The sequence below is a fragment of the Oreochromis aureus genome, linkage group 16, assembly GCF_013358895.1.
Source record: "Oreochromis aureus strain Israel breed Guangdong linkage group 16, ZZ_aureus, whole genome shotgun sequence".
NCBI lineage: Eukaryota > Metazoa > Chordata > Actinopteri > Cichliformes > Cichlidae > Oreochromis > Oreochromis aureus.
In genome coordinates, this window is record NC_052957.1 from 28,095,314 (window position 1) to 28,167,402 (window position 72,089).

General features: G+C 40.1%; 2 protein-coding genes across 6 annotated transcripts; one reads left to right on the forward strand and one right to left on the reverse strand.

The window, feature by feature from the left end:
* Positions 1-4,778: 4,778 nt before the first annotated feature.
* Positions 4,779-19,299, reverse strand: wdr3 (WD repeat domain 3). Of its 2 annotated transcripts, none has more exons than XM_031755570.2 (27): positions 19,152-19,299; positions 17,595-17,796; positions 17,278-17,487; positions 16,927-17,045; positions 16,750-16,828; positions 15,475-15,570; positions 15,103-15,204; positions 14,730-14,831; positions 14,065-14,165; positions 13,602-13,706; positions 12,397-12,627; positions 12,178-12,271; positions 11,842-11,943; positions 11,635-11,717; positions 10,588-10,726; positions 10,427-10,483; positions 10,218-10,318; positions 9,690-9,801; positions 8,396-8,530; positions 7,548-7,598; positions 7,402-7,467; positions 6,949-7,041; positions 6,346-6,396; positions 6,194-6,237; positions 5,947-6,075; positions 5,232-5,325; positions 4,779-5,127 (listed from the first exon to the last, which is right to left on the reverse strand). In XM_031755570.2, exons 2-27 carry the CDS (start codon positions 17,766-17,768, stop codon positions 4,972-4,974), a joined length of 2,826 nt encoding a protein of 941 aa, XP_031611430.1. In that variant the 5' UTR covers positions 17,769-17,796; positions 19,152-19,299; the 3' UTR covers positions 4,779-4,971. The 2 variants fall into 2 exon arrangements, with proteins under 2 accessions (XP_031611430.1, XP_039456349.1); XM_039600415.1 differs by lacking the exon at positions 19,152-19,299 and adding an exon at positions 18,816-19,095.
* A 782-nt stretch (positions 19,300-20,081) lies between these two features.
* gdap2 (ganglioside induced differentiation associated protein 2) lies at positions 20,082-48,634 on the forward strand. Of its 4 annotated transcripts, none has more exons than XM_031755578.2 (14): positions 20,082-20,315; positions 22,048-22,272; positions 26,068-26,207; positions 27,119-27,272; positions 28,627-28,715; positions 29,465-29,541; positions 29,683-29,842; positions 31,402-31,552; positions 32,001-32,077; positions 32,970-33,046; positions 33,397-33,536; positions 37,686-37,740; positions 38,686-38,829; positions 44,839-48,634. In XM_031755578.2, the coding sequence occupies exons 2-14, from the start codon at positions 22,094-22,096 to the stop codon at positions 44,878-44,880; spliced, it is 1,485 nt and encodes a 494-aa protein (XP_031611438.2). In that variant the 5' UTR covers positions 20,082-20,315; positions 22,048-22,093; the 3' UTR covers positions 44,881-48,634. The 4 variants fall into 4 exon arrangements, with proteins under 4 accessions (XP_031611438.2, XP_039456173.1, XP_031611440.2 ...); XM_039600239.1 differs by lacking the exon at positions 44,839-48,634 and adding an exon at positions 39,813-40,547; XM_031755580.2 differs by lacking the exon at positions 20,082-20,315 and adding an exon at positions 20,522-20,598.
* The last annotated feature ends 23,455 nt before the right edge of the window (positions 48,635-72,089 follow it).

Here is a 72,089-nt window from a genome sequence, read left to right on the forward strand (position 1 = left end):
CCGATGGCTGCCTCGTGCCTTTAATGAAAACTCTGGCCTTTTCTAAAAGACATAGATCCGTTTGTTGAGTTTCGGCTCTGTGCCTGTGTGTGCGCTCCAGTATTACGAGCTTGTTACGTGTGTTCTACAGAAGGTTGTGCGTTTGTGTGTGGTTTGGTAAGGGCATTCGGAGGGCTGACCTCGATGCAGGGCGGGAGGAAAAAACCGGTTTCCTTTCCCCTGATCTCTGCAGACTCTGGTTATTAAAACATGTTTCCCCCTTCCGCTGAGATGAAGGAAGGTGAGCTGCCGACCCCATCAACATGTGCAGCACCATTAAAACCTGGAGGCAGAAAGGAGCGCACACTTAAACAGAAATGGATAAAGCCATTTTTATTGATAACTTGATGGATTTATTATTGATCCCACTTTGTGGATTTGAAATTTAAATCCTACAGTCGCATTTTTTTTATTTTTAACTTTCTTGTTATTAATAATAATTATTAACAATATATCAATTACTTAATGCATTTTTTGCTACATATTACAGTTGTGCTGCACATATTAAAAGATCTGCTGCAAGAGAAGAGACACCCAGACATGCAAGCATCAAGGAAAGAAGTGTAGAGAGTCTGAGGACAGCTGAGGCATGAGGGGGGGAGCCGAGAGGATGCAAAGAAAGGAAACATTCATGGCTGTATGTGCACAGCTATGCAGTTAGTGGCCGGTCGGCCCCGTTGGCCGCCTCTGCATGCACCATCACCTCATCACTCACCAGCCTGCCTGGACGCTCAGCGGCCGCCGCCCAGTCCTCCCCTCCTGCTGCTGCTGCTGCTGAAGCAGCCACATTACAGCTGCGTCCCAGCAGAATGAGCCGTCACCTCATATCTCAGTGCAGGTATGGGCTCATTCATGAGTGCTGGACACAGATTTAACACGAGGCCAGTCGCTGGGATGACTGGTGGCCTGGCAGGCTGATGGATGGCCTGCCTGTAAGGTTGAAGTTGTGCTGCTGTCTGACTGGACGCCACGATGACTGTGCTGAGGTCATTGCAGACGGATGAACCAAAACAGGCTGCGGGTGAATCGTTTTAGACATCAGATATTATAATAATGAGCTATCTGGCTTTTTTAATTAGAAACAAAACAAAATGAAATCACATTTGGAGCTGCAACATTTGTGTAAACGTTACGTGGTCTGCAGGTCAGTAACTGCTCTATACCTCAGTGGTTCCACAAAATGCCTGGAGTGTTTCATGTATTCACTCACACACACACCTAACACAGCAGAGGGCAATGCTATGTGAATAACCTTTAAAGAAGCAGACCAAAGTGGCTTCAGACTGCAAATATTTTTAATAAAACAATAAACTGCTACTCAAAAACTTTTTGCAACCTCTGTTATTTTTTTTTAAATGTTACCTACTCTTGTCAGGTCTCATATCTCCAGAAGTACATTAGTTAGAGACTCTAAAAATCTGCTTTAAACATGCTCAATAATAATCATCTAAAGGATAAACAGCCCAGTGAAACAACTGAAACAATGCAGTTTTATTTAAATAGCACCATATCACAACAACAGTCCCCTCAAGGTGCTCAAACTCCTACAATTAGACGATCCTCTATGAGCAAGCACTTGGAGACAGTGGGAAGGAAAAACTTCCTTTTAACAGGAAGAAACCTCGAGTAGAACCAGGCTTGGAGGTGGATATCTGCTATATCTATATCTGCTATATCTGTGGAAATCGTTTATGCGAAAAAATAACAAAAATTACTTTAAAAAATATTTGCAAACAGATTACAAATGTAAAAAAAAATTAACTGAAAGCTCAGGAATTTCCTATTGAGCCGGCCACTGCAGTTTTTGAAATGTAGCTTTTGGTTTGGATTACTTTCAGCAGTGGATCATTATGTACTTGGTACTTTATGAGTACTTAGAATGAAAATTACACTTCTCATTTAATATCTATAGAAGCCTTTGTAATACATGCAAAATATATTTTAGCAACATCTTGCTGAAAAAGGTCTTTCCTGAAAAACATGTCATCTGAGTGTCCTTCATACGTCATGCCATCCACACCACATTCACCAGCGTATCATTGTCAGGATTTCTAATAAGAATGTTAGATTGTGACTCTGTGTTCTGGGTGTTGTGTTACTAATTTACCTGATTAGCTGTCAGTGACGTTGGTTTTATTTTCAGTGCATTTGTGGCATAAGATTTGCAATAATCATACAATTTTTTTAAATGTAGGTGCACTGTATTTTTATCTATAGTTTAACAAATTAATTTAATTAAATTTAGGGAGAAAATCCTTTGTAAATTATTTGTTCTGCTTTTTTGTTCATTTAAATTTTACACTTTACTGTAGCACAGCATGTAATTACACCAGACAAAAATGTAATTTCCTTTCCTGGGTATGTTTCACTTTAAAAGCATTAAATGATCAAATTAAATACATTAATAAAGAATGGACACAAAGAAAACATTCAAGTGGCAACATTTCAAGCTTGTTATGCTCTTCTTCAGTCACACTGTTCAAGAGTTGCTGTGTGAACTGTTCAATAGAGGAGCAGCGCTGCTGTAACAGGAGGCCTGTCACTGCCGACAGCACCTATCTCAACTATGGGTCATACACATTTATAGCTCATATCACATTCACTGGCTATAGACAGCAGCAGATCAAGTCAGCATTTGTGAGTAGATCGTATCCTGCTGTACATAATGTCATGCAGAGTATACAATGACAGACTATAGCAATGTAGACCGCATAAAGTAACACAATCTCCTGTCCATCAATTTCTAATGTAAATACAGACTGTTAAAGAACACATAGTGTTAGAGAGCTAATACTCACTGCCTGGAAAAAAGGAAAAATAATAAGTTACAGAGGAAGAAACGCTGTTTAGACATCACTTTAGATTACAGAAGAACTAAGTAGAGAAGTGGATCGCCTGCGAAAACTAAAGCTCAGCATCTAATCCAAGACTAATCCAGAGTTTCTTGTGCTTCTTTCACTAACAGATGGGTGTCGCAAATGTGTACGAGCACCAATGAAGCTGCTTAGCCTGAATATCTCAGATCTGGGGCCACTGCTTTAGTTTTATTCAGCTATCTACCATTTTGGCCTGAGCTGCAACAGGAGTTGTGTGATCTCCTAACATGGACTAATGCATTAGATTAGACACCAAAAGGGGCAAGCTAAAGCGGCTTTAAGCAAAGCCAAGACTGCCATCTAGTGACTGAAACATATCATTCAGTTCCCTGGGCTTTCATCCATTAAAAAAGGAGTCACTGCTGCCTTTTTTAGGGATATTCAAGGTTGTAAGGCAAATAGAATCCAAAAGTGACATCATAGTGGCAAAAAAGATTGATGTATCTTCTTGTTCCACGCCAATGACAATAAACTTACAGATTATTGTGAGGGCAGGAGCCAAATAAATCTTTGGATTAATTTTTTGGATCGTCCTGCAAACACTGTATTTTGACTTTGAGATCACAAGGCTGAACATGAGCTTTGGAATAATCGGCTTGCAGGCACACGGGGATGCAAAGCCCTGTAATAAAGGCTCTAATAAACAATAAAGCCAGGATTGCTTGCAGGAACAGTGAGGATGAGTGAAGAAAGAGGGAGAACGTCAGCAGAACATTCTGTTACTGAGGAAGAAAAAAAGGAAAAGAGCCTGAAAAATGGCGCTTTGGGGTTTCATATTCTGCACAGACCATTAAAACTCTATTTTATACTGTTACCTCACTGTAGGTTCAGTGAAATGTCACACACTTTGGCACAGTTTGAGGCGAAAGATGCTTGTAGATTTAAGGCCTTTGAATTTTTCCCATTTTAATCAGTTTGCGATGATTAATCTAAACCACAGTTGGGTGCTAATGCGCTGCCGGTGTCGTTTGAGTGTGTGTGAGAGTGCAGCCTGGGATTTTCCTGAAGAATTTTTAATTTTGGTAGGTGAGATATTTACAGCTTTGAGACCAAATCCAGACCCATAAAAACACACACTTTTTTTTTTTACATGCTTCTAAATACAGAGTTAATTTGTTTTTTTTGTCCGCTGTGACATTAGTACATGAACAGTGAGTGTGAGGTGTTTTAAAGGGTTCATTTCATTATTCCAAAAAGCGCCCTACGGTCAGGAAATAAACACACTTGTGGAAAATGAAGTGTCTGATGTGGGTGTGAAACTTTTCTAAAGGCCAGAAGATTAGAAAGCACTCTCCAAACCTACGCTTCACATTTGTGCAGCTCACAGAGCTGGAAACCAAGATTTTTCTCCCATGCTATGAATTATACTTACCCTATCTACCAGGCCTTGGGGTAATAAATCCAGGGTAGGTTACTGGGGCTATAAAGTCAAGCCACATCTCCCTAATTTCAGTAGTGGCTGGCTGCACTGAGGCCAACTGGAATCAGGGGACTTGCTCTGTGGGGCAGGGTGGTAACACCCAGGTGGTCTAGAGCTCAGGTAGTCTGACATCTTTCAAAACGACTGCCACGTCCAGACAATTTTTGGCCTTGGTTTGGCTCCGGGCCTGAATTGCTCCCTTTGGGCTTGTAGGTCAGAAACCAGCTTAAATCATACATGTCCTTTTGTGTTTGTGGCGAGCATGAAAGGAGTACTAGTGCTACTTTAAACCTCTATCTATTTAAAGTTTAACTATATTTGAATGAATTTTATAGAAACCTGAGGAAACACAGGGAAATGCTGAGAATCCACGCTACGTTTCTCTTTGCCACCAAGGATTTATTTGTTTTGAAAGCCCCCCCGCCCATAAAACTTCCAAGTACTGTGAGAAAACCTCAGACATAGTTTATTTGGGAAATGAAGCTTGCCACTGAATAACACTTTGTTACATTAGTTCAGGATTTAATAACATATAAAAAGCAACAGTGTGAGGCATCTGGTCCACTCCTGGAATAAAGCAGAATGGGGTGGAGAGTGGACGTTTATACGAAAACAATCCAAAATGTTCATTATAATTCAAGCAATGGTCAAGACGGCCCTCTCCCTCTTCCTCCTCTTTTTCTTCTTCTCCTCCAGGCGACCTGTAGCATCGGCAAAGAACATGACGTCCTCTTTGCTCTCGATCTCCCGCTGGAGGAACTGCAGGGCCGCACTGTTAAAACCCATCACATCCTGAAAGAAGGAAAGTAAAAGTGGAGAGAGAATAGAAGCAACAACTGGTTAAACACCAAATAGCTTTGCTCGGTCCCGCTCCCTTCCCCTCAGATGTCACTTACTCTGATTTCCCGCACTTTTGAGAGTGTATTGGTCCGTAGTTCATCGATGACAGACAGCAGCATCTGGTTACTGGAGATCTGACCAAAATGGATCCTAGAAATAAACAAAAACTTTTATTAGGTGCATCTTGCTCGTGTTATTCATGGTGTGTTATCCTGCTGGAAGCAGCCATCAGAAGATCATCACTTGCAGTCATAAACTGATGTTCATGGTGAGCAACAATACTCAGGTAGGCTGGGGTTTTAAGTGTGCCATAAAAATATCCTCCATCCACTACCAGCAGCAACCTGAACTGTTGAAAAAAGGACGGATGGATCCACGTTTTCATGTCAGTTTCACCAACCCTGGCATCCATGTGTCACAGAAGAAATCAACCCTCATCTCATCGGGCGATGTTTTTCTAATCTTTAATTGTTCATTTTTGATGAGCCCATGCAATTTGTAGCCTCAGCTTCCTGTTCTTAGCGCCTTTGAATAATCTGTATTTTCTCAACATTTTAGTTTCGTTAAAACATTTGATCATTGAAATGAGCTTCATAACACCTAAAAAGCCCACCATTCTTATGTTAATTAGTTTTTTAAATTTATGTTTTAAATGCTTTTGTTGTCTCAATTTTTCACACAGATCCCAGACTCTTTGAACACTACTGAACTGCCCAAAGATTAAATCTGACTATAAAACAGACAACCCTTCCATATTAAAGCACGTCTTACTTGAGAAGGAAAAATAGGCAGCGGCAGACCAGCTCCACCTCCAGGCCCTGCTGGATGTAACTGTTGAAGAGTTTCAGGAGCTCGGGGACATAAGGAAAAGGAAGCACCAGCAGAGAAACCTCCAGCTCACTGATGATCACAAAAAAGAAAAAAATCTGAGTGTATTTAAATGCACAGGACAATGTAGGCAGATGGTAATCAGCTTCACAGGCAAATATTTGGTGGGTGCACTTTGCTTAAATCTTACCTCGATCTGACCTTCTTTATCACATCTAACACGTAGCGGGAGGGCTTAAAGAGGGACAAAGACAGATTACGTTTATAGCTTGAGCTGAAAACAAGGTTTATTTGTGATCTCAGTATGAAGACATTTATTGTTCATAACTCTGTTTCTCTTACCGAAACATTTCCAAAGGCCACGAGGATAGGGTTGGGTTGTGGTGGAGGAAGCTGCAAAAGAGGATGAACTGTTTAATGATCTACCTGTGATGCTTTTTAAAAAACAAAAAACCTGATTTAAACTTGTCTGATGTGCCCTTTAATCTTCTTCTGCACATCTGGACCCAAGTCTGTGCTTCTGCCAGTCTTTACATCACTCCCTGAAAGTCCTTGTGGATCTGCCACAGGTGCCCGGTCACAACTATGTGACTCATCAATTTATAATACACTCTGGCAAGTGCGCGGAGCTAAATCTAGCAAGTAGGGTAGTTTCTGTGGTGATTTTTAAAATATTGTAAGTGGACAGAGCAGGACTTCCACTGGAGCCTTCCAAAAACCACATCACCACTCAGGGTGGTCCAGAGGTGCACAGGAAGATGACCTTGAAGGGAAGAACTTAAAAACTAAGGTAATGTTGTTTGACCTTTTCCTCACATCGGTGCATTTGCAGCTGCTGGAAAAATTATTTCTGCTCAGAATCAGCTTAGCATTGATGAAACAAAAAATGTCTTTTTACTGCACTACCCCACAGCAAAAGTAGAATAACTTAAATCATGACTCAACCTCTTTGCCTGCACTCTCACAGGCATATTTGTGCTCTTCCATCTTCCTTGTTTCCCCTTTATAGAGTTCCAGAGCCTCCATGATTCGCTCTGCCTGCAAAAAAAAAATTGCACACACAGGAAAAAGATCAACAAAGAAGGCTTCTGATTTTTGGCCCTCATAACTATGAAGAATAATTCTTAGTAAATGGCAACTGAAACATAGAAAATCATCAAGGATTTATTCAATTAATTAATTATTAAAGAAAATATGCTTGATAAAAACTGAATGTGTACCAATCAAGTAAATTTCATTTGATCAAAGTCCATTAAATTGAACGCTTTACAATCCTACTTATGGAATACAATTGCACAGAAAATTTACATGCAATTAGATTACTTAAAGTTTTCATTTTGTCCATAAATACTTTTTGAGTGCAGATAATAACTCAGCTAATTACTGAAGAGAACTCACAGCTTTGACTGTCTCCACGGTCTTCTTGCCAGCAGGTGCTGCCTCTCCTTGCGTCTCTCCAGGTACCTGAGAAGTAGAACGTATAAATGCATCACTCATCCAACATAACAGCAACTAGGTGTAGAAGCTGAAAACTAAGCACTCACCACAGGTGCATCTCCTTTAGCCAAGCTCTCCTCAAACTCTGCTTCTCGCTCCTGTCGACACAAAAAGGAGGTGGTGTTTAGGTGTTTATGTCAACCACTGTAACACTAGGGCTGTGCGATATGACCAAAATCTCATATCCCGATATTAAGACATCTATCATCCGATAACGATATAAATCACAAAAATGTAACATTTTCTGTAAATTCTGTGAATGTCGGGCAGCTCGACTTGCATGAAGTGTTTCCAGCTGGGCGTCGCGTACCTGGAGTCGAGTGTTTTAACTGATGCATGAAACGATACATTTTTAGACATAGGTTGTAACAGCCGCTGTTTTCTTTGTGAGTATTTATTACACAGCGTGCTGCGGGGAAAAGCCTGTTCTAACGTTTGAGTCTAAGGTTTATTTTTAGCACCTGACGGCTCTTTTTGCTTCTCATCCGTAAATACTCTGAATCTTTCACGTGATTCAGTTTATTTTGAAAAGTCTCAACAGGATCTTGAGCTTTATTGTGAAAGGTTTATGTGGAAAATAAACAAGCGGACACGAGGTGGTTTTACCGTCGTTGTTGCTAACGACAACGCATAAAAAACAAGCGCTTGTCCGTCTGTAGTGTGGTTATATTAAATATAAGAGAAAGAGAGAACTTTAGGAAATTAATATAGCCACTACAGTGACCATCAAAATAATGAAAAAATATTGCCGTAAACAGTTTATTTTATGACACCACGAAACAAACGATAGCGTAAAATGAAACGATAGACGTTTTTATATTGTCATCCGATATATATCGTTATATCGAACAGCCCTATGTAACACCATCTATGTGGGCCCTGTCCTCCACCTCACCATCTCCCTTTCTTCCTCCAGGATGATGGGCTCCCTCGTCCTCTCCCAGAGACGCAGGGACTTGTCGTGAGATGACGACACGAGGTGGTCACCGTTTGGGCTGATGGCCAGACACCAAACCTCCCGATGGTGGCCCTGTGATTCAGAGAGAACTCTCACAGTGTTACAATGTAGCGAAGTGGCAACGTTCAAAATGTAAAATGAAGAAGCTGGGCGGTAAGAAATGTGGTGCAGCTACAAAAGAAAAAAAAAATCAAATAGGAAAGACCAAGTATCAACAACTACTAGGTGGAGTGCTATAAAATTTAGATTATGAACTAATTCCTGATTTAAGATAAAACCCCTTTGAACCCTACGGCGTAAACTTCCAAGCCAATCAGTCGTCTGCGTTGCTGCGTTGACCTGACGTGAAATTACACTTCTTGTCAGGTTACACGGAAGGCTATGGCGTAGGGTTATAACCCATTTCCAGTTACATCGTAGGTTACAAATTAGATTTCCAGCTGAAGTCTAAATCGAGTATAAGAAGTGTGAACTTAACAAAGAAGAAAACTGATCACCCAGAACTGATCTGTGTGTTTCTGTGAGGAATAAATCCAATGACACTCTCTGCGTAGCTCATGAATGAGGTGTAGTTTGGATTAGTTACCCTAGTTACACAAGCACTCCCTACCATCCCAGCGCATCCTCTGTTTCCTCATGCACACCTTCTTCCAACTCCTACATCAGTTTACAGAATCATCTTCCCAATCAATCCATCTTCCCCAAATTCTATTTCTATCATTCATACAAACGTTACACTCAGCAGCACGACTGAGATATTGTTTTGCTGTCTCCTATTTCACCACTAGAGGTCACTGAAACGAAGCTTTGAATAAATTAACCTATTTTTAAAACAGCTGATGAAATGGTTAAACACTGCTTCATTTGCGCATCACTAACGTATTGATGTGGCATCCTGGAGGATCTGATAGGGTCCAGGTATCACCTCATGCTACCGGCAGTGACACTGACAACCAGCCAAATGCAAAACCAGTGAAAAAACAGTCAGAAAAGATGAAAAGGGAATCATGTGAGTTGCCTCCACCTGCAAAACCATTCCTGTTTTGGGGACAGTCTCATTGTTACCCCTCTAGTGCATCTGTTGTTAATTTCATTAACACCAAATGAGCTGAAACTAATTAACAATTAACTTAACTGACAGGATTAATATCATAGAAGTTTAACTGACTTCACTCTGAATAAAATATGTTCTTTTCATTTTTTGAGCAGTGGGCATGGGGAAAGCTGTTACCTCAAGTGTCTGGATGTGCTCAAACTTGTCTGCGTCCCACTGTTTGATCTTCTTGTCCTTCCCTGCTGTGAAGAACAGATGAGTCTTGGGAACAAACTGGAGGAACATGACGCTGCAAAGAGAAAACAGAGGAAAGAAAGAATGAGACAAAGCAGACTGAGATCAATTTCAAACAAGGAGACACGGGAAAGAATATTACACAACAACACATTTAAAAGGAAATTAGAAAAAAGTGAAAGAAAAATCACATTTAATCAAAAATTAATTAACAAAAGAAAAGAAATCATCAAGTACAGAAACTGAAATGGTCCATGAGAAACCAGATGAGCGTGCAGATGAAAGAGCAGCTGGTGTGAAGTCACGGGTCAGTGTGAGTTAACAGGACACAGATCAGAGTCTCTAACCACAGAGATGAAGTCAGGGTTGGAAGCTAAACTGCCCAGTAGATGACTTCATCACTGAGTAAAAAACTCTTTTATTTCCAGTTAAACCTCTGACTGTTTGGTTTGGGTCTGTGCTGGGCAGTACCTGTCGTCATGAGCAAACATGGAGCGGTGACAGTCGCCAAAGTCCAAACCCCAGATCTTCACGTTTCTGTCGGCGGAGCCAGTGGCAATAATTGTGCTATCCTGGTTAAGAGACACACAAGGTCAGAGTCAGGAAGACTGTGGGCTGAGGTGATTGTTCTTGAGTCTGAGTCTTGCAGCTAATAATTTTAATATCTCAAAAATACTCACGTGTGAGATGTCCAGACAAAGTACAGGCAGCTTATGTCCATACAGAGACAAGAAGAACTGGAGCAGCAAAAGGGAGAATGTGTAGATATGATGTAAACAGTGTCGTGAAGCCAGTACGCGGTAAATATAAATTTAAGTCTAATCTTGTATGTCGAGGGTACCTTAAGTGTGTCTGTGTAGAAGATCTTGACTGTGCAGTCTAACAAAGAGACAGCCAGCAGTCTGTGGTCAGGAGAAAACTTCACACAGAGAACGTCTTCCTCCAACTGCAGAGTGCGTTTGTGCTTCACTGTCAGCCGTCTGTCACACACACACACACACACACACACACACACACACACACACACACACACACACACACACACACACACACACACACACACACACACACACACACACACACACACACACACACACACACAACTCTGCAGGTAAGTCGTGATGCAATATCAACACAATTTTCAACATTACTGCCTTCACCGTATTTAGCAGTGTTTCATATTGCACCTACTGCGGGTAACAGGAATAGTAAATTAGGTAGTTAGGGCCAGATATTATTGGACACTGACACATTCTTATTGTTTTACATGCACACCATCTAAAAGAGGATCTCCAGGTTACAGCAGGAGTCTTGAGTTGAAGAAAACTATTGCATTAACTGTTAAAACTGTGTGTCAGTTATGTTGACACACAGTTTAATGCAATTAGATAATTTACTCAAGAATACTTTGGGCTCTTCCCTTACTTCCCAAGGGCTCAACGCAGCAGATGGATCTGCGTACTTGAATTGGGACTGATTTAGACGGGATGCCTTTTCTGATACAACGGGAAGGGTTGTATCAGTCTCCGAGACCTCCTGAGTCTGCAAAACTATACATTCACTCATCCATCCCCTCTTCAGCATCCAAATGTCGAACTTTTTCCCCCCTTTTAAAGGCTGAAAATATGAATTTAATGTAGATGAACACAAATCCGAACTGATAAGAGTGGACATGACGAGAAATCATGTTCAGAGACATGAAAAAAAGGTAAAATTTGTGTCCAGTAACATTAAGCAGTAGCTTAACGGCTGTGGCTATGATACAAACTGCTGTGACATTATGTTGATCTACCATAAAGAGAAGGCTTCATGAAAAAACCCCCACAATCATCAATCATCATTGAAAATCTACCGCATCGATCCTGAACATTGAACAAAATAAACTTACTTCTGGCTGGTCTCCTTGTCCTTTACCAGCTCAAACTCCCAGAACTTCACAGTCTTATCTGCACTTCCTGAGATAATCCCTCTCTACAGGAAACACACACAAATAAAAAAATTAAAAAAATCAGTCTTTGGAATTTGATTATTTAGAAATCCGTAAGGCGGGTGTGAAAAACACTCAGACACACAAGCAGAGTACAGTCAGGTTTACCTGATCTGGGGCCAGGCAAATTGACCACACAGCTCCATCGTGGGCATCTACAGTTTCTAGAAGGCTTCCTGAGCCCAGCTCAAAGATCTGCAGCTTTCCACTCTAATAAGGACAAAACACATTCTTGACTACAAGAAAGTCTACAACTTTGTAAGGAGCGCTATTCTCTCTTCCAAAAGGTTGCTATTAGATTACAGGATTCAGAAAAAAAGGTCAAAGCCACGCTCAAATCCACTAAATCACTGATGACATCAATAACTTATAGAGAACAGTGGTTCTTTATATACTATAAGCCTTATACAAAGTGTCTGAATGACTTAGTGTGTGTCCACATACCTTCGTTCCCAGGATTATCTGTCGGTCTCCAGGCACAAAGAGGGAGCAGAGGGCGTATTCGCAGGCCATGGTGCGAATCACCTGCAGAGTGGATCTGTCACAGTGGGCAGGACAGTTAGAATACCAACGACTAAATGCAAGAGCTTTTTCACTGAATGCAACAAAATGAATCTAATTATGAGACCCTTGCAGGACCTGCTGCATCTAAATTGGTGTTACCTGTTCCAAACTTTGACGGTGTCTCCGGAGGCGGAGAGGACAGCCAGGTTGTCTGAGCTGAACGCCAGTGTGCGCGCATCTGTGCGGTGTCCACCGAGTGTGAGGCGAGCCGTTTTATCGGCTACTGGGGTCTTTTGTGAGGTCTTCAGGCTGTAGGTCTCAACGGTGTTATTCTGGAGCAGCAGAACCACCTTCAGCTCACCACCTGCACATGACAGGCAGTCCACCCACCTGAGAGAGGACAGTGGACATGGATGGGGAGTCAGAGAAAGGTGTGTGCATGTGAACAGACCCCTGATTCTGAAAAGTGTGGCTAGCGAAGATCCCTGACTTGTGACACGAGTACCTGGGAGGGATGCATGAGGGCAAATATGTGGTTCCACCTATTGTGGCGCCTCCTTGTGTAAATAAGAGAGGAGCCAGACACAACCTCTCTAATTCTGGAAAGTGCCATCCTACATAATAGGCACGATTTCAGGTACTTCAGATATATTTAGATCAACAACTTGTACACAATTTGAGCTATTTACATATAAGGACAAAATTATCTTGATGTTTGAAAAAGCTATGTTAAATACTACTTGCCCTGTTTAACTTAAAAACTTGCTGTTTTCATAGGGGAGTTAATAATTGTGTCCTGATCTGTACTTACTTGAATAAGTCTAAATGTTATTTTTTTTCCACTTTGCAAAATTTATATTTTATATTTATTTATATTTATAAATCTTGTAAATCTTGTGCAGCACCACTATTCTCAGGTGGTAAGAGCTTGTACTTTTAAATGACATGAATCTTCACTTTTTTTATTTTTCTACATGAATTAGCCTTGTTTCATCCTATGAAATTATTCAAGGAACTAAAGACTGTTAGTTGTCTGGAATTGTACTGCAATATAAGACAGATTAGAGCAGTTTATAATACTTCATCCCAGTATGCTCCACTTTTACTTCAATGTCCAGTAGGTGGTGGCAATGCACACAACAACCATGACCAGAGGAAATTCAAGATCTACTACATTTAATTGTGCTTTAATGTTTAGAAACAGGGTCACTGGATCAACACTGAGACAAGCAGTGGCAGCAAAGTGAATTCAAAATGTCTGAAAAGTTAGATTTGAAACAAGAAAATTCATTTTAACATCTATTCGGATGTTATCTGGACCTAAGTTTCTAAATTTTAGGGAGAACATAATTCGCTGCACTGACCTGATCTTGGAAGATGCTTTGATGTTTGTTAGTCTGATGATCTCGTCCTTCAGCATCCTCTTCACCACGGGCTCCTCTGTCTCCTCACCTGAAGCTTCCTGAGCTCTGCAGAGAGCAGGGGTAATAATCATCAGGTCAAAGGGAGTGCAACAGTAAACAAAAAGCTGAAACTAATCATTTAGGCAGCAGGACTAGCACTTGTCCTTCCAACTGCACTGACATCAATGTGTTAAAAGTAATCAAGATAGGTGGTGTCAGTACTAGAGTTATATTAGCGACATTCATATGAAGCTTTCTCAGAAGAGAGCAGAAATACACGTGTTTAATTGTCATTGATAAATTTGTCCACCTCAGTATCTGAATGTCTATACATCTGGCTAATAAAACTAGCGCTGGTTGTGTGGTGGTAACAGTAACAGTCAATGTGCAAATATTCCAAAGAACAGAATACATGTGCGCTTACTTGGTGGCCTTCTTTTTGGCTTTCTTCAGCTTCTTTGTCATTTTTTTCTGCACTTCTTCCTCTGACAGCACAGTGAAGAGCTCCAGGACTGAGTCATTGCCCTGAAAGACGTAGAAGGCATAATGTGTATCATCAACTGCTTTTAGCTAGAAAATTAGTTTACAAATACAAAGGAAATGGAAGGCATTTAAAACTGGCATGTGCAATGTTTAAATTACAGCTGATTGTCAGGCGAATGCTGACAGGCACTGTGACTGTGAGAGGAAATAACTCAGCAATCAGTCTGTGTTCCTGTTGAAGGAAAGACCAACAAAACAAAACTATTTAAACTATTCTTAAGCGCATTTAACCATCAGGTCATGTGGTCAGAAGACAAATGAATATAGAGACATTTACAGCGGGGTGTTAACTGATTTACATTAGTGATGTCAGACTGATCTCTTTCACATTACATTAGCGACACTAACTGAGAGCCACAAGACTACCTTACTACTGATGAGTGCCTATAAGCTACCAGTGAAAGAAGAAACAGATACTACAGTATGACTACAGCAGGTCTCAGTGGGCTCAAACTGCACCGAGCAAGCATCACAGATATTTCCTGCACTGTGTATTCCAGACATCATGCCGAGTCACAAGGAGCTGTAAGATGCTTCAGTACTAACGTGGCAGGCGATGACTCTGGCGTGGCGGTCTGTTGTCAGTGAGACGACGCGATCTCTAGCTTCTCTCAGGATGGAGCCGGCCTTTTCACAAGTTAGGATGCGCTGCCAAAAAAAAGGAAAGAATAAAGGTTAAAGAGAGAATTTAGTTTAATTTACAAAAATATTCTAGTTGAAGATGCTGTTGAATAATTGGAACTATTAACAACTGTGAAACATTAAAATAAAGAATCAACAGCCCCAAAAATGTGGCAGTGCACTGACTTTATCCTTCTGAGACATCCACTGCTTAATAAAGAATGACGTTCCACTACAAAGATGATACATGCAGAGCATTTGAATCATTTTACCCTCACTGTAATGAATGCTACTTTACCTCTTCAAGGCTTTCATCCACTTCTTCTTTATTGTCTTCTTCATCATCATCATCCAACAGAGTTTTTCCCTTCTTCACCTTAGGCTCACCCTCAGCTTTTGCCTGAGCAGGACGCAAGCAGACAGAGTTTTTACGACCTTACAACAACATTAATATCGTTTTTAGAGCCAAAAACTACAGTTAATAAGGATTTCATTAACTTCCAATAACAAATTTAGAACAGAAACAGAAGACAAAACATGACATATTCATAGAAAGTAAAGCATCACACATTAGGAGAGAAACTGTTTGCTTTCTCTCTGATTGTCTTTTCTCAGTAAAGGGCAGTTGGGGGAGGAAGAGAAAAAAGTGCTCAGCTGTGTCCTTTCTCACCTCCTCCAGGTAGTTGATGTCCCAGGCTCGAAGCTCACTGTCTGCAGAGCCCGTCAACAGCCTACTCTCCTGGCTCAGCAACACCATACCCCAAACCTAACATACACACACACACACACAAAAAAAGAGCATCGAGTCATCTTAATAATCCAGGAAAACATAAAAATTCCAGTGGAAAGTCTCTTATAATCCCCATTTCCTTCCAGTGAAAGCAGCTAGTCACAACAGCTCCACTATGTGGACCATATAGTGTACTGCACAGTACACCTACAGGAACTGCTTGGCCATGGAAAATCCTGCCATGAAGCTCCCAGTGCACAGTTTGTGTCCTGAGGTTAGTGCCAGAGCAGGTTTGGAACTACACTGTGCGCTTCAGCTTCAGTGTGGGCGATATGACCTCAACATTCTATCACAAGATGTCAAGGAAATGTGCAATAATGATATTTCTGACAATAAAGAACAAAAACTACTCAATAAATGCTGTAGAATAGAATTAGAATAGAATAGAATATTAATGCCTTTGATTGTCACTATTCAAAATATGAATCTACTGCCAGTTGTACAATGAGACACAGAGCATCTCCAGTACTCAAATGTGCACAACATGTTTTCTGGGTGGTCGACAGTTCTGCACCACCATGAGATATATAATTTCATCCACTGTTTGTGCTTCTTGTTATTTCGAGTGTAAGTAACGAGTCCTCCAGTGTTGCTCAGGTGAGTCATTTGTTTAATGTTGGGTTGTACATCATCGGCTGTTAGCATCTCCTCCTTCGTAGCCTGGTTGTACTTGATGGTGTGTTTTTGCCTCAAGGGGTGAAACAAGTTTGTTGTTTCCATCGTCACCAGGAAGCGTTTTCTTGTGTATTTTGTAAAGCATCACGCTTTGTTGGAGGTTGCTGAAGTAGCTCCCTTTTACTAAATTTTAATTGTGGCAGAAGGCTATCCCTCGCTGAATATGATTCTGCTGCAACCTTCTTCCTATTAAAAGGGAGTTTTTCCTTTCCACTCTTGCCAAGTTCATAGGAGGTTGTCTGATTGTTTGGTTCTCTATCTAATATTGTAGGGTTTTTACCCTCTCACTGTCAGACATGTCTGGGCTTGTTTTGTTGTTGTGTGCGCTAAAGAAGCGAATACATGATATGGTACTTTTATATCGCTGAAAAATTTCTATTGGTATTATTGTGAACAATATCTGGCCCAACCCTAGCCATACATGTGTGGAATATCTAGAAGGGAAGAAATTCCACAAATGCAGAGAAAGAAGCATCTCACCTCACTGCGATGGCCCACCATAGTCTTAAAGCAGTGCTGTGTGTCCAAGTCCCACCACTTGACAAAACTGTCTTTGGAGCTATACAGTGGACAGAGCACACAATTAGCTTTTCACACCTACATTTCAAATATACAATCCAGTAGACAAGACACAATGTAAACATCACGGTGTCCTACCATGTGACGAGGAGGTTCTTGTCTCTCAGGAACAGGGCCTGCGTGATGACATCTTTATGGCCTCTCAGCCTGTACAGCCCACACTCATTGATGATGTCCCACACGATCACATCTGTGTCCTAAGAGAGGAGTAAACAGTTCATTGAGGTGATTCCCTGCAACTCGCAGTCCATGTTGTCAAAAAAAATAAAGCATTTTTAAAGGCAAAGTAAACCACTCAACAAACAAACCTCCAATTTATCTTCCATTTATATTAACACCTTTATTTTCGTGTAACTGTTGTCACTTCGATGTCAAGTTTAAAATCATGTCAACACTTAACAAAACCAAGGAACAACCTTCCACACTCACCTTTGAGCCAGTAACAAGTCTCGCCCCGAGTGCATCATAGTGTATGACGCTGACTGCAGACTTGTGGCCGTTGAAGGAGACGTTGCTCTCACCGTTCAGCAGGCTGAAGATTCTTACTGCACCATCTTCGTAACCCACGGCAATATGAACTCCATCAGGTGAAGGGCACAGAAAGGTCACCTCATGTTTCTGACCCTGCAGGATCAAGACCTACACACACAGAGATGACAAGAATAAAGATAAGAACAGGTAGAATCTAAAGGGAAGTGTACCTGGATATGAGTTCTCGCATTGTTATAACCAAGCTTGAACCTCACCTTCTCGCCTTTTCGAACATCCCAGATGAAAACATGTTCACATGCAGCCACAGCTACATAGCGTCCCTTCTCCCCTCCTCGAAGGGTCACATACGTGATGTTGGCTTTTTGGCTGCCGATGACCCCAAAAACAGCGCTGGCAACGTAGCGCAGGTACTGCTTGGTCAAACCCATGACCAGCAGCCTAAGGTGATGCTGAAACCTGTTTCACACCAGAGCACAGGAGAAAAATTTACTGTGGACACCTTTTACGGAAGAAAAACAAAGACTCAGTCCTTGATTGGCTCCACCTGATTCTACATAATGTCTGAAGAAATTTAAGACAAGTTCAGAGTTCAGTATGTTCTGCTAGATATTGAAGTCTACATTTTCATGAAGACCATACAGAAAACTGTTTTTATTCTTTTTATAACACTGTGTGAAAAGTTGAACATTACACCCACATGTTATTAGTTATCGTGTCATTCTAAAGTGGCTTTGATGCTTCCTGTGCTAAATGTTCCAATATAGTGTGGGGAAGATCGTGAATAGTTTTTATATGAAAAATCGGTTTCCTTGATACAACAGAAGGAAAAAAAACACACAAACACTGCTGAAAACATTAACCATTTTAAACTTTGGTACTAAACCACATTTGCACAATCAGGGCATCCCTCTCTTTTTTAAGGACCTGGCTTTCTGGTTGTGCAACTGTTGCCAAATGTTGCCACAAAAATGGAAACATCATTGACAATGCATGTTTTCCATCATGACAACAAAGACGAAATACAAATCAAATGCACCCAAGTGTCCACATATTAATAGATATTTACAGGAATAAAAGGACGAATCTTTATCTATATAGCATAGTTTAATTTGTGCTGTAATTTGTCCCTGCTATCTAGAATATACCTACCACCTACCATATCTACCACGTATATTATGATGCGTATTAAATATATCACAAGTAAGATTGTAATCTGCCTGCACCTTTCTGTGTGACAAGTAAGCTTTTCTGCTTTATACCAGCACACGACACTACATACTTAATACATGTCTGATCTTAGTGTGCTATTCCGTATTAATGAGGTGTAAAGTATTTTCGAATTGTTTATAATGTGTCGAACTACGGCCTTTATTTCTGCAGTGTCGATTCAATGTTGTTGGCCTATTCCTTCGTTTTATGTCCTTTCCTCATAATTTGCAAATCCTGCTTTAAAATAATACACCAAAAATACGTACTACTTAGTAAACGTGTAGCAAGGTATAGCACATCAGTCCTCGCAGATACGGGTACGTTCGTTTTAGTACACAAAACTGCAGGCAGAGTTGGCGGTTTACGCTTCTGGCATTTGACTCAACACAACAACGTTAACCTCCGCCCGCCCGGAGACAAATTTGACCCAAATCGAGTGTGCCTAAGCACGACAACCCAGTTACTAGACCCACGTGGTAAAACAATTCTTGGATAATTGTACTTAATAAAAGTAACCATCACATAAATTTATATTTCTAAACGTTATATACAACATTAGCGTTTGTTTCGTCAGTGTAAAGCGTCTATGTTGGTCCTCTTACCTCTGAAGTGTGGCAACTAGCAACTACCTTGAAGTGCCTGACTTCGGCTGCTGTTTCAGACCCAACCAATCTATCACAAATCGTTACTAAAACAATTACCATGCAGTGCTACTTTGCCTATAAAACTATGCACACAGATACATTCAATTGGAAATATATTTTTAAAAAATATTTAGATAGGATTTTAGCAGTGAACTGCGAGTCAAAGAGACTTTTCTGTTTCTTTGTTTTCTCGATTGCGCTCCTTCTATTGCTTTTGACTGCAATACCAAAAAGACATATTTTGTACATTTTTTGAATGTACAGTCCAAAATAAAATAATATGTTAGGTATTTACAGATACTTGTTTTTGTTTGTTTTATTTTTGGCTAGAGACGTCTGGCTTAGAGCCAACGACTTTTGCGGTTTACAACAATAACGTGACTCCACAGCGATCCCTAAGCAACCATACCGGAAGTGTTTTTTTAAGTCAGCTGACTAGCACCGGAAAAATAAAATGATCTCGTGAATAGCACCGGAAAACTGTTTGTCTAACCTATACAAAATAAAAGCGTGTGCTATTTTGAGACTATGGACATGACAGAAAAATATAAAGAACAGAGCAAAAGTACATTAAACATACTCTAAAAAATAGTTAAAAGGCCAGAATAATCATACTCACATGGCATTGTATTTCGTTTGTAATCCAACATGTAACACGTACATGGGAACGCCAGTGTAGAGAGAAGAAGAACAGACTTTCACTAACTACTTGATAATGATAAAATTGATAAAACACATTATTGATGAGTCCTAGCTGGCTCCATTAATGGGAAAATGCAGTTGTCATACTTATATGAAATGTAGTTTTTGAAACGTAGTTAAATGAAAATTTTTCTAGAAGTTTATTTTGAAATACCTAACGGGATGTTGATTTTTTTAATACTCCAGACTTTACGCCGCAACAATCAGCTCTTAGCATGGTTGCTAAATGTGCAAATCCTTGTAATTGGCACTTTGAAACTTACTTTTTGACTGCATTTGCAGTATTTGTGCTTGTTAGTATGAGGACCCTGAGGATGAACATCACGTCTTGATTTTATATGGTGTCGTGTCAAGATTTATTAATTGTTCCTTTTATAATTTTGGCGTGACATCACCTCTGTAAAGGAAATACATTGCTAGGTGGGTAACTGTCTGTTTGGTTTCTGAGACACTCTGACCAAAGTGCACTATTTATCGATTTATAATGAGACTATTGCTTTTCTGGCCTAACATAGAAATGCTTCGGAAGAGTAAGAAGTTCACCTAGTAAGAGATGGATGATTAATTTCTTGTGACGGATGCTTATCACACATGTGTTTGATTATTTTAATGAAATGCAGCTGTTAAAGAGCTAATGGAGCAGTAACATGCCAAATGCCCAAATGTCTTCAAACTGCTTATTTAATTTACAAAACTCTAAAAAGTAAGTAAAAGTAGCCAATTTGCCACAACAGCAGGAAAAGCAGACAATTACAAACAAAAACAGCTCAACCAGCTTACTAAAAATAACTTTCTGCGTTACACTGAACCTATTTGAGTTTTGTCGTGCTCATGACATGGTTTTATCTCGAGCTGGGGTTGATATGGTGTTACATGTCTGAACAAAGGGACTACTGTCATACGTGTATTCAATGAAGCGCTCAGCTTTTATCTGGTGATAATGTTATTACATGCGGGTTTCTTGTCGAGTTTGCTGCTGTAAATCAGAGACAGTTTGATATGTGTGGCTGGAATCAGACTGGTGGCAGCCGTTCATGCAGTTTGAAAGGTCCGTCTTTACTCTAGGTCGTTATTAGGAATGGGAATCGACAGCTGGTTTTCTACTCTCTAATTCGTAGACCTGCTTCATGACAAACATCTTGACTTTTCATTGCAGGGAAAGCTTATTTGTAATAATGATTCCTGAGTTCCTTTAAGTGTTTCAGTAAGCCAGGTTGAAATGTGTGCTGTTAAAAAGGCTGGCCGAGCTGATCAGTGCTGTCTGTCTGACAGTTGTGTATTGCAAACGGTGAGGTTGAACTCAGAGTCACGTGCATATTTTGTACTTCTTCCAAACTGTCTGAAGACTTGGAGATAAGTAAAACACATGTCGCTCACTGACATAGTAAAAATATGGCTCCATTACAGACTCCTACAGATCAGGTTATTAGATCGATTAACAGGATGCATGTTACATATGTATTTGCATAGAAAAAATAACATCTCAGTCCTATAGGTCTGAATTTTTAAACACTTCTTTATTCTAAACAGTTTATTTCAGACCTGGATTTATTTTTCATATGCTAAGTAACTGCTCTGTTAAGCGATCTTATTAGGTCTTCTTGATGCTGTAATGTCCTCTTCATAACCACCAAACAGGTCTCTGGAGGCTAGAGACTGGAACACCCTTGAACTGGGTTTTGCACCAAGATCCAAGCCTTGAAACATGTTTAACAAAATCATAGGTTTTGTTTTTACCTTTTAAGTTTTCAAAGATAATATCTTTTTTGCCAGTTAGTTCTCCCTGCCTGCACCTTTCTGTGTGACATTTGGATGTTCTCCTTATGTTTGTGTGGGTGCTCCAGCTTCCTCCCTGAGTCATGTATGGGGTTAGGCAAATCAGTGATTCTAACGTGGCCATAGGTGTGAATGTGAACATAAATGGGTTGTCAGGTTTTCTGTGTTAGCCTTACAACATACTGGTGACCTGTGGCCCGATCACAGCTAGGATAGACTGATTACCTGTGAAAATAAACCAAGATGCAGATCTTCTCAAAAGCACAGCAAATGAGCACTGTTCATTTCCACAATCATTTAGATTTTTTCTTTCTTTTTTGTCAAAGCCACAGGGACACACTGGAAATAGGCAAATGACTTTATCTTGTACTTGCAGCCCAGCTAGTTGGTGATCCTCTCGAGGCTTGTAGTGCCAGAGGGGGATGGATCCTCTGGGTGCTCGCTCCCAGTTTGTGGATATCCAGACTCTTCCCACATGGCAGCAGCAGCTGGACGAGGATGGCGAGGAGAAACGGCTGGTCCGGAGCGACAGCATGCTCAGCCAGAGTTTCCCCTCACCCTTCCCCTTCAGGCCGGATATCAACCGCAAGATCATCCTCTTGTGAGTCACGTTGTTTCTTCACATTGTTGCTGCTCTGTAGAAATCTGTCTTCTTCAAACTGTTAACTTTATAAGAGGCCACAACGTCAGCCACGGTTTCTCCCTACACATTTAGTGAGTGCTTAACAAAGATAGACACAGAATCATATAGTCATTCAAGTAAAAATGTCACAATGAAATAACTGAAGCTTGAAAGTATATTTACCTTTTAGCTTTAACAGATTTAATTGGGTTTGGTGGTCCATATGGTGTATTTTTTGTAACTATGTCATGCTAAATTTCTTCTTTTTTTAACACACTGATGAAAATCTGCTCTTTGCAGTAAGATAAAGCTGATGTGTGCATCATTGCTTTTGAGAATGTGACCAATCATACCGAAACTATCAGTAAATCAGATCAAAGTCCACAAAAGTTTCACTTTGAGAGGGAATTACCTGCCGGAGTGTGTATTCCCACCCACCCTAACCAAAGAGAACCCCACTCACAGTTGGCTGCTTAATCCACACACACTTTTGGATGAGCAGAAGAAAGAAAGAAATGGCAGTGTTTATTTTTACTCTGCATATTTGTGTATTCTGGTAATCGCTGTCAATCATCTGTCATTTAAGCAGGGTGTGTGATCCTAGATAAATCCTAAAAAAGGGCAGTAATATTAATGTATTGATATTAGCAGTATCATATAGTAGTAGTAGTAAATGCTGCTTGTGTGTCCATGTGCTCATACAAACCTGTTCAGAGTCCATAACCTCGTAAATCTTCTTTGTGGAGAAACACATGACTATGTGGAGCCCGACTTGGCAGCAGTGTTTCTTTAGGAGCCTTGTTGTGGTACCAGCCTTCCCCTGAGCAGTCATCAAGAGCACGCACATTCCTGCCGCAATAGCATGACCAGGATTTGAGAGCAATTGACCCTCGAGCAGTGGTGCTTTTAAACCTTCCAGCAGCTAGAATTACAAAGAGGTCTATTTTTGAGCTAATATCCAAGGTTCCATATGACTATAGCTTGGTTTTTCATTCTTTCACTACTTTCTCAGACTTACTTTTAAACCCATGGTGGTTAAAAAGTAAAGTCCAAGCAAGGTTTCTGAAGGTATTGAAAGTCTTAATGGTGTCTCATTAAATAGACAAAGAGCTGTTGGGTCATTTCTTTTGACAGAAAGTCATTTATAGAATAATTAAATACAAATAATTCTATTTTATTTACTTTATGGTTGTTTTAAATGTCAGAGTCAATGTCATTGGGCCTCAAAGCATCATCACACTGAAGTTCTTCACAGAATCTTGTAGCAATGTTACTCTTCCTGTAAGTAATGTTTGTTGATTTATGTCGTAGTCATGATATAACTCTGTCAATGTGTTGCTATTTTTATTGTGTTAAAATGAACTTGTGCTTTTCATGGATACTCTGATAGCGCACACCTGGTACTATATGTTGTTAAATGATTTTGTTCATAAATGGGGAGAGGATGTTTCATGTGTTTAGGATATATCTGCTCTACGACTTTATACAGAAGCTAGCATTTGATAAAACAGGAACAGGGAATTCGCACGAGATCTGTTTCACTGGTGTTTGCAGGCATCCTGCTTGACTTTATTTGGTGACTCATCTGTAATTGAGCTCGGAGGAATGAGCTGAACAAAAAAACACACAACTCTTGCTTCGTGGTCCTGGTTGCTGAATATGTCTTGTGATCAAACACAGTCAACACATGCATTTCCTGCTTGTTCTTTCCTAACACGACCTGAAGGGCTTCTGAACAAAGAGTTGACTTCAGGTATTAAAATAAGCATTAAAGTTTCGCCAAATATCTTCAAGGTCTAAATGTTTGCAGTATGTTTGGTCCCTCGATCACTGTTACTGTTAGAGGTAAAGGAAAAGTCTTTGGTTACCACTGGGCTTTTACTGGAGACTGGGGCCTGGTGATGACTGTGAATAAAAGTCACATAAAGCAACTTGTTGGAAATGTGTGGAAATGTTTGGACAGTGGCACAGTTTTCATAATTTTGGCTCTCTGTGCCAACACAATAGTTTTTAAAATGTAACAATAAAGTGCAGATTTTTAGTTTCTATTGCCAAGTGACTGTGCAAAAACATCATTCTCACAGTACTCAAATGGATGAGTAACCCAAATAATAATTTTTAAAAAACCTCAGTGAATTAGTTTTTTCTTTGTATTCTTTGTAAAAAGTTTCAAACCCACAGACATTACCAAACAGCAGATTTCCTCTTTCTGATCCTTTGATGTTGGCACCTCTGGAGCCTGTAGTGTGAAACACTTTCAACACACCCAGGTAACTTTGTTTCACTTACACTAACTTCAGACCAAAAACAATGATAGACTAGCCTTCTGTTTAACCATGTAGCTACAACTGTGTTCCCAAAAGGGGTGATGTTGGAAACGTATGATGACTCAAACATGATTGTCCATAAAAAATATTGTTAGAGAGAGATGAGATTAAAAATATAATGCATGCTATATTCCAATATATCTGCTCCAGTTAAAATATTTACGTGTATGTGTAGGACATACATACTGTACGGTGCTTTTACCTGATATTCATAAAAGAAAGCCTCCGGTGAATGTGGGCACATTAAGCACTTTGACTGAAAATGCGTTATGTTATAAAAGTCTATCAAAAGCCTGGAAGGAAAAATGCAGACTCTGTAAGTAAAAAGGCTTAATCGCTGTAATTAAGACATGGTAAATCTGACTTTAAATAGTTATTTAGATGGTTTCTTATTGAATATGAGGTCATTTTATCCCCATTCTTTCAGCCGCACACCTTCTGTTGTTATACTGAGAGCAAGTAAAGAGAAAATTTTTTTTTAAAAACTATTTCAAACAGACAGTGGGCTTTTTTGTAACTTTTATCTAAGTTTAACAAGTAATCGTCCTATGTGACCTCTTGTAGAATCGCTCTATTAGAAATTATAAGACAGTAAAATAGCTTGAAGACAGAATGGGAAATCTATAGACCATCTAATAGCATGCACATTAGAGCTTTTATGAATGATGGTGGTGATGCAGTTTTCCAGTCAGCTGACTGGTCAGCACGCTGTGGTTTTTGTACATGTTGATCTGCTGTCACAGAGCAGGTTATGCCTGCAGCATGAGTTATTGTTGCACTGTAATCCAGTAAGAAGTGAACTGAAGCCCTAAGAAGCCATGGTTAAATCTGACCTCACCTCGCTTGGCTCTAAATGGCCTTTGATGTTCCCGTGAACTTTCTAATGGATTTATTTTGTTTTCGCCCTCTTGTTCCACTTGTTTTGAGAGCGCCTTAGAATACTGCTTATGGATTCACAGCTACAACTTACAACACTTGGTATAAACTCAAGACAGTTTACCCACTTAACTTTCAATAAATAAAGAAGAAATAGCCCAGCTTTTGTTTAGGAGCTGGGAGGCAGTGACATGTAATAATAATAACAATAATAATAATAATAATAATAATAATAATAGGAGACACTGTTATTCCTCAATGGTTAGTCCAGTGTTTTTCTTCAGCCTCATGAATTGAAGCTCAAAGTTTGCATTTAGATTGCATCTTTATTGTTTCTTTGTAAGTCTGTTGTAGCTGCATACAGTGTCAAACTATTCAAAAATTTTGTCCCTGTCCAAAACATTTCCACACCTAGTAAAATACAGAATAACAAACTTATACAAAACATTGTTTTATGGCAAAAAAAGTGTACAACATCTTTGGCAAAATGACATCACAACATATTTTTATCCGCCGTGTCATTCATATTTACTCTGTATAGTTTTAATAGTTTTTTTTTCTTTCCCCACAGTGTTGGTGACATTGCCCTGCTGAATTGCACCGCCGTCGTGAACACCAGCAACGAGTCGCTAAACGACAAGAACCCCACGTCTGACAGCATCCATCAGCTGGCAGGACCCGAGCTCCGAGACGAGCTGCTTAAACTCAAAGGTAGACATGGAAGGTTAAACTGCTGAAATGAGCTCTCTCCCAAAGCTTGATTTCACTTTGATCTTCTCAGCGATATCACTGGGAGTGTTAAATATAACCAGTCACCTGATATCACGCTGGCACTACCACTGGCACTCTAATACAAAGTGAACTTTCATCAAGTCTCTACAGCTGCTCAAAGTACTGATAAACACACAAATAAGTGTGTTCTGGCTTCTTGATCGTGCAAATGAGATTGTTAGATCTGAGATGAGATCTCTGATTCTGACTTTTCACCACCATTGTGCATTTTTTTTAAACTAAAACTTGCCAAAGTCATCTAAAACATTCTTTCCAGAAACAGAGCCATTGTTGTTAAAGACGGCCCAGTTTTCACTGGAACTACTTTCTGCAGAATTGCTTCCAGTAATATGCTTTGAACTTTGAGCTCCAATTTCAAGGAACAAATCCAAATTTGAACCCTGCAAAGATGTCTGGGTTTGTTATTCAGTTATCCGCATCACTGTGGATGTACAACATGTGCCAATGTTTTTGAGATTGGCTTTTCACACCTCCCAAGTACAAAAAAAAGTCTAATTACTGGTGTTCACCCCGACACACTGGAAGTGTCTTTTCATCAAAAAACACCACCTAAAAATATATACATTATTATATATATATTGATGCTTTAAGATGCAGTATTTCAAGAAGCTGGTGCTCAAAATAAAAATCTCTGTGTGGTTAGCATACCAGAAAATTTAATCAGCAAATTTAATTGTCAAAAGAAAACATAGTTTTCCCTTTCATAAACTCAGTTGTCGGCTTGCTGATACACGTGTGTATTTGCTGCATCAATAGCCTTTGCAGTCATAAGAGTTTATTTTTAACATGTAATAATGAATATAATAATCTTTTTGTGTGTTTGTGTCCAGGATGTCGCACCGGGGAGGCAAAGCTGACCAAGGGCTTCAACCTAGCAGCGCGGTTCATCATCCACACCGTGGGGCCAAAGTACAAAGCCAAATACAGGACAGCAGCAGAGAGTTCGCTATACAGCTGCTACAGAAACATCATGCAGCTGGCTGCGTAAGAATCAGCAACTTATAATTCAGCCCACGTCCTAAACTTGGCAGTTTGACTTTCTCAAATTTCATCCGTTTCGTTCTCTGTCAGAAGGTACCAGTAAACAGTCACTGAATGAAAGTGACGTTGAGCTTTCCAGCGCTTTCTCAAAGATTTGTAAGACAAGATGAACTCTTCAGATTACAGAAACACTGATTTCAGAAAAGTTGGATCCGTTTTAAAGGTTGATGGAAAATCCATCTGTAAAATATGAACTCAATGGATAAATTAAAAACAAACCCAACAAGAAACAGTGTTTCAGATTAAAATCCACAATTTCCTAATCAATATTTCACAGACCAGATTGTGCCGTTTCTGTCCTGATCTACTTGGTGATATAGATGTTTGCAGTATATGATGAAGTGGAGAGAGCAGTGATGATGATTTAAGGGAGAAGGCTGAACCCACTGAGACAAAAAAGAAAGGAAAAAGTCAGACTGGCAAAATTTAAATAGTAGTATTGGAGATATTTAGTATTTTGTTTTTAGCCCTCAGCTGTAAAAAGGCTGGTCAGAGATTGTTGTCACGCCTCCCTCAGGTGGGCAGGCAGCATGGACACCTGAGTTTGTGAATGTGATAAATCAAGAACACGTTTTAAATGAATACCATACATGTATCTACTAAAAATCTTGGAGGGATTTGAATCTCAAACTCAAGGTCAGAGGACAAGTTTTCTGAAAATCTTGCAAATGCGATAACTCGTGTAGGTCACCTAGGACTTTCAAATTGATACCATAGGTTTGTCTACTAGAAAACCGAGGGGTAGCACTGGCGGTTGCCAGCATTTTCTTTACATGGAATTACATTTTTACCTCCACCAGGGATGTTATGTTTTTGGTAGTGTACGCGTACGTGTCATTCTGTTTATAAACACAATAGCTCAATAAGTTCTGAATGAACTCTGAAAACTTATTAGGGGTGTAGAGTGGGGTCCATAATAATCCCTTCAAATTTGTCTCCACCAAGATCTTCAAGGTCCACTCAATGACTTATTGGTCAAAAACTGATTAAAAGCCTGAGAATGTAAAAGCTTGATTGTTACAAGTTGATGTGTATTGTCAGCATATAGAAAGTACCATATGAAGGTTTAAAATATCATGTCACATTTGACCTCTGACCTTTCTCCAAGGTCAATAGAGGGATCTGAAGGTGCTATATTGAACTGTTTATTACAACTTTTCTTACTGCCATTGTTTGTATTGACAACATGTAGACATATTGGGAATGATATATGTCACATTTGACATTGTATAATCAGTGTGTACTGTAAATGTGATGTGCAGTATGTGAGACTGTATTTCTTCATTTTTCACCACAGAGAGCAGTCAATGGCATCAGTTGGCTTCTGTGTGGTGACCACAACCAAAAGAGGTTATCCTCTGGAGGATGCAACACACATTGCTTTGAGTAAGACACACACACACACACACACACACACACACACACACACACACACACACACACACACACACAGGTTTTTATTGGTGTGACACTTATTTTAGTCACATATTCCATACAAGGTCAAATAATTGTACAAGCACGTACTATACCAGCAGTGGGTGATTTTCCCATAGGGTCACATATTATGGAGAGCCCCACCAGTGAACTCAGTTCTGCTCAATATTAATTTTATCTCTCTTTGTAAGTTTATCGGTGCAGCCCTCCACAAAAATCCCAATTTCTCATGTGACCCCTTTGGAAAATTGAACTCCCCAAGCTTGTAATAGGCCCAAATTCAAAACAGTGGAATTGAATCTAAGAGGTGAGATTGCCACCCTGAAATCACTCAGATCCACTCAAACAGAAGTCTTACACACCTCTGGAGTTAAAGCTACTACTGGCTGTAAAATAACCACAAAAACTGAACTGAATGTAAGACTGGATATACAGGGGTCATAGTGGAGTGTATTAGTTCAGTGAATTCCTACACCCAAAGAGAACCATATGTGGTAATTATTCTGCTAGTTTGCAAAATGTTTGTTCAGGTTTGTTCACTTAAATACACGACTACAGGTCCACACCACAGAAAAGGACCCATCTCAATTAGTTTCATCCTCTTCTTAGTCATAGAAAAATTGCAGTTGCTCTGTAAACTACAGATTTGCTGTTATTTGTCTGTGTTATCTTGTAATAAACCAAAACAAATGTGTTTGTAGGGACAGTGCGGCGGTTCCTGGAGAATCATGGAAACAGCATAGAAACGGTGGTGTTTGCAGTTTCAGACATAGAGGAGGTTTGTGTGACTTTTTGTCTTTAGTTTAGACCAACAGGAAACACTTAACCTGCATGTTCCTCTTATTTAAAACCAGGTGTATTAAGTTAACCATGTGCATATTAATCACTAATATAAATATTAATGTTTGTGCTCTTTCAGTCTGTGTTCAAGAAGTTACTCCCTCTGTACTACCCACGCTCTGAGGGAGAAGAAAAGACTTGCCTACCTCTCATCCCAGCTGACATCGGCAATTCTGAGGGTGAACCAGTGGTTCCGGAAAGACAGATCCGCATCACAGAGAAACCAGGAAGCATTGAAGGTACACAGACTTCTTTTTTTCTTTTTTTTCTTTCAATACTGTGATGAACAATTTCCTGAAATCGGAAAGGGACACACTACATGCTTCACTTTCATTTCAGTCGAAAAGAAACAAAACATTTCTTCCCTGTAGTTTGATTTTGTAGAATAAAAGCTTTTCTTTTCATTTGAAGGACTTAACTGTCAAGTTGAAATAGTCTGTTTCTCTGTGGGAGGAGGTGAGATTAAATGACTGAGCAGTCAGCCGTTTGGCTTTTTAGGCTGTCAGTCATTCATGTTGTTTCTCACTGACTAACCGAACCATAAAACATCTGAGCTGAATCGTTAAATATAGTGTAAAGATGACACTCTGGATAATGATTAACTTAGAGCTCAGGTTGTTTTTGTGAGTCAATCAGACTGCATCTGCCTTCAGGCTCCTGAGGTGTCAGGACATGATTGTTTTATTTGTAGTAAAGCACTGACGGGACATGAGGATGGAGACGCTGTATAACCTGACGTAGAAGTATCGCAGACAGATTTTAACCAGCATGATGCCTCGTCACGATGATTGTCTCAAAGCCCTTGAACAAAAGTGTTCTCCTAAAAGAAAGAGTTGGATGTGATCAGCACACTACTGTCAAACAAAGGAAGATGTGTCTGGCAGAGAAACTTTCTGAATTCTAAATAAGGAAACTGTTTTGAAGCACATCAAAGCTTTTCTAGGCTCCCAACATTTTTATCTGTCCTCTAGCTAAATGCAGACCAAGTAGTTTTTATTGAAAGTAATCAAGGCCCAACAGTTCTGTAGAAATAGAAAAATAATAAAAACAAAAAGGACAAACAGAAATTTTGACAGCTTCGGTCCAAACTCGTGCTGAGTTTTTAAACCCTCCACATAAACTGAATTTTGTATGACCTCTTTAGTTTACCTCAACTAAGCCTTTGCTTGCACCCTAAATGTTAGGTTTTGGTGAAGAGGCCTGTGAAAGTAACACCAGCCCATGTGTTAGTGAGTGTTTGTGGTTTCCATTTTGAGCCTCTTGCCTCCATTGACCTCAAGTGTGGTGCCTGCTGGCCTGATGCTTCAAAGCATCGACATGTGGCTTTGGGGTGTTGATCCAAAGCAAGCAGGCTGCCTGCGAGTGAAACCCAATAACAACAGGCTGATGTATACACACTGACAGATGCACATGTCCATTTGGATGTTGATAAAATGCACAGACATGCATGCAGCAGTGCATGTGGTCTGGGAGAAACAAGGAATGAAACAGACTTGAACCCGAGCCTGGAATCTGTCAGCTGAGTTTATGACTTCATAGCAGCGCTTTCACACACACGTGTAACGGCATCTTTGCAGATAAATTGGAATCTGTGTAATAAAATAAATACGGACAAGCAAGCAAACCCAGGAGAATGTTACTGCATTTATAATTTGCTTAAACTTGTACACAGATGGTGTTTCGAGGGGAAACGATCATTTAAAAAAGCCTGAGTTAACTGGATTAATTATTTTTTGTAAGTAGTATCGGATACAAGTTCAGCATTTCATTACAACGTCTTATCTGTTGGCTTGTCTAGATGAGTGTGACGAGGACAGCCTGGAGTTGGATCTGGGTCAGGTTGGGACTCACGCCTTCGCCCGGATGGAAGGCGATGTAGACAAACAGCGGAAACTGATTTTACAGGGACAGATGTCTGAGGCAGCCCTGCAGAAACAACACCAGAGAAAGTAAGAGTCCAACCAAACTGTGAAATAAATAAATAAATGTAATAAAATAATGCTTCAAGTGTCTTCCACTTGTATTAAAATTAACGTTTCCTGTATTAAAGTTTTCACTTAAAAAATCAAGTGCGGTATTTTATTCAGTTACTTCACTGTACATAAATATGATTTGAATTACTCAATTTACTAAGTATTTCTATCTAATGTTGTTTCAGTTTGCACTGTAAGTGTTCGTCACTCAAAATTTAACTGAAACATTCCTGAACGGCTACGTTTTGGCTGCTTTCCTGATCACACTTAAAAAACACTAAAAAGAACTTTTTATATATATTTTTTATAGCATTTTACTAGATGTTTTGGCAGTAATTTATAGAGGCAGTAGTTATAGCATGTGTGTAACCGCTAATTGTTGCATATATTTAAGATATTTTCTCTTTCTGTTTTAATCCTGCAGCTACGGTCGCTGGCTGTGTCGAGCGAGAGCAGAGGACCTGTCAGACATTGCTGCGCTGAAAGCCTTGTACCAAACTGGTAGGTGTTTGAGCATGGGACGTGCATATTAGATCTTTGAAGGAGTCTTTCAACGTCTGAATGTAGACGTGAAAGAAAACCAGGAAACAAAAGGAAGTTTTCAGACACGTGTATTGTAAGGGTGCTGGGTGACCTTTAACCTGCTGAGAGTTTGTTTCACCTCAGCATGAAGAGCAAAGGCAATTCATCCTCTCTAAGGCACAATTGACTGTCATCACCAGTAGGAGGCAGTGTTGTTGCACACAGTCCAGGACAAGGTTGAGCACCAATTAGCTCAGCTGATGTCAAGTGAGGAAAAGGTTGACCCTATTTGAACTTTTAGGCCGTGTGTTGAGGTGGGTAGATTTAAGCTTTAAGAATATTTAATTTAAAACAATATATTTAATATATTTTATCTGTATCACAAGAAAATTCTTTCCAGAAAAAATGTTCTTTATGTTGTTAACTGTCTTAGGGAAATATGCAAAAGAAGCATTTTAGATTTTATATTCACGCTACACAAGTAGGTCTGTATGCATTTAAGTAAGAAACAAAGGCTGTCATACAGCCACTAATGCACATTACAGTTGGAGAACATGCACTTAAAAATGTGTGTTTTATCCAAAAGTCAGCCTTCCAAAGAATTTCGCTGCAGATTACAAGCAAAAAGTCCAGATCATAATCACAGACACAGAGGCTGAACTGCTGTAAAACTAACTATTACTCAGTGTTGGCTAGAATACCTCTGTAGGCAGAGGGCCAGAGTTTGATTTGCAAACAAAACACAGACTGTCTCTCAGCAATTCTCACTTACTGCATCTGGAGCTCTGTTTCCATACTGTGATACTGTATTTAAATTAATAAAAAATTGCAGGGTCTGAGTGTCTTTACACTTTACTGTGTGTTTGTCCAGGCGTGGATATATGTGGCAGGACAGTGATGGTCGTGGTTGGACGAAACATCCCTGTGACCCTCATTGACCTTGAAAAGGTAACATGTGCCAATATGTCAAAGTAAAGCACTTTTAGTGATCTTAGTCATGTCGGACTTCACCGTAACAGATGGTGCAGATTTATTTTGTTTTTGTGTACTCGTAATAATGCAATATGTGTGAGCAAGTACAGGTCACATTGATGTGTTTTTAACCTTGTTCACTACATGTTTAATTTTACTCCTCAGTACCTGTAGCAAAATGCAGTGTATCTGTTTTTAAATAGGAAAAGCTGCAACTATAAAAGAAAACGTATCAGATCTGGGTGATCTGGTTTTTAACAGAATTGTAAGTAAATAAATACTTGCAGTAATCCTGTATGTTTGTTTCCTCTGCCTGTGTGCTGTAGGCCCTGTTGTACTTCATCCATGTAATGGACCACATCACAGTGAAGGAGTATGTTATGGTTTACTTTCACACGCTGACCGGAGAGCATAACCATCTGGACACCGACTTCCTGAAAAAACTCTACGACATCGTTGACGTCAAGTCAGTCTGACATTTTACTCACCTGATTACGCTGAGCCTGTGGCTAATCTAAACCTTGAGCTAAAGGCATGACTGCAGTTTTTTTAAGCTTTTGCCTTCCATCTTTTAAATTAAAACATGTCAAGTATATTGGAAAACCAACATTAAATCGCATATGAAGTGGAAGAGAACATTGAATAGATAAGGCATTCGCTTAGTTCCAGTTTTTGTCTTATTCCTCTGGCATTGAGTCACTGAGTAAGAACAGTCTGAGGCTGTTATTGCTTCAGCTTTCCATTTATCCAGAACTGTTGTCATCTGGGTTTACAATATATATTTAAAGTAGAATTAGATTTGGCTAACATTGTTGGCCAACTACTTCTCCAGCCTTAACTAACCAAAACTTAAAAAAGAATCAGACAGAGAGAGGTTGTGTAAAAAAGACAGTCTTTGGGAATTCCCCTCTCATTCACTCCTTCTCTCTCAAAGGCCATGATGATACTATGATTAAGTCATTATAGTAGCCACTTTCATATTTTTTTCCATACAGCATAGTGCTTACTGGATTTTAAATCAATCTAACAATCATGTTGTATCAATAACATGACAAAGGGTCCACTTTTCTAACTAAATCAAGGTGTTTAACATTTTGTATATTAGGCCATACAAACATTTAGAGTTGACTTTCATTTGACCTATTTGGTCTTCGTTTGGCTCTTGGTCTCAGCCTCTGCAGCTGCATTAAAGTTAAGATACATTGTTCGTGCCACAGTATGATACCACCAAGGTTACAGTGTTTAGATTATTGGAAAAGCCAAACAAGCTGTGAAACACATTTTTGTTTCATTGTTGGCGTTGGCGCGACATCTCGCAGTGACTTGAGGCCAAGCGACTTGGCTGTGACTTGGCCTCAATCAAAGAGTTCAACGTTTGCAAAGCAGATCTTTATTCTAAACTGAGCCTTTCAAAGACAGCACTCTGAAAAGTTGTTGTCAGACATGACTTTGTGATAACTGAGGTTGCAGAATGGATTTGGACCTGAATCAGTCATTCTGTTGAGCAATGTGTCAAATGTGTAGCATCACATTTAGAACTCAATACAGATGCTGTCAGATGCTGTTTGATCTCTTTGGGATCTCCTGAAAAGTTCACCATTGATGAATATTTTCATCGGGCTTAATCGTAGCCACATCTTCCAAATGGAAACCAGAAAAATCTACACTTTTATTCAGAGATCAGAGTAGATCTACAGCTTCACTGATCTGAAGTGATTCCTCTATCCAGGCAGACTCCCCTGATTGTCAGTTTGTTGCTTTCATGCTGTATTCAGTCAAACGAGTTAGATCCATTTACTTCCATGTTTAACTATAACGCGGTAAAATGAATAAAGACAGACATGAGTGGTCATACAGTGGATATTGTAGGAGTTAGGTTTTAAGTGTATGTCTTAATAATCCTATTTATACTACTGATTTAAAACTAGCACTTGAAACTAGATTAAATAAATTTATAGTGTCCGTAAACATCAACACAAGGGCTTGAAACCCACACAATATCTAAATGTAACTGTGGAAAAAAAGGGGGTTGAAATTTTGTTAACTGGAAGCTACCAAAGGAAAAACCTAGAGAAACTCGGGCACTCGGTGGGTAGGAGAAGCGTTTATAGTTGTCATCTCTTTTTAGTTTTGGTTACTAGAAACCAAACTTGCTTCCTGTGTCAGTGGGAAACTCCATGCAGTCAAGACGTACCTTTCCACACTTGTTTCTCATGTTTCATTGCTTTCTGACTGTCCATTCTGTTGGTTTCACAACACCTTTCTTAACCTTTATAAAGAAAACTGAAACTGTAGCACATTCCTGATGTTTATCCTTTATGTTGTGTGATACATTTACCCTAAGGGTGTCAGATGCAGGTTACGTGATATAGTTCAGTGAGGCAGGAAAAGGGAATTTAAATGAAGCAATCCTTGCTTTCACAGAGTCTTTATATGCGAATGAAGACACCTTCGTTCAGCTTCCCCTTTCATCGGAACAGGAAACCCCCATTCAGTCATAAGCGACGAGACGAACGTTTGTGTTCTGCTGATTCATCAGTGCGTGCTGCAGCCCTAAAATGTTAGGGATGTTTAAGGCTCCACCACCTCTGCAAACAGACAACAGTCTGGCCTCTACTAAAGGCTCATTTAATGTAAAACAAAAAACGCTGAGGTTATCTGTTTGCTTGTACACTTTCTGACTTGGATATTGTACTTTGGCTGCAGTAGAAAAGGATGACTGCTAAAAAGTTTGTCATTTAGCAGGGACATGGGTCTGGCAGTGCTCTGTGTTTAAAGCACAAGAACTGCGCTGCCTGTCAGTCACAGAGACAATCAAAGCCTTTTTTCAGGGAACTTTGTGTCCTCATTCTTCTGCAGGGCGAGGAACACAGTGTTTCACATCACGTTCAGGGATTACTTTACTTCTAAACAGTTACAGTTTCTGTTCATGTTCTAGCTATTTTGTCAGGATGTGTAGCTAATTTAGGAGTATTTTTCTTTCTCTGGTACATTTCTCAAGCAGTTGCTTTGTTTTGAGTTTTTTTGGTTTGGCATGGTGATATTGAACCCTGGTCTGGCTATTTAGCTATTGATTGACTGCAGATGCATTTTAGCTTCAAATTACCTAACCAACAGACTCTCGCCAGATTTGAACATAAACGCTTCCAAAACTGTGGATATGTTGTCTGCATTTAGCAGGAGACCGATGGACTCGAGAGTGATTATTTTTAAATATCCCCGGGTCCGGCTCTGGACCAGTGCAGAAGGCCACAAGTCACGGTTTTGTACGTCTGAATTATTTGGATAACTAAAAGTTCCTGTGTGTTCCTCTGATGGACAAATGTTTTGGTTTTTCTTAACACAAGCAAATTTAGTATGGATTGAAGTTCAGGTCAGCACTATTTCCAGAGTTTTCCAGAATACAGAACGTTTTGGCAGCATCCAAAGGGGCCAGGGTCAAAGGTTAAAGGGAAAGAGCTTACTTACTATTATTATTTAATATATGTGTTTTATTTCAAGAGTAAAGTGGAAATGTTGAGTGTAAAGTTAAAGTGCGTGGACTGTGTGGACAAATGTGTTCTCTCTGGATAAACCTGACAGCTCAGGGAGAGCACAGGGTTTATCCAGAGAGAGGCTCCCTTATTCCAAACCATTTCACCCTGAAGACTCAACATCTGTGTGTGATGGTTGATTCCTACAATATCAAGAAGAACTGCCAGATGCAGCAGATTAATTTAAAATATCATCTGAATTAGTGAATATCAGAAATACGAGGAATTTGGCTCTAAACACATGTAACTAGTAACTGACCCACAGTTTTAGTTGGTGCTCTCTCACTCTGGGATATACCCCTGATTTGTTTGTTAGCCTCACAGTCTGTTTGTTTGCTTCTGTCTTGAAAACAGAGAAGCGGAAGTTGACTCCAGCAACTTAGGAATGGCAGACATAACAGGCTTATACCGGTTTGGTAACCTCAAGTTTACATGTCCTGTTTTTGCCAGTGATGTGGCTCTGTTGCTTCATTGGAGCATGGTCTGTAGTTAAATAATGGTGATTGAAATAGAGTTCCTCCCAAATGTAGATGCCTCTTGGGCCCCTCTTCCATCAGGGAGAGTTGGTTGCGTGAGACTGACAGACTGGTGAGCCATCTGTGGTTTTGGCTGCTTTGACTGAGCTTCAGATACGAGTAGATGGAGACAAGTGTCTAAAATTAGCTTCCTTCTGTAGACAGTTTGGCACAGTTTTATGGCTAAAGTTGTCTGATCAAAGCGGCGTAAAGCAGCATTGTACTATGACAGCTGCTGTAGCTGACACTGTCGATTAATTGTCTAATTACCTGTCTGTTCAATCAAATAAATAACCAAGCATTGGAAAAACATTTGGCTCTTCTTTATGGTAAATGTGTCCATGCTAATGTACAGGATGGAGCTGATTATAAAGTGGTGTTTTTGTGGGACAGCAAATCTGTGGCTTTGGAAACGGCTACAGAAACATTGTGTCTCCTCTTTCAGAAGATCAATCATTTTCTTTTCATAATACAGGTTCTTTAATTTTATGTTTAATTTCCAGAATAATGAGTCATAGGGTTGCTGAGAAGTATTACTCCACTAATGTTCTGCTTTATTTCTTGCAGGTATAAAAAAAATTTGATGGCGTTCTACTTTGTACATCCAACATTTCGCTCGAAGGTAAGGGATGGTTTTAATTTAATATACAGGCCTGTGTAAAACATTTTTACTAAGTACCAGATATTTATATTTCAGTTGATAATGTATAAAAACAAACCTTGTCTGTGTAGTTTATTGTATTTCAGATGATTTTGATCAAGTTTTTATCCTTTTTTTGTAAGAAAAAGAGTGGGCACAAGACATTACAAAGCCATATTTATACATTTAAGATTAAAATGCTGTGCCATACACCCTTCAGTGGAAACTTATTTCCACTGCTTGTCTCATTCTTTTGTTCACCACCCGGGGCTCGTGACCACAGGTGATAGTAAGAATGCAGACTGACCTGTAGATTGATAGCGTTGCTTTCATGCTCAGCGCTTTCTTCACTACAGCACACCGACACCTCATACACACCAGTCTGCTCCCCTCACCCCTCATTCACAAACAACACCATGAGATACTTAAACTCCTCCACTTGGATCGGCATCTCATCCTGACACAAAGTTGGCACTCCACCGTGTTACCGTCAAAAAAAACATGGCCTCAGATTTGGAGATTTGTGCTAGTTTTCATCCCAGCTGCTTCACACTCAGCTGCAAACCGCTAAAGTGCAAGCTCGAGGTCACTGCCTGATGAAGTCAACAGAACCACACATCTGTAAAAGGCAGACAACCAGGAGCTTGTTGCTTTTGTTATTAATCTAAGTCCTTACGTTCCTATTACACTGATCCAGAAAATATTTTCCTCATTAAGTAACTTCTGGTTTATCTGGTTTCTTGATAACTTTTTCTTTATTCATTAAAGTCTTGCTCAGTTTTCTTTTTTTACACAGTTGTGTTCAGTTATTCTTTGATTATTGCATGACTGGTGTCCTGGTAATGCAAAATCAAGCTTGAATGTTTTTAAAAACTGATGAACGGTTCTTTACACACATCCTTTCTTTCTTCATTTGTCTCAATCAAGGTTTCAACATGGTTCTTCACCACTTTCAGTGTATCTGGCATGAAGGAAAAGGTCCGCTACCTTGACAATCTGCAACAGCTCTTCACCTGCATCAAGCCTGAGCAGATCGATATCCCTCCCTTTGTCTTGGAGTACGATGCACGAGTAAGAACACAATAACAGAGAGATCAGTAACTCAGTCCTATGTTGTTTGCACATGATCCACGGATATCTTTCAAAGTGATTTGAATCATTTTGCAAAGGTAACTGCTAAAATACATAAAGGATTTGATAAAGCTCTCAAAGCTCTCAAAACCCCACACAGGGGTCAAAGGTTTGTTCCAAAAAAAGACAGGAACTGAAAGTAGGGATAATGTTTTAGGGTGATTCAACAGAGGTGTGTTGACCATTAAAATTATTTTCAGGAACTGAAAGTTTAGTACCTGTCCTAGATAATGTTTTACTGGAAAGTGGTTCAGGCTGATTCACTCAGTGGTGTGAGCTCCACGATTTGCAGGGGTTCAAAAGTGACATTCGGTTATTATTTTCCCTCATTATTCTCATTTTTACTACCTGCCTACCTAATATGATATTAGAACAGAGTGTTTTAATACTGGAAAGTGGTTCAGCTTTTGCCACTTTAAAAACTTTTGAACATTTTATAGTTAAAGCCATATGTGGTCATAGTCTGACCATTACTAAAGTACTTTGTAAACCATCTAATTTGGGCCAGTTGTTCTGTTTTTTTAGCTTTCTGACTTTACTGTGACAGGCAAAGTGTGTCAGTTGGGTGCAGCTGTGGTAACCCCTCTGCCTTCCTCTATAAGAGTCAGGGTTCATTTGAAGTAGTGGCTAGAAATTCTAATGTAGACACCAGAAAGTCGGTCCCACTTTCTCTAGATGACTAAAATATAGCTCAGGTGGTGAAGCATGTGGTTTAAAGTTACAAGTGCCCTGCCAAAATAATTATTTGATGTGTCAGCAACATCTGGAAGTTGCAGCAGATTATCCCAGTTAATATATTTTAACTTGGAAAATATGTCACTACATTTGGAGCGCTGATGTTTGGAGCCAGTAACTGACTTCCTTTGATAAATTAGAGTTTGTGTGTCTCCACCTCCCTGTAAGCATCGGTTTTGCATTTTCAGATGGCGAAGGACGGACCGTAACCCTGTTTAGCCTCACGTCAGCTCTCTGGCCGATGGTGTTTTAGCAGAAATATTGGTAGGCTAGGTTCCTGTTGATGTCTCGGATAAACCTGAAATCACACAAACCCTTTTCCATCGGTTGTATTTGAGGGAACAACAGACGAGATAAATCTCTAGACTTTCCCTTTCCTATTCTCCTCTTCCTGATGTAAACCAGAGACGGTGGAAATGATTTCTCTGTTCTTTGACTTTTATTTTCATCTGTTTTCTTCCCAAGTTTAATTTCACCTGTTAAACCGTTGACTATAGCCTCAATTAAAATGCCCTGGATGCTTTGTGATTACTAAATGAATTAAATAATTATCAATAACTTTAATTTAAAAGTACTTGAGGAAGCATAGTCAGAATCAAAAACAATGTCTAGTTTGTTAGTTTGATGCAGTTTGAACTTAAAACATGTTCTTGCATCATCCGTTTCTTCCCTTTTGTGCTTTTTGGAATAGCTGATATGTTTGTAAACCACTGTGGATATCCACTTATTGATGTTGGATTGCAGCAGTAACAAGCTTGTTTTCATATTTTGTTACTCGGGGTAGTTATGAATAAAAAGCCACGAGGTCACAGAGCTGTACTTAAGACGCTGGAAAGCACAGACTGTAATAATTACTGGTAGAACAGAAAATGCACTTGTACATTAGGTTATCTGTACAATAAAGTATCATTGTTTCAGATTCAGTGTTTTGCAGGGAATGTAACTCCAACAGTGTGTCCTGATGCATCAAGACACAGAATCAATTTTTTGGAACAACAATGTATTTTCCACTTTGAGCACAGCAGACAGCCAACAACCTGGGCAACATTGTTTATATTGACACCTACCCAGAAATACTTGTCCTGCTGAGCTTAATTACAGTGCTGATGGAGTCCAGGAAGTAATTGCTCTCTTTGTTTGCTGAAATTGAACCTAACCAGGAGGTACCTTCTTAAAATGAATCTCTTTGGAAACCTCGGCCAGTTTGTCCTTTTGAACAGTTGTTAACTCTCACAGCACACACGTCAAACACAAGACTGTATAACAGTTTGTTGTTGTAAAACCAACGGACTAAATAACAGCTGTCAGGACTCTTAATGCAAACTAAGGCTGTGTTCACACTGCAGGTCTTAATGCTCAATTCCGATTTTTTGATCAAATCTGATTTTTTTTGTCTGCTTGTTCACACTACAAATAAAATGTGACAGCAAACACGCTCTAGTGTGAACCCTCAAAGCGGCCCGCATGCGCAAAAAGAAGAAGTCACACACAACGCTCTGTTTAGACCCAGACCAAACAGTATTGTTTGACTGATGGCCCTTAATATAAAGACTTCGGATTTTACGTTTCCCAATTTTTGCTTTAAGTTATAAAGTTATTTTGTTATTTACACATGGCCTAATAATGATCCTTATTGCTGTTTTAGAGAGGAGCGGTGCTTCAAGGATAGTTGCAGATTTCTGTCAGAATCTGCAGATTATACAAATACAAATAAAATGTTCACGTTGTCTTCCCAACAGTTTCACTGACATCTACACTGGATGGCCAGGAAGCGTTCGCGATGTCCTATCGGGCGCTTCTCCGGCGCTGATAATTGGCGTCTGTCTTGTGTCAGTGACATAAAAGACGGATTTAATGCGACATGACCGTTCAAACAGCAGTCGCTTTCTAAAACATCGGATATGTATCGGATTCAGTACCACATACAAAAGTGACCCAGATCGGATTTGAAAATATCGGATTTGTGCCGTTCACATGATTGGATACGGGTCGCATAGGGTCAGAAAAGTCGGATTTGATGCGCTTTCGCCTGCAGTGTGAACGTAGCCTTAGAGTGTAAAGACTTCCCCAACACATCCACTCTGACACTGCTGTTGATCATCTATGTGCAATATCTCAGTCTCTCCATGTTCTGTGCAATATTTTTGGCTCATGTGCAATATCCTTGGTATGTGCAATATTTTTCGGTCCTGTGCAATATTTTGGTCCCAGTAGAACTACCATCTCCACCCTAAATGACCATAGCCCCTCCACCCTTATTTATTTATTATATTATATAACTTCCCTTGTATACAGACCCACAATGTTTCTGTTTCAGTGTTTCTTACACATACACCATGTATATAGTTTCACTCACATATATGTATACATATACATTGCTTTTTATTTTATTTTATTTATTAATTCATTTTTCTTTCCCCCCTCGTTGTATATTGGTTTCTCTTCTTCTTACTTTTGCACCTTTGTGGTCCAGCTACCCGATTTCGCTGTGCAAGAAACTGCACAATGACAATAAAAAGCTCCAAGTCTCTAAGTCTATACATACAGTGTGAGAGATGACTTCAGAATTGTCATTCGTTTAAAGTAACTTGACAGCTTTTTTCGTAGCAGTCAAACAAACCCTGTATTGCAGGTTTGAAGCGTCTTAGGGGCGAAATGGGGGGTAAAGTGCACCGTGTTCCAGAGCGTACACCAGAATGGTAAGGATGATGTGACATGTGAAAGAGAGTTGGCTAGAGTTACCACTGAGCTTAGATAATTGTAGATTTTCTCAAAAGGGGAATGTAGATGGTATCGCTCATGTAACCACTCACCAGCCGTCCATTTTCCTTTATTAGAAAACAAAAAAGTGAAACTTGCCTCATTCTTTGTTGGTAGAGTACTTTTCCTTTCACAACACCGTTCAGCCTACTGGCATTTCACCATTGCCTCTCAAAATGGCCTCGGATGGACTCTTTGTCTTTAGTACTGTTGGCTGTTCTCACAATTGGCCACATTTATTTTAGCTTTGCTTGGTAGATGTTCTGCAGACTTTTCTTGTCAGAGTTTGACTACAGTTGATTCTATTATTTCTTTTTAATACTCTAATAAGCCTTTTCAAGGCACACTGCCCACAATGGACGAGCTATTGTGTAAATGTAATTATGTAAGTATTCTTCTTGCACAGAACCTGGTTGATTGCCAGTTAAAATGGTGTATTTTCACATCCAAAAGGAGGTTTTTTTTTTTTTTCCATTACTTTTTTTGACAATCTGTGTGGAAATCTGTGGGGTCGGGGGCTTTTCCCCCACTGGTCTACAGCTATAATCCTTCTGAGTAAATATAATCTAACTTTATTCATTTTTGGCCTTTTATTGATTCAGTTATGCTTAAAATTGTTCTCTGGCTCTTGTTGATATGCTGTTAGTTCTTAGACAAACAGTTCTCCATTGAAACATTTTTACCCCTGAATTTTGGCAAAAATGGCTCAAATGTGGATATGTGCTCATTTTATATGCTGGGATCATTGTCCTGTTGTATGATCCATTTTCAGCCACGCTGTAGCTGTCAGACAGATGGCCTCTATCATATTTTGATATACAGAGGAGTCCATAATCCACTCAGTGACTGTAAGGTGCTCAGGTCATGAGGGCCAAATCAATACCTCTCCACAACCATCCTTGACAGTTGGTATGAGAGGTTTTGGCTGATATTCTGTTTTCATCAAATGTTTCGCTGTCCATTAGGCCAAACATCTCCACTTTAGTCTCATCTGTTCTAGAGGTGTTGTGCTCTGTTTACATGCAGCTTTGCAAATCTAAGCTGTGCTGCCGTGGTCTTTTTAGAGAGAAGAGGCAACCTATAGACAACCTATAGTAGTTTAGTCTTTTTCTAACTGTACCGTCATCAACTTTTACATTATAGAGTCTGAGATGCAGCTCTCTTTGTTATTTCTCTGAGCATTGCACAGTTTGACTTTAGACTGAATGCTGGGATGTTCATTCCTGAGATGCACAACTGAATGCTCCAGAACAGCAAACTGCCAGAATGTCTTGATTTACAAGGTGCTCACAGTTACTGCTAATCAACTCATCACAAGCATTTGATTAGCACCATCTGGCTGCTGCTTACCCTCTTCATTCCTATGGAAGCAGTAAAGGTTTTTAGTCCTGTGAAAACTTTCTTTTACACATGAACATCTATTGACCTCTACTCTGAGCTTGGATACCTAGAAGCAGAAACTAAATCTAAAGCTGCATGTTTTGTTTTTTTTTTTTTGGTTTTTTTTTAAAGTGGATCAAAATGTGCTTCATAACCACTTTTAATTTTCTTTCTCAATATTCTGTCGACATGTAGCCGAGGGATGAACCAACACGTCTACATGGCGCAATATTCTGGTCAATTGATGAAACAGATGTTTCTCCTTATTACAACACCCCACATAGACACAACAACTTGACCTGGTCTGACAGGTTGGACTCTAAATAAATGTATTTTTTTTTTAATCATCATTAACGTTCAATAACCGTGCTGTCCTTTTTATATGATGTTTCTTATTAAATCTTCTCTTTGTAGGCGTTTTTGTGAAAAGTTTACAAGCTCAGCATTTAACAATAACGCATAAATGTAAAACCTTTTTGTGCTTGTATATTCAGTAAGAAGATCTTTTGCTTAACTAAAACTTGAATCTTTCTTAATGTTAGTGTGTTGACATAATCTGTAGGTTTTCAGTGTAATTATTCTACCAGCAGAACAAAGCAGTCATGCCACACCCAACACTGCTGCTCTCTCTTCGGACAGTTGTGAAAGACTCTGACAGGTGTAGTCAGATTACTGCCCACAAATTTTTCTCTGCATTATTAAAACACGTCCAGCAGCTAATAGGACAACCTGCCACTCCTGGTACTAGGAATACAGCTTCCTGACACTCTGCTATATCCAGAAAACAGCACATTAGACCTGAATGAAAGAGAGGGGGGGTGATTCATGATTTACTTACTGTTAGCATGTCCCTTCTGCAGCTGCTCCATCACATTGTCTCCCCAAAAACACTTCTGTTGTGTTTTGTAAGGGTTTATTTATATATTTATTTGTTGCAGTACATTTGACGTCTCAGGGCCACCGTAGTAGAAGTCGAAATCTCTTTGTGTTGGCAATAATTACATTAGTATTACCAGCTTTGGCTCAAGTGATCTGTGCTAACCCAGGTGTTTGTTTTATTCTCATCTATAACAGGTGAACGGACCCTACCATCATTCAGAGGCTTCCGGTCTGTGACACGAGTCCAGTCGAATCTTTCTGTCCAAGTGGCGAAGTGGTGGATGTCTTTTCTGGACATGAAGTTTTCTGTGTGGTCTGACCTCCAACCTCCTCTTTAAGGCTTTGAACCTCAGTTGAGGAAACTCTTCTTTTGTTCTGTTCCTGCCAAAAAAGACCAAATTAAGAGTCGCAGTGCACATATAGCACGGCGCGGTCTGGTGAGCAATCATTGTTAGTCACCACAGACTATTTGTGGATCTGCTATGGCTCCTGGATTATGCCTTATACTGAGAGACTTACTCAGCAGTTTTCTCATACTGCCCAAAATATGAAGTATCACATCATAGCTGGCACATAACTCAGAGGCTTTCCTGTGATGCGGTCGTATCAGACATCCTCGCCCATGTCTCAGAAGATGGCCAGGCTTTTCAAATGCTGGAGTGATACGGGGAGTGCCTGTTTGGATTTCTACGCCACACGGAGCGGCAGAAAGTCTGCAGTAAAGACAAACATTGGGTTTTGCTTAGTCGGAAGTTTTTCCCCACCTGTTTCAGCGTAATCTGAGACCGTGAGCGCCAGCAGTCCAAACCGGAAAATTCCAGACAAACATTAACGCCGGGGAGATTTTCTTTGATTAAAAACACGTCAGCTAGCTAACATTCGATTTACATCACAAGGTCATCTTCATATTGTGTGAACATGTGAAGTTAGCTTAGCTTGGCACAGAGAGTGAAAGAGGAAGCAGAAAGGCTCAGCTTAAGGTGTCGGAGTCGCTTCAGCTGTAGCGTCATACATCAAGTTAAATTCAAAAATATTAGAGGGAGATGCCTCTTATCGTCTAACTCCTGGCCGGAGGATAAATAAACCATTTCCCAGATGTGTAGATCTGTTACTAGAAGCAGTGCTGAAGTACTTCTGCTTAGCATTAACAATGTAAAAAGTCCTGTTTGTTTTCCAGTTAGCTTTATGGTGGGCCTGAAAGGCAGCAGGGCATGTGTGCCTCTACCAAAATGTTAGCACTGTGTCGCTGAAACAGATATTTAACCTCACACATTTAACAACATATGCCTAACATTAACTGCTTCCAATCTTTGTTTCAGTGTTCTAACTTAAATACTATAAAACACGTTAATTTCCCGTTTCTGGAGATGGAACATTTGTAACCGTTTCTTGAAGCAGTAACTGGAATCATTAAAAGAAATTAGCCACTAAACAGTCATACAGTTCTAATAAGGCAGTGCCTCTGTAACCCACAACAGTGGAAACACAATGTGCAAGTGAACCAAGTCTAAATTACACAAGTCAAAAGTCATGAGAAGGAGTCCTCACTCTCACAAACCGCCGTGAAGGACAGTTATTAACTTTTTTGTGTGCTTTTGTGTCAAATCGCTGTTACTCAGTCACTAATTCCTTTGTTTGCACAGCTAGCTCCACTTTACGTTGTCGTCTGTAGTTTGATTTATCTTGGACTGCCACATGTGTGGGTTTCCAGATCAAACGGAGTGAAGTAAACTCTGAAAGCATTTCTCTGATTGTCTGAACCTTCGATCAGTCATGATGTAGCAGGACCCCCACATGTCTGGTAGCCCAACACTGACACTATCACCATAAATCTTGGGGGGATTTCACCTGTGTGTAGTTCTGCATTCATCCAGGCCAAACATCAGGAACTCTGCATGCTTGCATTTAAACTGTGTTGGCTGCATGGAAACTCTTTAACCTTCAAATGAAAACGGGGATGTTATTTAACACTAGCACACAGAGTTCAGCTTCTAACTTTTGAGGTTTCAGAAAATGTGATGTGCACACTGGTGGGGGGCATATATCCCGTGTCGCTCACTCCAGGAGCTTCTGTTTACTGTGTTCATCGGGCTCCTTTTAAAATCAACAATAAATGACCTCATAAGGAAAGCGTGCACAGTCAGATTGAACTATTTAATGTCTTTTGTTGTTTTCCTCAGTGCTTTGAGCTCCATTCAGTGAAATGAAGTTAGTGTCCCCTCCTTTGACAAAATGCACTGAATGATTTCAAAAAGATTTCAAATTAAAAGACTGAATGTGACAGTGAGTTTCTAGAAGTGTTACAGCTGAGGAAATGTGCTGTCACTGTTTTTCCTTCAGTTGTGTCAATAAAAAAAATCCCAGAGATACTGAATCGCTCAGCACAGACTTGCTGTTAGAACTGTGATTATATCAGAATGTGCATAAATGAGCCAAATTATCTGTGTGTAGATGTATCCTGTTTTGGGGGAGTTTTTATCATTTTAAAGTGATATGTGGAGGGCGTGGTGGTTGACATCCTCTGAGCTTTACAGGAAATGACTTCATTCATGTTTCCTGTTCTTTTTCTTTTCTTTTTTTTAAACACGCTGATCATAAGAACTTTTTTTTTTCTTGATAAAAACAGGCTTAGACTATCCTTTTAGAAAAGAGCTGGTTGTATTGTGGAAAGTATTTAATACCTGATGAAGAATAAAGATTGATTTTGGTGCTGTAGAAAGATTTATTGTGACTTTTCTGCTTAAAGTCTCAATTTTCTTAATGAGCGCCTCAAAGTTTTGCTCCAATTTGGGAAAAAAAAACTCCCTTAAAGTGTAATTTCTAACACAACTCTAAATTCTTACAACCATTATTATTATTCAGACAAATGCATCATAATATTCCATTTACCTCACAGCTAATGGATGAGGAGAGATTTGGTGCTAAGCTTGTTGTGTGTCCTCTGCAGCAACTTAGTTCTGCGAAATGAAAATTCCTCAAATGGTTTACATGAAGGGTATTTATGCGACTCTCAGCATTTCGGAGAACTCCATGTTGCTTTGAGTTCAAGCAGTTTAAACCCACATTCCAACACATATGGTTTGGCTCGACTTAACGGTGAGATACGGCTGAACGAAGGACGGCTTTTTAACATCTTACCTTTCAGACTCAAAATCCAAAAGTCCATACAGTAAGTATTAATGTTACAACACTGTGATACATTTATTTTTATACATTTTATAAAATTGGAAACTCTTATTGCTTATGTTTAACATAAAGCAGAACGTGACACTAAATAAAAGTAAGGTCATTCATTCTTTTTGTGGTTCTGCCGGAGTTTTTCCTTCCACTGTTGTTTAAACGCAGTCATGTGATTGTTGGAGTTTTCTCGGGTTTCTCTGTATTATTGTAGGGTCTTAACTTTACAATATAAAGCACTTTGATGCAGCTGTTTTGATTTGGTGTTATCTAAATTAAGTTGAATTGAACTGCAAAATCAGAGAAAATTGCAAGTCTGTTGACATCTCCACAAATGGAAATTCACATCCACTATACTTACATTCAGAGTCCAGCCAGAGCTGCATTGCTTAAAAATAGAAATTCTTTCACAAAATGACGTAAGCGCTCAGCAGCCTTGCTTTCATATAGGAATATAACCACAATATAACCAGTTGAGTCGTGTCCCCTATTACAGAGACGCACCGCAGGTGATTTGTACTCAACGTCACAGACTGTTAGGAGTCTGTCTCTGTGTATAAATTAGATGGCAATTGTTTGCTAACCTTAGCCAATCTGTGGGCGTTTGCATGGATGTGCAACACCTTCAACCTCTTGCTGGCAAGCTGGTTGCTGTAAACACTTACAGTCAGTCTCCTACAGCAGAAAAAAAACTACAATCAGTAGTAGTAGGTTTACAACCAGTAAACCACCAATTTTTCCTGGTTGCAAGGAGTTTGATTTTCACTCTTCTATTCCTCATATTCTTTGTAATAAAGAGACAAAATAGCACTGATGTCTGTCTTGTGTTTATTTATTTCAAATTGTCCAGTAAACAACTCATGAATTTAATATGGCTTTAAGTTTTAGGTAATCGGCTGAAACAGCTGTTTGCACAAACGGACGAAAGAAGTCTCATTTTCAGAGGCTGTTTCCAGATATGCAGATTTGGGACTCCAGTGGAGTGGAGAGCTGGAGAGGACCATAGAAGGTCCTTAAGCCATCAGCAGAATGGGTATCTACTCCTGTGTCTGAAGAGGAACAGGGTGAGCACTGCCAGAGCTACAAATTGACCTCCAGCAGGTTACTGGTGTAAATGTCTCTGACCAAACAATCAGAAACAGATTTCATGATGGTGGCCTGAGGGCCCCACATGGTCTTGTGGGTCCTGTGCTCACTGCACAGTGCTGGGGAGCCTAACTGGTTTTTGGCATGAGATTTGTAGTTAGAGAAGTCACTTACATTATGGATTTATCGGTACCTGATTCATCAAACAAAAGTTATTTTACAGGGTGCTGTCAACATAAGGCAGATGGGACGAGGTGATGCTTGTCATCAGGATATTTTTTTCTCCCTCTTCCTTTTTTTTCTATCACCGATGTCAAGTAATAACCAGGATACTGTCTTGCACACAGTTCTGTTTTTTTGAGCAATAGAAAAGGAGACTGGACCAACATGTCAGCTATGTGTTAGGTTTGTATAGTCCAATCCAAGTTTCGTAGCTCAAGTGTACATACTGCTGTGAGTGACCTACCTGCAGGATACGTCAAAGCCTTCTGGTGTGTTTCTCTTTAAGAAAACAGGAAAGATGGAGACCCATAAGTGGCTGAATAAGATGGATAAACAGCAGGTGTTGCAGTCAGTGTGGTTTTTTCCACCGTCTCATCTTCCCTTTGCAGAAAACAGCATCATTTTCCAGGAAGTGAAGAAGAAGTGGCCCTGTCCTGATTAACCCCCCCACACACACATACACACACCCCACCCCACCTCCAACCTGCACGTTGCCCTCAGCACCTCCCATCCCCTCACCTGCCAACATCCTGCTGACCACGCTGACCCTCTTTCATCACGTCTCTTTTTCAGTTTTTTTTAATCTCTCTACTCGTTCTAGCTGGATTAAAGTGCTGACCGGGGGAGGGGATGGAAGGATGTTGCTGTCTGTTCTGTAAATGAAGAGCTGCGGAGAGCACAGGACCAAATCTATCTTTTGTAGGCCTCTCTCCGTGACAGGCTGGGGATTAGCCGGCCAAAACACAGACAAAGAGAAGAGCAGGAAAACACAGGAAAGCATCAGTTGCTTCTGACAGTACACCGAGGACTATAAGGTGTTACTTAAATTTAAAGTCACAAAACTCAACTAGTGAAATCAAAAGCAGCCTAATGTCTCACAGCAGTTGAGGTGAAATAGCACCTTTAAATAGTGCTTTATTCACTATGTGTGTCAATGACGGGCTAAATTACCAGACATCCTGTCACTGTTAAAGTCTAGTGTTTATAAAGTGTGTGAAAAATGTGAAGCTCAACAGGTTTGAGCGGTAAGATTACTCACTATAAAAAAATAGTAATTTTCATTTGAATTCTATTTAAAATGATAAAGTACAATATTTGCTTACTGCTTTCTCATCTAAGTTTTTACTGAGACGAGAAAGCAGTAAGCAGTTTGTCACATAGACAGCAGCAAGTAATCAGTGTACCAGCACCTCTGTGGTTTTAACTTGCCTGCGAGTTTCATTCCAGGAAAGACAAAGAGACTTCCTGAGGGGTGTCCAATGAAAAGAGATTGATTGGTGGGTGATATATGTTTAGTTTTGATTGTCACGAAGGTGGTTCTCTTGCACAGGCTAGATAATTATGTGTAATTTCTGCTCCAACGTAAGAGCAGGTTATATACACAGTTTGGATTTAAAAGTGACTTTAAGTGCCATATTTTTCATTAATTCTAACAACAGAATAACAATAAAATAACAATAACGTGCTCTACAGAAAATATTTTTATTCTCGCAACCTGTTGAGCCTTGTTAACCCCACAAATTAAGCTCTTTTACAAAGTCACAGCCAAGCTGTGTGTGTGTGGGTGTCACATTGTCGGTGGACTTTTGCATTCAGTGAGCAATGCAGAAAATCTATAAATGAACATATTTTTATGCTTGGTCATGATTTTGCTGCCAAGTCTGTTTGAAATTGCAAAGAATGAAAAATAATCGCTGAGAATTTCCCATCTGTCACTTTGATGTGGACAAAGCCCAGCACAGAGTCAGCCACTGATTATTCTATAATGTTTGAGTGCGTTACATTTAAAGTTTGGAGATCTAAATCTGTGAAGTTACAACTGAATGTTAAAATAAAGATTTTTCTCACTGCACTGTTGTCCTGTCTCATACAGAGCTGTGGAAAAAGTATTCGTCCCCTTCCTCATTTATTTATTTTTTGCATATTTGTCACATTTCATATCATCAAACAAATTAAATATTGCACAAGTATAACCAGCGTAAATACAAAATGTTTTAAATGACTTCGTTTATTAGGGGGAAAAGTTATCCAAAAATACCTGGAGCTGATGTTTCACCTCTCGACCTCATGATAGGGTGGGGCTAGGCTTCACAATGAGCTCACCCGAAACCCTGGCTGATTGTGACCCACACCCGTTTTCACACCTTGACTCATGTGATTAGGTAGAGGATCAACAGGGGGTCCATGACCCTCTTGGGGACACTCCTATAGGGCTTAAAATCTGGGACTCCACCAATTGCTCTTAGGGTTAGGAGGTAAAACGTCCTCGAGGTAACTTAAAGTCCAGATGCTTTTCTCTCCATAGCTCCATAGACTACGATGACCTGGATGACTGAGAACCTTCACACACAATTGCAGTTCTTGCTATGTTTAGGGGACAATTACTTTTTCACACAGGTCCAGGTAGTTTGGATAAGTTTTTACATTTAATAAATGAAATCATAATTTCAAAAAACTGTAACAAAAATTTGTGATGGAATTTGTTTTTTGCTGCATGGTGGCCTCCTCCCACAGTCCAAAGACATGCAGTTAGTGGGGTTGGGTTAATTGGAGAATCTAATTGCCTATAGGTGCGAGTGGGTCTCTGTCTTTCTTTGTCAGCCCTGTGTCAGGCTGGTGACCTGTCCAGGGTGTGCCCTACCTCTCGCCCTATGGTAGCTGGGATAGGCTCCAGCACCCCGCGAACCTGACAAGGATAAGCAGAAGAGGATGACTGGATATCTTATATTTTTATGATACAGCCTCTGGATGAAATAAGTGGCACTCAGTCTATTGTATGAGTGCCCGTAGAGCTTGAAGCAGAACGCCTGGGTCAACAAAGCAAGATGACAAGTTAAGTTGTGACAGCCATTATTTCTGATTGGGGCTATGCTGAACTTTTCTACCCGTTTAATTAAAATCTCTCCAAGCACGCTTAATGCAGCTGCCACCCCACAACCTGATGACTCATCTCAGCTTAGAGGCCAACTGTAGCACAGATTGGTGTGCATCTGTTTTGCATGACAACAAGAGAAACTCATTACTAAAATCCACTGTTACTTCTCACACCAGGGGAATATGACAGAAAATGAAAAGCTGTGAATCAGAAGGACTTGTCTTCAGGTTTGGAAGATTCATGCACGCAGTATGCACATACCCAAAAAAGACAAACTATTGACAGATGAGCTAAACCCGCAGAGTTAAATGACGTTTAGACTTCGATGAGGTGCAATGACGCTACAAAGTAACTAATTCAGCATCCATGTGTGGCTGGAATTAGCCACTATATGCTCACAGCGTGTAAGCCTCAGCATTTCCTTTGAAGCAGTGCTGTGTGAATCCTAAAACAAAGGACCGATTTCCAGTCTTGTCCATACTAGTAATAGTTAACATTGCACAGAACAAATGGAGGCTTTAAGTGCATGTGGAAGCTGTGCGACCTGTTTATTGAATGTGCCAGACTAATAGAGAGTGTGAAGGCAGTGCAATGCTAAATTAAGAAAGTTGAATATTTTCACTCGTTTCCAGTGTCAGTACCTCCGGTCATGCTGATAGATTTATCCGCTTTATAATAAGAATTGATCAAGGAGCATTTTCTTAGATTGTGGATTTTATTTTCTATCCCCACGCCAGTGTGGTTTGTCCCTTTTAACCACTTGCAACCACACTCCAAACATTTCTGATCCCAAGTTGAGTCTGCACTGCTGGAACATGTCTGGTCTTCAGTATAATAAAAGGGACGAAGAATGCAAAGTTAGAAGAAAAAACAGAAAAAACACAACATGTTCACAGAGGCATGAAAACCAAAGGAAAATCTGATGCACGGAACGCTGACATGATACCAGAGTGCAAGAAAAAAAACCAAGACGTCAAGTCTGCAGCCATGTTAGTGGCTCTGTGAGGCAGCGCTAAACAGAACACATGCTGAATGAGTCAAATGTGACAAAGGGTTCTTGGATTAGTTACCACACATGTCGTTCAGCTGAAATTAAACATTTCAAAATTTTGACTCATCCCATTTGAGGGCCTCGAAAATCTCTGAAAACATCCATAGCATGGTAAGAAAAAAACAAAAACAAAAAAAAACAGTAAGGTAAAGTTTTGCAGGCCTAATTGCAAAATGCTAAAGATAGTGTGCTTAAAAAAAGGAGTACTATCTATATAGTGCCAACAACAGTCACCTCAAAGGACTTTATATTGTAAGATAAAGACCCTACAACGATACAGAGAAAACCTCAACAATCAGACGACCCCCTATGAGCAAGCACTGGGAAACAGTAGGAAGGAAAAACTTCCTATTAACAGGAAGAACCAGCCTAGGGAGGGGTGGCCATCTGCCCCAACCGATTGGGGCATGATGCATGTTCAATTCAATTCAATTCAATTCAATTCAATTCAATTCAATTCAATTTTATTTATATAGCGCCAAATCACAACAAAAGTCGCCTCAAGGCGCTTTATATTGTACAGTATACTCTATAATAACAGATACAGAGAAAAACCCAACAATCATATGACCCCTATGAGCAAGCACTTTGGCAACAGTGGGAAGGAAAAACTCCCTTTAACAGGAAGAAACCTCCGGCAGAACCAGGCTCAGGGAGGCGGGGCCATCTGCTGCGACCGGTTGGGGTGAGAGAAGGAAGACAGGGCAGACATGCTGTGGAAGAGAGACAGAGATTAATAAAAGGTATGATTCGATGCAGAGAGGTCTATTAACACATAGAGAGTGAGAAAGGTGACTGGAAAGGAAAAACTCAATGCATCATGGGAATCCCCGGCAGCCTACGTCTATTGCAGCATAACTAAGGGAGGATTCAGGGTCACCTGGTCCAGCCCTAACCATATGCTTTAGCAAAAAGGAAAGTTTGAAGCCTAATCTTAAAAGTAGAGATAGTGTCTGTCTCCTGAATCCAAACTGGAAGCTGGTTCCACAGAAGAGGGGCTGAAAACTGAAGGCTCTCCTCCCATTCTACTTTTAAATACTCTAGGAACAACAAGTAAGTCTGCAGAGCGAGAGCGAAGTGCTCTAATAGGGTGATATGGTACTACAAGGTCATTAAGATAAGATGGGGCCTGATTATTTAAGACCTTGTGTGTCTAATCAGGACAGGAGATCAAACTCGGTTGCGGTACGTGAATCCATCTTTTTCATTGGACAGTAAACGAGGATTAGATAGGGCTTTTTCCTTTATTGTCTACCTTTCTCTACAGGTCTCACAGACTGTATGTAGCCACCGTGATTTCACCAGCTAGCTAATGAGTTTCTTTGTGATCCACTGAGCTGATAGAGAAAGCAGTGACCCTGCCTTATCATCCCTTTTTTGATTCGAATGAGGAGTAAAATCTAGAAAATTAGCATCATGTTGTTTCAATAAGGTTTGACACTTTTTTTCACGCAAGCCTTTGTTAATTAGTGCTAAACACAACGTGGCAGATAAGGATCTTGTTAGATTTTTATATGTTTGATCCCAAAAATAAGAACTGGATGAAAAACCTGTTATTGATGCTGCGAGAGAAAATTGACCTTTGAAGAGTTTTCAACAGAAACAAACACGTCCCCATCATGCACATCGATGAGTAGAAAAGTCCGGGGATAACCAGAAACAGGATTCTTTCTAGCACGTGAATATCTGCATCGAATTTCATGTGGACGCATCAAAAAGCTGGTGAGATACAGTACTTTATCCTAAACCACAAAAGCACAGACAGACCATAAATGTGTTTGCCAGCTTTTGCGATAATTCATCCACAACTTGTTGAGCCATTTCAGTCCAGACTAAAACAGAGGACCCGATAAGCTGGCTGCACTTCCATGGTAGGAAAACAGTGACATAGCAGGAGCAGCACGTCCAACGTGCCCTTACATCTCAGTTCAGCCTCCAAAGGCACAATATACTGCACAACTCATATCATCTCGTATATCAATCATGGCAAAATAAAGTAAACCAGATGGCTGATCAGCTGCATTTATCAAAGAAAATAACTTCATTTAGGCATCCCTTTGTGTCAGCGCGCTTCAGTCGACAGAGTTGTCCGGTCTGTCTTATGTCACGACCCAGACGTGTGGCGATGTTTCAAAATGAGCATGTGCTCACTTGATTAAAACTGTACGCGGGTCCTTGGGTCTGCCTTTCTGAAATCTCTGGGACGAGGGGGCAAGAGGAGGACAGAGTGCAGTGAAGAGATTAGACCACTAGGGGGGACAAGTCAGGGTAAGGTACTGTGAGAAGGACTGGTTAGAGCCTCAGATCAGGGAAAGGGATGTTTACTAACCCCTGCTTCATTTTGTCTCGTCTAACTTTGTATATTCCACTAAGTTAGTGACATTTCTAAGCATTATGCCTACCACTTTAAAGTGTCATTATTAGCCTTGCTTTGCTTTGCTTTTATGTAGCATTTGTTGCCTGAATCCAGAGGCCTTTCTCTGTGTCAGGATACCCAGGCATGCTCTATCTGGATGCAGCACACACACAGTAACAGTATCAGTGGTGCAGATAAGCTCTTGTGTTGGTTATAAGAAACTCGGTCCAACATCTGGGGTGTATTGATACTAGCTGAGTTATGTAAACACATTATCCCAGTTAATGCACACTGGTGTTAAGAAAGTAACTCCTCGCAGTTATATTTGGAACATTTAAATGATGCATTTGTTTAGAGCTTGCATGTTTCTCAGGGAGGAATAACAGCTTGTTCCATCTAACAAGCACAACCTAGACAAACAGAGGTTCAGCCTGTAAACAGTCTGTCTGTGGCCCAAAGACACCGGTCTTCTTGATATTGTCATATTGCAGTCAGTGCATTACGGAAGACAAAGAATGTCAAAATTAATAAAACAAAAGACATTTAAAACCAATTTCAAATACATCAATTACAAATACAACAATATGCACATTTTTTTTTATTTCTGAATGTATTATTTTTTACATTTATTTTATTTTATTATTTTTTATTATTTTTTATTCTGTCTCTCGTTTGCATTTTTATCCAAACTGATTTTGGTAATTTCCATTTGATGTTTCTGCAAACCTCAGCTTTACAACATTCAAATGGGAAGTATAGTAAGTTTTACTACATAACAATCACACCTTTTTTCACTTTACGATTTAGTCTGTTTGTGTGAAATGCTCTGTACTTTTCACCAGAAGTACAGCCTGTGTGGAGTTTGCATGTTCTTCCCGTGTTTGCGTGGGTTATCCCTGGGTACTCCAGCTTCCTCCCACAAATACACAGTTGTAGGGTTACGTTAATTGGTTATTCTTATTTGCCCATAGGTGGGAATGTGAGTGTGAATTGCTGTCTGCCTCTCTGTGTTAGCCTTAGACTGGCAACCTGTCCACGGTGTACTCCGCCTCTTGCCCTGTGGTAGCTGAGATAGGCTCCATAGGGCTCCCCACCCTGAGCTGGATAAAGGGAAAAGGATAGATAGATAGATGGATGGATGGACCTCTCTTCCCCTGCTTAAATACCTGCTTAAAAAATGTACATGTCCATGTCTGCCCAGGCACACCAAGCTTGGGTCCACTGCTTTTGGGGTCCTTTGCTGTTCCTAGGACTGCGCTCTTCTGCACAGAGATCTTGTCTGTTGTCCTTGTATCTGCTGGAGCCACTTGCCCACTTTGAGTGCTTCAGTTACCAGGGGCACCACTGCCGCTTTCAGCCTCCACATCTTTTCGAACGCCTCTCTCAGTGATTGGTATTTCTCAAGCTACTTGTGTTGCTTCTTCCTGATGTTGCCGTCACTTGGTATCGCCACACTGATCACTACGGCCTTCCTCTGCTTGTCCACCACAACTACGTCCAGTTGGTTAGCCATCACCAGTTTATCTGTCAGTATCTGGAAGATCCATCAGGATCTCAGCTTGGTTGTTCTCAACCACTCTTGGGGTCGTATCCCATTTTGACCTTGGGACTTCGGGGCCATAACATGCCAGCCATTTGGTTATGGCACTCCATGTAGGCCCTGCCTGCTAGCATCTTGCATCCTGCTGTTTTGTGCTGGATATTACCATTCCCAGTGAACTTTAAAACATAGAGTGATGTGTCTTATATGTATTTGAGTGTATATAGTACAGTTATACACAGATTCACGTTTTCATTTTGACCCCTGTGCTCATGTAACAGGTACATTTGTGGGACCAATGTGAGATTAAATGAAGTTATCTTAACTTTAACACAGTCTGTAGACCTTGGGTTTGCATGTTAAATGTTTGCAGTTGTTTTTGTGATTTATAAAATCTGTTGTGTAGAATTAAACAGCTTGGGTTAAAAATGTGTCTATATTCAACGCTATGATCGGGTCTAGCCTTTAGTGGGTCCGTTCCTTGTTCCATTCCTGAAACAGATGGTTCTTTAGCTTTAACGCACCGCCGCTCTCAAAATCGAAAATCTTTTCAGAGATTGTCGAGACACATTTAAAACAGCCAACACCACTCGAAATGAATGCCAATAAAAAGAGGTGAGCCTCCAGCAGCAACTTTAAAGTTTCTCGGGTTACAGATGTTCTCATATAAAAGGCAATGAATCGCTACATTTGTGTGTGGATGTCAGATCAGAACATCCAGCATTTGTTGATTGTAACATGAGAATCTTGAAAAAGATCTGAACCACAGACGTGCTCTAAATAGCCTCAATAGTTGTTTAAGTCATGGCCAAAAAAAAAAAAAACTAAACATAAACATGATTTGAAGGACACATTCCTCTAAAATTATAATCTGCATATCTGAAAGATGACAACTGTAATTATAGGAGCACAGGCGCACAGACGCTGTTCCCCTGACAAGCGGAGGCTGAGCAGGAGAAACAGGGGCGGCTGGGAAAAGGCATTTTGGTGCCACTCCTCATCACTTGCTCAAGTTGTTTGAGCATTGACCTTGGCAGACGACAGCGCCATAGAAGTGTCCTTCTAAAGTTCGGTTTTCATTTGAATCCATCCTCCTTTAGAAGACCAAAAAAACAGGAACTCAAATGTAGGATTAAAACAGTGTGGCTTTAGCAAGAGCAGGAATTTCAGAACTCCAGTGCCATCACAAAACAATTCAGAGCCTCTAAAGTTGTCATTGGTGCCACATTTCATTATTCGTGTCATATTTCTTTATTGCAGTAACATCAGGAAAGAGTATCTCATGGTTGAAATGGAAAACATTACATTTTTATGTTTGCAAAAACATTAATTGGAGCAAGCTCTGTTCCCAGCTGTTGTTTTATAGGTCTTAAACAGTTGAGACTGGGAGCAGGGACAATGGTGATGCGCTGCTTCTTCCCATAAATGACTGATCTAGCAGATATTAACAGCACCAGCTGTTGGACAGTGAGTCCTGCTGCGTGCTGAACGACCGAACAGTTCAAGAAGACCGCAGTAAATTTATGGTGTGATAATTTCTCTGATAAATGAATGCAGCCTGTTCTTACAGTAAAAAAAATGGCATGTCACACAGTTACAGACTGTGCTCTTCGTGCATCTTACTTTCAGACTTAAAACGGAGAAAAATTGCATTCGAATAATCCATATATTTGCACATACTGAGCTCAGTTTGCTCATTTCAGCCTTTGAAAACAAAAAGCTGCAGTTATTTGGTGTAATTTAGGTTGAAAATGTGTTGAAATCTATTTTTTACAATCTCCAGAGGTGGGGAGTTTAAGGGAATCGTGTGTTTTCGTCAGGCAGTTTGATGGAAAACAGCGGCTATCCTGGGGAATGTGGGGAACTTTGTGTTTCGGGAGCTGGACTGCTCTGTTTTTGCTTCTATTTTGGTCACACATTTCTCACAGCCCTCCTCCCAAATGCTTTAACTGTGCTTAAGTTTTGGTCCATGTGGTTTTTGCTCACTTATTTCCAGGCTGCTTTAAACTTTAAACTTTAAAAATACAATTAAAAGTCCAAAGTTTTTGCCCTCCAGGTTGTCCAGTGAGCTGGATTGGAGTCTTTGTCGGGTCGATTCTGGTCCCCGGGCCTTATGTTTGACACCCCTGGCTAAAGTATCATTGCTTCATATCCTATACTTGCATGAATGGTCACTGTGACTTAACTGAGAGGTCACAGGTCACAGGGAGAAAAATCGTTTCAGCTTCCTCCTGCTAACATATGACAGGAATTAAAAACCATGTTGTGCTGTGGAGGGTGGAATACAGTGTGTTTACAGTCCACAAAAAACACAGTGGCTATATTTCAACCCTAGCTTTTCTTTTTAAAAAACAGAAGAAGAAAGACAGAAAGAAAAAACAAACATCTGAGCTTTGTTAAGACAGTCGTTTTACTTTAGTGGTTTTTCACATGTAACTGTGGACAACCGCAAACGAGCAGAGGAAAGATGAAAAGAAACTCCCAAACAGAGAAACATGCCTGCCATTGCAGTTCAGTTTTAAGTTTAGTAACAAGCAACTAATCAGTGACGGACAGAAACTGCGAACAGCAGCTGGCGCAAAAGGTTTCCTGTGTGCCTGGTACTGAACCCGCGCTCAGCAGATGCAGCCGTGAAATGAAGACGACACAAAGCATCTGGATCTTTAACCAAATAAGAGTTAGGAAAATGTTTTGCTCAGTCGCCCAGATGCTTATCATCACCAGAGTAGAAAGGATACAGTCACTCGAGTACTGTGCTTAAGTGCAGTGTGGAGTGCACATAGTTATTAGCTTTTATTTTTATAACATATACTTATATTACAAAAATATTTTTTTTCCTTTACAGCAGACAACATTTGCAAACAGTTACTTAATAGTTATACATTTCACATTTTTTGTTCTCTCCTCATTGTTTCACATTAACTGTTACAAAATCTCTTCTGAACTTCTCTGTTATCAGCAGCTGTTTGAAAGTTTACTCAGTAGTTAAAACTAATCATGACCAGCTACAACAGTTACACTCAGTTGGTGCATCAGTGCATTAACCATCTAATAAAGTCAAGAGCAACATTCCAGTCACAGAGGACATTTCACTGTTACAAGGCGCCCCTTTACTTTTGAATCTTTCTTTCTCTCTTTTTAAATAATGTAATACTCATTAGCATAAATCAGAACTCAAAATATTATTTCAGTCAGAATAATTACAATGAAAAGTATAATTACATTTATACTCCTTGGCCTTTGCTTCAACATTAGACACTGATCGTATTTGTTGTTCTTACTTTTTGGTCATTTTCAGTGTATTTATTCATTTGTGTGTACTGCACTTTGTATCTGCTGTGGCTGTTTCTAAGGTGTTTTATAAATAAAGTTGGCATTGTATGGTAAGTAAAAGGTTATCATCCTATGAAGGTACAGCAGTCTACTTCACTACTAACCCCTGCGTTATTTAGTAGGTTTTCAAATCCACTTCCCAGACTTGACTGACAGGAAATTTTAGACGTTTGTTTCAAACACAACAGTCATCGCCTTGGTTAACATCTGCTCTTATCTCTCAAGTCTGTGCGCAAAGTTAGAAATATACTGTTAAACAGACTGAAGCTGGAAGAAGAACAGACGCCTTGAAATCACAAAGCTTTAACGAGAACAGTGTGTCAGCGTGCATTAGGGTTCCTAGGAAAGCTCCGAATCACCTCACACACGTGGACGCACATTCAGTCTGAGCTTCTTCAGGATTTACAGCTGGCCTCATGCTGCACTCTCCTCGCTACGCTGAAAATATGTAGAATGCAAGTACGCATCTGGTGATTTTATTAGTTGGATTTATCTTCCAACACGGATTAACTGGCACTGCTAACTCATCTTTTTGAATTCCTTTTGGAGGCGGTGTGGAGGAAGTTGGGGGTTAAGCAGTGCTCACATATGCTATGTGAAATTAATTCGTTGGTAAGATATATGCACTGTAAATCCACACATGACTGACTGAAAGAGCTGCCTTATGATGCTGCGAGATCTGCGGGGCTATATTTTACATAGAGTGACTGGCAGAAGGTGCTGGTGGGGTGTGTGTGCAGAAGGGGTTTATTGTATTTCTGGGAAAGAAACCATCAGTGCGTGGAAAGGTACATGAGAACGCTCTGTAGCCTCTGTCTCTTTTTCTGTTTCAGCCACAGGTTGCTCCCCCCCCCCATCACCTGTTTCTCGGGACCTTGACATCCTCCTATATATGGCGCTCCTCAGGGGCTCTGCGTGATGGGGCAGTGGTTCATGGTGTTTGCGCAGCTTGCATGATTCCTGAAGAATGGTGGACAGTTTACACAAGCTGCCAAACTTCTCACACTTGTTTTTTTTTTATGTTCATGTGTTTATTTCACAGGTCCAGAGTCCAGGCAGCCACCGCACATGGAGAGGAAGTTTAACAGCGCTAATAGACCTGCAGGCTGATAAATAATTTCTAGCTGGGGGAGGCTTGAAGTTTGCAAAGAAGAAATCAAAGAAGAATATTTCTAGTTGAGCACCACTGCAAGAGATTACACAGGTGAACTGGATCTTACAACACAGATCGAAAGCTGCAAACTTTGCAAAAAATATATATATATATCTACTATTCATATTACTAGTATTATTAGCATTAAATGCTCATGATGGGCTTCTTTTGAGCACCATTCCAGTCAAACGAGCAGCACTGATGGTTGATAACTTCTTCTTACAGCCTGCAGTAAGAGTAAGAGTTTAAGGTTGATCAGAGTGATGGCAGCACCGACAGAGGAGAGCCAGAGCTGGAGGGCATGTCATGTATGAATGCAAATGTGCAATTTGAGTTAACTGCTTGAGCTAGCCTGCAGGCTTTGCTCCATTAAGAGTCATTGCATTCATCTTAGCAGATTATACCCTGGATCATCATTAAATTGCCATAAATGTCGGGGTTAAATAATAAAAAATTACAATGAGTGTCTGGGTGAAAGAGAATGAGTGTAAGTGCACTCTGTACTTAATGTGTCTGCTCTACTGGGAGTGAAACAACAATCCATGAGATAATTGTTATAAGGTGAGCTTGAGCCATTTCCTCATCTTGTAGGGGTTTGTGACCTGGGGAACTCAAAGGCTGGAGTGGAGACAAAGATAGTTTTTGTTTTTCAGATTTAAAAAAGGATTAAAATTGTCTGGCACCTTAGCAATAACGTCACTTTTTCAGCAACAGCTGGGTAAACTGAAGCATGATGATATTTTCTGTGCTAAAACAGGATGTCAAGAGTTCAGGTTCACACTATAAATACTTCCACCTGATAATAAAATAAACTAAAACAAGAATAAACATCTACATTTCAAAACTGAGAACTGAAACCCTCCCAAACAACCATCTGATCATCATCATCATCATCATCATGCGCACTGAGCTGCAGCCTCTGGGGCTCAAGAATGAACCAAAAACTGCATTTCCCCCACTGGACACCTGAGCACGCCAGCCTCTCTGAGCTGCAGTAAAACCTAAAAACGTGAGACACGCACGAAACGGCTCTCCTTCAAACTAAAAGTTCAGTCTTACCAGTTCAGCCAACACATGTCCACGGCAAAACTTTTACTTTGGAAGCGGATGGTCTTCATTTCCAGTTTGCATCCCACTTATCAGAGTTTCCCTACTGGCTGGTGAGCAGCTGACGAGTGTTTGGGGAGAAATCAGCATATTCCACACAAACAGCTGGTGACCATGGCAACCTGGTAGCTACCAAAACAAAGTTGTTTTCGTTGCAGCACTTTAAACCTCTTTGTTGCTTCCAACAACAAGCGATCCCCAACAACCAGTTGCCAACTGTTGGAATATATACATTTACATAGCAACCACTGGTTGCCAGGGGGTCAGTGATTTGTCTTTAGACCTGCATCAGTAATTTCACAGTGACTGTCAGCAACCACTTGCAACCAGTTATGGAATTTACATTTTTCCCTTTCAACCAGCGGCTGCCAAATGGCCACTGTCTGGTCTCTAGATCAGTGTAACTGAGGCCATCTAGGCCTTAATGTGGTACTTCCCAAACAAACAGATGGTGTCTCTGTCATTTACATAGTCTGGAGCATATGGTTCATTTTCCTACATGAACAAATGGATCATCTTGGACTGGAGTGGCCAGTCCACACGCCAAAGGGGTTTGAACTACTAACTGTCTGATCAGCAGAGGAGCTGATCCACCTCATATCAAGCAATACGTAAACGCCACTATAAATGTGGTCAAAATTAGTCACAATATCTCACACATCTGCCTCTACTACTACTCATTTGCTTCACATATTCTATAGGACTGCATAACCAGGCCTGTGTCTACCTGAAAGAAAAAAGATAAAAAGTGATTAAAAGAGTTCCCTCTAGAAAATGGTAGAAATGAATGTGGTTGTACAAGGTTAACACCGTACTCTCGATAAATCCACTCAATAAAAATATAACTTTATAGGGTTTGAAAGATTCTGTAGGGACTTGGTTGCTTACAAAACAAAAAAATATAAATACATAAGAGAAGATGCAGAACAAATGCGGTTACCCTGAACAGCGAATTCCTTGAATGGTTCATTGAAAATAAATATGATCCTATGACCCAATCCAATTAAAAATATGAAGTGAAAAACATCCAGTAAAGGGATATATTTTGTAAAACAGCTGTTCATACCCCCAGAAGAGCTAAGCCTTCCAGACGCTTTGTGTTGTTTCATGTATATTTAAATATCATGAAGTCATTAGTCGATGAATAGATCAAAGCTGCCAAAAGCACAAATGGATACCATGGATGTTGTGGGCAGAAACAGCTGTGCTTACCCAGCCGTGTACACGAGCCCTGCTAAGCCAAAAGCACGTCTGACATTACAGCAGCTCATCCTACGCCAGGAGAAGCAGACACGAGGAGTCAGGTTTGACAACATTAAGTCTCTCCTGCACTCAAATCCATCACGAACAAGCAAAACACACACAGTAATCAGCAAAATCACCATCCCAGAAAACAGATGCTATCACTTCCACAGCTCATTACTTGCGCCTCTTTTGCATGGATGCTGATTAGGTTTCTGATGAGCGATCTACAGCACGTCAGTCTTAACCAAGCCAGGCATTAATTAATCCACGCTGACCCCAAGGACCAAGCACCGAAAACAGGAAGGCACAGAGGGGATGCGAAAACATTTTTAGGATTAATTACCACCAAACGAGCTCTGATGTGCCACAAACGTGTCACATGTGCGGGAACTGCGAGGAGTGAGCAGCTGTAAAACATTTAGACTGTTCAAGAGACTCTAAACAAAGCACCCTGCTGAACTACTCCACGCTCTTTCTGTCATCTTACAATTGTCTCACAGTGATGATTCCTGGAACACTGCTGATTCTGGTAATGACTAATCATACTAACTTTATTCTGCCCACAGTCAAACAGTGGTGGGTGTTGTAAAAGAACAAAAAAAAACCTCTTCTGTAAATAATGCTGTTTAAGATAGAGTAGCTAAACGTCACTTTTGACCTATGAGAGATGAAAAAAAAGTTTATCTTATTCTTTTAATAAATCGCCGTTAAAAAATATAATAGATAAGCTTCCTCTGTACATGCACTTGATCCATCGAAGAGCTAAATTTCTCTAGTAACCAGTTAACTCAAAACAGTTTTAGTTTAAGACTTCACAGAAACAGTAATAATGCCGCTTTGTTCCACAATAAATAAATGTAACCAAGAAAACTAAAATAATAATAATAATAATAATAATTGCAAGATTACTAAACACAAACTGAAAAGCCACCTAATAAAATTTACTTTCCTTAAGCAGTTAAGCAGAGTTAAAAGCCCTATTTGCTCAGGACTACTATTAACCTGAGAACCTCTAGTAATTTGTAACAATCATGAAGGTCATCGGCCATCATAATCATCCAAATCTACCATGTCTGGAGTTTGGAAAAAGATGCCACAGTACATCACCTACCACACTTTTCCGAACACAGAGTTTCTGTGATAATATTAGCCATGTGAGACTCTCTTCTTCTATCACATCTCTGTGATGTCAGTCACTTTCCTTCCTCTTTCTGTTCTGGAGGACTGCTTTGTGAATCATGAATGAAAGTTCGGACAGCATTTAAGTTACAAATTCAGGAAGTTTAAGTGGCTACACAGTACGAAGGCACACTCATGGAAAGATCGGGAGTAAACTGAAGGCAAAGATCTCAAACAGTGACGAATAACATGCAAAGCAGCACTGAGCAAGAAACATGTTTCTATATTTCAAGGCTTAGGGTTAAAAGACAGAAAAAACCCATTAATTAGTAGAATGCTTTCAAAAAATGAGAACGCGCCGAGAAGCTAACCATAATTTTGTAAGGTCCTGTTCTCGGTTTCAGCACTTTGGTTTCTTGAAACAGAAGTTGTCACATTAACTAAATATAGTGTGGTTTCTTTTTTGCCCTGTCTCCCTTTCCTCACCCACAGCTGGTCATAACAGATGGCCGCCCCTCCCTGAGCCTGGTTCTGCCAGAGGTTTCATCCTATCAAAAGGGAGTTTTTCCTTCCCACAGTCTACAAGTGTTTGCTCATAGGGATCGTCTGGTTGTTGTGGTTTTCTCTGTAATATTGTAGTGTCTGTACCTTACAATATAAAGTGCCTTGAGATTGTTATTTGATGCTATATAAATAAAACTACATTGAATTTAGTGACCGTAATTACACAAGTAGCTGCAGTGCTAAGTGACCAGCTAACACTAGCTAGTTTATTAGCATGAAGCAAGACTATGACATATTGTCTCCATTCTCTTCCTGCTCTCTTGTGTTCTCTCTGCCTTTCTCTGTAGCCTCGTGTCTTCTCTGATTAGCTCCAAAAGTTTATTTTCTCTGTCCCTCTTTTACCTTTTCTCTTCCTCATTCTCCTCCTCTTGGTCACCCACTGCTGCACTTGGCCCTGAAGTGTCCTCAGGGATGGAGGTAATTAAGAAACAGGCCTAGTTGCAGGCCTCTGTCCTAACACCAAATCAATAAGGGCAAACAAGGGCCAAGTATCTGCAGCAGGCTTCCTACCTATTCCCTCCCCTGTCCCTGGATTCTTGCAATCCTAAAGGCCGAGGAAATAAAAAATTTCAGTTGACAGAAAGAGAAACAAAGCACATTTTAGGAAATGTAAGTTTATTAACTTGCCCTGCAGGCTTCTCCAAAGCTGTCCTAATAGAAGACAGAAAATAAGAGAAGAGGGAAACACATGTGCACCATAATCCCTGGATGCAAACTCGGGAAAACTAAATTAGAAAGGTGGCACAGCAGGACACACAATATCCCACAGAATTCATTTACTTGGATGAACTATTTGGTTTTGGAAAGAAAAAAACTTGCTGATAGGAATACTAAAACTATGAATAAGACTACCACATCTACTTCCTGCCTTATCAATATGGGTTCTGTATAGGATGAACTTCATCCATAAATTCAAGTTTGTTAAATGTCTATATTACAAACTGCATATAGTTGTTGTATCCCCATGCCAAGCTGATCAAATTCATGGGCCCTCTCAGCAGTCTGCACCTTGTTCCCTAAAAAGATGCTTCATACAAATCTGAGAAAAGCTGTTTAATAATGATTTTCAAATGTTGTATCACCCCCATAAATATGCAAACTTTAAGCCTTAATATAACGTAAACATTATGTTGAGTTACATTTTTTAATAAAGGACGATTCATCCTCCTGTACACTTGGTATGAAGAGGGAGATAAACTACATAGACCGAATGTTTTTCTACTAGCCTGTAGCCATGTTCATATCTATTGTAGGTTTTGTTGTGTCCTGTCTTCCTTTGCTCTCTTCTTGTCACCCCCAACCAGTCACAGCAGATGGCCGCCCCTCCCTAAGCCTGGTTCTGCTGGAGGTCTCTTCCTGTTAAAAGGGAATTTTTCCCTCCCACTGCTGCCCAAGTGTTTGCTCAAAGAGAGTCGTGTTGTCTGATTGTTGTGGTTTCCTCCCTGATATTGCCTTGGGGCGATCATTGTTAGGATTTGGAGTTGTATAAATAAAAGTTAGGAATTTTAACATCTATGGAGTCTATTTAGACTGGCTTACTTTTGGAGCTAGCCTCAAGTGGACATTCAAGGAACTTCAGTTGTTGGCAATTCATTTTTCAGCCCTTGAGTTTACCACTAGTTACTTAAAATAACAAGGATACTCCAGTCTGTTTTTTTAATGCTTTTGTAAGCTGACATGAAGCATACAATAGGTGTGGTAAGAACTTGGACTAAAACAGACTGTAGTAAAACAAAAACTGGAAAGAAGAGCAGTTGCTATTAGAGACCAGTAGCAGCTGGGTGACCCACCATGATCTCATCCTCTCTGCCCTGCTCTGTGGTAACTCTCCATTGTGTCTCTGTCTCCCTCTCCCTGCTTACTTGTATCAGTATTTTTCCAGAAATTGTGCATTGTTTGGCCCAGCCAAACACAGTCAGAGGGGGTTTTTGTGTCAGTGTGTGTAGCGGGGGCACGTGGAGATGTAGCTGCATGTACGGGGGAGGGGTGGAGGCGAAGGCTGGCGTTGTGTGGTTTTGTTGTAGGTCTGCAACTCCCTCGCGGAGAGAAGTTGTAACTCACCGTGCATTTCCGCTTCTGAAACAGACACTCTGCTGCGAGTAGAAAAAGGTGACAGCTCAGCAAAAAAAAAAAGAAAATTAAAAAATTAAAAAGAAGAGAGTCGTGTTTTTCCAAAGCTGATCTGCATTACTGTTTTTTGTTTATGGGAATTAGAGCAATAGTTTTGTATCCATTGTATAATAATAATAACAATGATAATCAAAATGAATATAGAATCATTACTAATAATATATCTCAGAAACCCTAAACGTTCGTTTTATGCAGGGGTGTGTCCATAAGGGGGGCATCAGGTGGCACCAGGCACCCCAAAAATATGACTGAAGAAACAAACAGTTATTCAATACAGAACAATGCTTTAACTCGTATATAGTGCCACTTTTCATGTGATACCATCTGTATTTTCCACAGTATATAAGTCAAGTATTCTTTAAACGTCCTGGAAACAGGCATGGCTCTGTAGAGTTTTATTGTAGATAACCACCAAACTAATTGGTGACTTTCTAAAGAAATAATAAAACAAGAATAAAAACACAAAACAATGTTTGTATTGTTTGGATCTAACTTCATTAGCTTGCACTTTGCACCATGCAGCCCTGCCAGCTGGACTGCTTATTATGTCAACCATGTGTTCACTCACACATGGCGCGCACGTCGACCACGTTGGAGTGCATGTGTTTGTTGGCACACAAACTAAAACTAGCCCATAAATAAACAACTCCACTTCAATTACGGCAGTGTTTTTAGAAGGGACCTCTAATGTAGTCTAAAGCACTTTAAGTGGAGAGTAAGATTTGAAAGATGCTATATAAAAACAAGTACATTATGTTGATATTCAAACATGTGGGAAAGCAGCGGGTTATTGCTACATACCGGGCATTTTCAGCAGTTCAACAAGTCATGGCTGAAACATTCAGTATGTTTGTGGTGGATCATGACGTCAATACATAAGAGTACAACAGTCAAACCCTCAAATAGTCAAACAAATAGTCAAGTCACTTAACTTACAGAATTACTTTACTCTTAAGATAGAGTACTTGTGTTTCTTTATTTCCATAAAATCCAGAGTAACCAGAACAGTGCATTTCTCTTCTGAAAGGGCAGTAGAGAGAATAGTAGTGAGTAAGTCAGTACCATCAACATTACCCTTTACATTAAAAAACAAGAAGCACTCAGAGAGCACACACCTCCACAGAGGCAGCTCACTCTCTGAGCAGTATATACTTTCAAGGGAACAGTACTGTGTTTTGAATATTCATCTTCTTTGCTCTTTTTAAATGTACTTTAAGACATTTGTAGTGCAGTAAAAATCAGATAAGAGCAGCATACAGTTCTGCTTTGATTACAGAAACATTATGTAGGACTAGGTAATGGATAACAGATGTTGATCAGTAAATACCTGGACATGAACAACTTTATTTGATTATATAATATTATACAGAATGTATTTGAACTAACTAGGCAGCTAATTCTCTTTCTCTTAATAATACTTTAAAAATATAAAACATAATTGGGTGAACAGAAAAGCAGATGTGAAATGTAAAAGTGAAGATTCAAATGTGACATAAAAGACATTTTATGAAAGTTTGAACTTATTTGACCTTGAAGAAGAGGTCAAAAGTATAAAGTAATGAGATATTTAAAATCCCCATATATCATTCCCTATATGCCCATATGATGTCAATACAAACAATGTAAGAAACATAGCTTCAAATAGCTCTATATGGCATTATCCTTGACCTGACCTTTAGATTAATCTACTGACCTTAAAGAAGAGGTCAGAGGTCAAATGTGACATATTTTTAAACTCGTATGATACTTTCTAGTTGCTGACATTGCACACCACACTTGTAGGAGTCACAGTGTATAAGTTATAATGTGCTTAGCCAATTATTGATCAACAAATCATTAAGTTGACCTTGAAGACCTTGATGGATATAAGCCAAATTTGAATGGCTTGTTAACCTGACCCCGCTCTACACCTCTACAAAGTTTTATCAGAATTCATTCGAAACTTTTCGTGCTGTCGTGATTACAGACAGAATGACATGCATGCACGCAAACCCTTCCAAACGCATAACTTCCTTGGCAGAGGCAGTAACTTCACACAGACCAAACTCTCTCAAATGAATGAAATCTGACGGAGAGATGCTCCTGCGAGGGGAAATCCATGCAACAGAGCAAAAGTCAAGTGAAGACACGGCAAAAAGTTTGCATGAGTTCAGTATTAGCTGCTTTCCATTGGAGGAGCAAACATATAGATCATGCCAGAGTTCACCAGAGCAGCCAGGAAAAGGACTGTTGCTATCAGGGGTGTGACCATAAAAGAGAAAACATTGCACGCACCGACTCTGAAAACCAGTTTCATAAAAAACAAACTTTGGTTTGTGCGGCGCATGAAAAATTTCATCCATGCCAGAGTGCAGGGCAGGTGCTGCTTTGCAAAGGGATATTAATAACTTGTAGTTGGGAAAAAAAGTGTGATTTCAGCTGTCTGCCACAGCTGCAGTCTGTTAACAAGACCTTGATGCAGGCTTAGTGAACTGTATTTTAGGATTAAATTCAAATGAGTACACTGGACTTTATAACAGGACGCTCTGAAAGACTGTGTGGGTTTACCAGCGTGATCTTCATTCACGTGAAACCACAATCAAACCACAGCGGAGGAGGAAGAGAAGTCCGAGCTGGATTATCAAAATTAAAGGTTAACAGGGCCTATAAAGCAGCATCAGCAAAAGGACAGAGGGGGAATGGAAAAAGAGGTTAGTTAGGGCAGATAACTGCGTCACCTAAGTCCACACAGTGAGTCACTGCCCGCAGATAAGTCACTGCTTTTATGAATGGCAGTTGGTGAGTGTGGGCTGGGGGTGGCAGGCAGATGGGGGGTGGCAGGCAGATGGGGGCTTCTGGCCTAAGCGGAAAATAACAGCAGATAGTGAAGCTACACCAGAGGATGTGTGAGCATAGCGGAGAGGACTAAAGAGGAGAAACAGACAAAACACACATGGCAAACCTGCTTCCTTTTCATGTTCCCTTCAAGCACCGATTCTGCTCAGTACTCCACTAAAGCACACTGTCACAAAAGCAACGTCCAGGCTGTTATTACCCAATAAAACCCCTGGCAGGGGGAGGAGTGCTTTCCACTGCACTCAGATCAGCGACGGAGGGATTTAAAGGTCTGAATGCTGAGCTGACGGATCTCCCCACTAAACCGCTTCCCTCAGTGATGGAGACGGAAAAACATCTCTGGTTAAAGTCAGTCAGGACGCCCGCAGGGCTGAAACGAAGGAGTCTATAAAATCCAAACGGTACAAGATCAGAAATATGTCAGTACCACTTTCTTTAAGTGCATTCAGAGATTAAACATCCCTTTTTAAGTAAGAGGAAGCAATTAGGACGCTGTTTCATTGCTTGAGTGTTTAGTTTTTTAATTATTTTTTTTCATCAAGGAGGTGTCAGATGTTTCTCATTATTATCTGTGCAGCATGACTAAACATAATGTCAGAGTCAGAGAGAGGCACCTTCAGCCTGCAGGGGAACAAAAAGTCTTGTGACAGATGGCACGGTCCCTGCAGAGCCCTGATGTCAATATCAGAGAACAGCTGAGACAGCCTAAACCCACAGAGGAACTCTGGAAAGTTGACTGGAATAACCAGTTTGCCAAGTACTCCCCCCCCCCCGAAAAAACCCCCCACACCAAGTAGTATTATATGTTAAATGCTGATTTATGTTTACTTTAAATAAAGTTAATGATAAATAAAACTTACCAGCAGCACTCAATCAGACCCGAGCACTCGCTGTTTAAAAGTACAGGCAGATCCCACTTTGCAAATGCACACGTTTTTTGGATGTTGGACCTCTGTCCCCAAACAAATATACACAAAGGATCTACCTTACATTTTCCTAAATCTCCTTTACATCCTCCTGAGACCCTGCGTCCTCACGGTGGGACACTACATTTTGACATTTCTGCTGATCATGCTTCATTCTGCTCAATAACATGTTTTAAACGTTATTAAGCAGTTGTAACCTTATTGTGTCATCCTGTAAAATAAATCCAATGTCCCCATGTGAGGACATACTTTTCTTTAAAAAAAACACATACATTTTTTTATATAAAAACACTGATCCAAATTAAAGAACACCTTAGATACTTTCACAGTTGATGGTGCTAATCTAGCACCTGGTTCTAATCTCTGTAATTACCTGACAAAGTGAAGTAAAGGTGGCAGCAATCAGCGGTTCAGGTAAAGGTTCAAGGGAAGAACCTTCTAGGAACTGTAAGAGAAGATGGATGTTACAAGAGGCTAATTATAGACAAATGTATATGATAATCTCAGAGGATTGGTCAAACACAATGGCATCAGTTGTTCGACAGTGGCCCGTTCACCACTGAGCAGGGCGTGGTTCCTTCTTGTTTTACAGTATGTCCTCTTCTGAGAGAATCCGGACTGAGCTGGCATTGCCGTCACCACAAGTCTAATCTAATAATCTGCTGAGGAGAACTGGCCCAAATATCACAAAGACCTAAAGTGTGGATCTGCAGCAGGAGTTGAGCCT

Coding starts and splice junctions, on each gene's coding strand:
- gdap2 (XM_031755578.2), top strand. CDS start 22,094: ATGGATCCTCTGGGTGCTCGCTCCCAGTTTGTGGATATCCAGACTCTT. Junction 26,208..27,118: donor CGAGCTGCTTAAACTCAAAG/GTAGACATGGAA, acceptor GTTTGTGTCCAG/GATGTCGCACCGGGGAGGCA. Junction 37,741..38,685: donor ATCCAACATTTCGCTCGAAG/GTAAGGGATGGT, acceptor GTCTCAATCAAG/GTTTCAACATGGTTCTTCAC.
- wdr3 (XM_031755570.2), bottom strand. CDS start 17,768: ATGGGTTTGACCAAGCAGTACCTGCGCTACGTTGCCAGCGCTGTTTTT. Junction 12,628..13,601: donor AAAGCATCTTCCAAGATCAG/GTCAGTGCAGCG, acceptor GTCCTCTCTCAG/GTGGGTGGACTGCCTGTCAT. Junction 5,128..5,231: donor CAAAAGTGCGGGAAATCAGA/GTAAGTGACATC, acceptor TCCTTCTTTCAG/GATGTGATGGGTTTTAACAG.